The sequence below is a fragment of the Rattus rattus genome, chromosome 5 (genome assembly GCF_011064425.1).
Source record: "Rattus rattus isolate New Zealand chromosome 5, Rrattus_CSIRO_v1, whole genome shotgun sequence".
NCBI lineage: Eukaryota > Metazoa > Chordata > Mammalia > Rodentia > Muridae > Rattus > Rattus rattus.
The window spans coordinates 4007055-4078229 of record NC_046158.1 but is presented as its reverse complement, the minus strand read 5'-3'; the positions used below and the strand labels follow the sequence as shown (position 1 = coordinate 4078229).

Genomic DNA, 71175 nt, shown 5'->3' with positions numbered 1-71175 from the left:
AGTTTAACGGAGTTAACCCTCATATGTAAATCCAAACACCTCTCACAAGATAGTTTATGATTTCATCTATTAAGAGAAATTCTTTATAAGAAAGACAAGAAATTTCACTCATTTATTTTTGACTCAAAAATTTAAAGTTTTTGAAATTATACGTTCAGGGCTGCAGAGATGGCTCAGTGGTTAAGAGCACACTGGCTGCTCTTCCAGAGGTCCTGAGTCCAATTCCCAGCAACCACATGGTGGCTCACAACCATCTGTAATGGGATCTGATGCCCTTTTCTGGTGTGTCTGAAGAGAGTGACAATGTACTCACATACATAAAACAAATAAAAAATTTTTTTTAAAAAGGACATACATGGGGTTGGGGATTTAGCTCAGGGGTAGAGGGCTTGCCTAGCAAGCGCAAGGCCCTGGGTTCAGTCCCCAGCTCCGGAAAAAAAAAAAAAAAAAAAAAAAAAAGGACATAAAGGACATACATGATGATGACGTGTGGTGGTTTAAATAGGAATGGTCCCAATAGATTCACGTGTTTCAATGCTTGACCCATGGGGGTGGCACTATTAGGAGGTATGGCCCTGTTGGAGGAAGTGTGTCACTGTGGGGGTGGGCTTTGAGGTCTCCTATGCTCAAGCTATGCCCACTGTGACACCCAGTCTCCTTCTGATGCCTGTGGATCAAGATGGAGAACTCTCAGCTCCTTCTCCAGCACCATCTATGCCTGGATGCTGCCAAGCTTTCCACCATGTTGACGATGGACTAAATCTCTGGAACTGTAAGCCAGCTCCAGTGTTTTCTTTGTAAGAGTTGCTGTGGTCATGGTGTCTCTTCAGCAGCAATGGGGGCCCTAACTAAGACATGGTGGCACACACCTTTGATCTCAGCACTCAGGAGGCAGAGGCAGGCAAATCTCTGTAAGTTCAAGGCCAGCCTGGTTTACAGAGTGAGTTTCAGGACAGCCACAGCTACTCAGAGAAACCCTGTCTTGAAAAGCCAAACCAAAACAATACAAAGAAATTTTTGCCTCTGCCTCCCAAATGCTGGGGTTAAAGACAAGTGGCATTGCTGGCCTTTCTGCTCGTAGGGCAGCAGGAAGCCCAGGAACCATACATATCTGAGAGGAAGCCTCCTCAGCAGAGGCTTTGTTGGTCCCAGGGGAAGGTGAGCCTAGGAGCTCAGGAGCCTCAGCCCTGCTCCTTCTCTTCCCCCCTTCTCTTCGTTGCTTCTTTTCTTTCCATGAAAGAATTGCACCAGGCAGCAAATCTCATGAAAGAGATTGACTGGAGAGTGCAAGGAGAGGAGGGACAAACCCAGGAGAGGTTGCCTGTGCTCCCAGGAGGGAGCAGGCAGCCGCAGGGGGGGTGGGGATCGGGGAATAGGATAAAGCACAGAGCTTTTATAGGGGTTCTTGGGGAGAGCTCCCTAGGGTGGAAATTTCCAGGGTGAGGATTGGTGGGATTTCTGTGGGCAGTTCGGGGATTGGTGGGTTTTCCTATTTAGGGATTGGTAGCTTTTGTTCAGACTTTTCACCTAAAATTAGCATAATCTAGGGAGGGTCCTTGTTGAGGGCATAGAGATGACCTTTGTGACAGTTAAAACATGGGAGTCTAGAAGAGGGACCTGGTCACATTCCTGCCTTGAGGGTTCCCAAAGTTTACAAAGTACCCAGTGTTTACAAATATACAAAGTCTACAAAGGATGGCCACTGTAGGGAATGGCGTGAGAGCGTTTCACAACCACTGCCCAGATACTAAGTAACAATCTGAAAAGAAATTCTGATGCAACCCACAGGGAAAGATAGTCTTTCTTTACCCTCGATGTGTACAACTCCACCTGAGAACATACCAAAGGTCAGAGGCGACTGTGATACTTAGGGACAGGAGTCACATGTAGTCTTGAAGGCATGTCCTGTTCTGAGTGGAGAAGGATAGTAAACCTATCCCTGGGATGCTGTACGGTCTTTGCGTCCTCACAAATCACATCCTATCATTTCTCTGCTGTGTAAGCAGAAACAGCTAGATGACACCCAGATTCAAGGGAAAGGATTTGTAGGAATTTGTGGAGGTTTATTTAGTGTGCCCAGCTCAGAGGGTCCTATAACTCTTTGCTGTCCTTCTGTGTCCGCTGCTTTCTCTCAGCATGACACCCAGACACTTGGGAATAGAGTCCAGGACCTGAATTCTGACTGAGGGCGCTGCCAATGAGGTTTATCCCCAGCAGATCTTACGTGTCTTTCTGAGGGGGTCTCAGCCACTCTAACCATGTAAGTTCCCTGATGTCTCCCAGCCTTACTCTTCTAACCAATAGTGTTTCTAGAAGCCTCTGTGTGCCATGCCCCATACCACCACCTTGCAAAACATAGTCCTCACCACAAAGAGATAAGAGATGGTTTATTCTGGAGTTAAGTGAGCAACTGCAGCCCAGTAGACTTAGGTCAATGCCAAATATCGTGTCCCAGCGTGGTAATGGTTTCATGAACTTTTTTCATAGTTACAGAACAACATATGTTGATGGGAAGGCCCAGTAGGTGGGTTACGGCAGACAGGGAAGTCTCTGGTGCAGGATTCAGATCTAATCTGATGACAGGTTCAGCTTTGAGGCTGGTGAACATAGTAGTTTCTTAGTTAAACCATTCCAAAAGGATTTATACCGTAATCACCGTGATGCAGGGTTGTACACGGGGATGATCAATGAATCACTTGCTACTTGGGATCTATAGAGAGTCCCCCCCCAAAATGTGGCTTTGGACATGCAACATCCCAACTCCCCATAATCGTGGCATTCTAACCAGCCAATCAGCCTTGTTAAATCTTTAACAAGAGGTGTAGCTTATCTGGAAACGGCTTATACACATTCTCTTCCCCAGTTATTGGGCAATGAACCCTCCTCCTCACATACACTAGTCAGTGCTCTACCATTGAACTATGACCCCACCCCACACTTCTCTCTTTTCTTTTCTTTTCTTTTCTTTTCTTTTCTTTCCCTTTTTTCCTCTTTTCTTTTTACCTTTGTTTGTTTAGACTGCCCTGGAGCTAGTTCTGCAGTCCAGGCGGGCTTTAAACTGTGATTTTGTATCAGCTTCCTAAGTACCTTTGTAAGCATGTTCTGCTTGGCTTCCTGTCCTTTGTCCTCATCCCCCATCCCTTCTCCCTCCCTCCCTCTTGTGCCCAACTGGTCCCAGACTTTCAGCAATCCTCCTGCCTCAGCCTCTCCTATGATGCAGAGATTACATCTGTTTCGAGTTACTCAGTCGAGCAGTCCAGGTCCCAAACCTCTCCTGTACAGATCGCCTACTTCCTGGAGAGCAATGGCAGGTGGTCAGCGCCAGAGGGCTAGGCTGCTGCTCAGTAGCTCCTCTCCGTGTTAGCCGCTGAGCTTCTGTCTGGCTCACCCACAGACCTCCTTTGGAAGCCCTAAGCCACTAGTTGAGTAGTGCAAATGTCCTGGGGCAGCTTCCTGATAATGAAGCCAATCTCATCTGCCTGGGGCTACAGAGGGGGAAGCTTGATGAGGAAATGGAGTGGTCGAGTGTCCACCAGTCATCCCAGACGCAACTACCCTCTGAAGTTCTAGCTGGTATGAAGCTTCGCACTGCAGTCCGGGACACAGACATCCCCAAGCCTGGAATACCTAGCTGAATTGTCCAGACAGACAGCCCTCTTGATCACAGAGTTAGTAAATGTATGGAGGCTTTGAAGTTAGAATCTAAGCAGAGGACCAACTACAGCAGAGGAACTGTTATATCTCCACCCCCTGCTGGAGGGCCTCTCTCACCTGGGTCAGTCATACCTACACAGGTCTCTCAGACAGGGCAGTCCTGGCCCCTCAGTGCTGTGTGTTCCCTAAGAAGCCAGCCTCACAGTCTGAAGGGTGATTGTGAATGGGCTCTTTGACCCATCCCAAGTATTCTTGGCAGAGCAAGCTACACTCTTGGTGCCCTTGGCATCCTGGCATCTCAATGAGATCATGGCTGCTGAACCAAGATACCCGCAGAATCTTTCTTGCCCCACTTCTGTCCCCCTCTCTCTTTGAGACAGGGTTTCTCTGTGTAGCCTTGGCTGTCCTGGGACTCTGTAGACCAGACTGGCCTTGAATTCATGGAGATCTGCCTGCCTCTGCCTCCTGAGTGCTGGGATTAAGGGTGTGTGTGCCACCAATGCCCAGCATCACAATGTTGTAACTTACTATCAATAAAGCACAAAGGACTATAGTTTTCTTCATTTGCCCGGGAGTCCTGACGCCCTTGACAGCTCATCGAAACCTTTTATTCTGATCTTAGTTATATCGACTCAGATGACACATCACACGGAATGTCTGTAAAAAAGTCAAACAGGGGGGTTGGTGATTTAGCTCAGTGGTAGAGCGCTTGCCTAGGAAGCGCAAGGCCCTGTTCGGGTCCCCAGCTCCGAAAAAAAGAACCAAAAAAAAAAAAAAAAAAAAAAAAAAAAGTCAAACAGGGCACAGCAGAGGTCAAAGGATTCAGCAAGGGGACCAAGGAAGAAACTGATAGAGCTGGTGGGGTGGATGTCAGCTAAGGGGAAGCCCTGCTAGAGACACTGCTATGGAATCAAGCCCTAGAGTCACAGGTTTGAGTTAGCCTTAGGGCTGTAGAACTCAGGTGCAGGACTGTGGTGGCCACAGAGGTGAAGGGCCAGAACTTGTCCAGATGGATGAATGACTGACATCTCAACAGTGGGCTTGAGCAGAGTTGAAGCCCCTGGAGCAGTAAGAGATCCTCTGCCTATGGGACCCTTGACATACCAGGTGGTCAGCTGACAGGCTGTCATCTCTACTGGCTGACTTTTATTGTCAACTGTCACAGCCTAGAGTCACCTGGGAAAAGAATAACTCAGTTGAGGAACTTCGCAGATCAGATTGGTCTGTGGTCATGTCCATCATAAGAAACTGTTCTGATTGGCGTAAGAGGGCCCAGCCCACTGTTAATGTCATCATCCCTAGGCAGGTGGGTCTCAGCCCTATAAGAAATCTAGATGGCTAGGAAGTGATGGTGTGTGCCTTTAAGCCTAGCACTTGGGAGGCAGAGACCTGGTATATAGAACAAGGTCCAGGACAACCAGGACTACAGAGAGAAAACCCAACAAAATAAATAAATAAATAAATAAGTAAAGAAAGAAAGAAAGAAAGAAAGGAAGGAAGAAAGAAAGAAATCAACTAAACACAAATCAATGATCAAGACAGTAAGTCTCTAACAATCTCTGCCTCAGTTCCTGCTCTGACAGCCTGCAATGGATTGCGGCCCAGAAGTATAAGCCAATAAACTCTTTTCTACTCATGTTGGTTTGGGTCCAAGCATGCTGGCACGGCAACAGGAAAGCACACTAGAACATCACCTCAGCACTAGGTAGCCGGTGTCCTCTCTATGGGGTCAAGGTGACAGGTTCAGATCCTTTTTGCTATGTCTAATAAATTCTTGGGTCTAGTTTTTCTCATTTTATTTTTATTTCAGCGATATTACTGAGGGCGAGTACCCGCTTGTGTAGGGTCATACAGGCATCACACCTTGTGTAGGGTTCAAAGGACAAGTTGCTGGGTTCTGTCCTCCCATTCCACCATGTTGGTGAGCCCCAGAATCAAGCTCAGGTTGTCAGGCTCAGAGGCAAGTGTCTCTACCCACTGAACCGTCTTGCTAGCCCCTCTGCTCTCATTTTGCTGCCTCTGATTATAGGGCTTCCTACTCATTTTAACGTCCACCCATGAAATGACCCCTGAGGTTGGTGTGTGCCACCCTTATCCTGTTTCATATAAAGGGGGCAAACAGCAAATACCCTAAAGCCTGTTGCTTCACTCAGGAAGACACAACAACACAAGTCAGACCTCAGGAGGCAGAAGCATGATGGTGGCACAAGCTCAGAGTGGTCTGGCCTTTGCAGCAAGTAGACCAGTCAAGGCTGATAATGAATTCCTTTCCCAACAAAAGTAATAGTAGGGGGTTGGGGATTTAGCTCAGTGGTAGAGCGCTTGCCTAGCAAGCGTGGGCCCTGGGTTCAGTCCCCAGCTCCAAAAAAAAAAAAAAAAAAAAAAAGAAAAAGAAAAAGTAATAGTAGGTTTCTGTGCAGCCCTGGCTTTAACTTTAATTTTTTTCAACACCTACTTTTAATGACGATTCTTAGACACTTTAACCTTCCCTTTTAGCCCACCACCCACCAGGGTTAGTAGAAAAGAAAGGATACAGGGGAAGTGGACCTGTTTAGAAATGGTTTTCTGGAGCAACTCCCATCTGTGTTGTCTGGAAATTGGCCGTTCGGTTCACAGGTCAGCAGCCAGCAGCTCCATCCACTCGCAAACACCTCGCGGATACACCACCAGCTGAGTTCGGTAGAGTTGGGACAGAAAACATGAATCAGAAGTGGTGGCACTGCCTAGCAGAGGCAGCAGGCCTCAGCCTTGGCACAAGTCTGCAGGAGGGACCCACTGGGACGCCAGGAAATGTTCTCGGCTGTGCCTCTCTCAGGAAGATCAGCGAAGATGTGAGACCAACAAGCATTGTACACCTAGCTCTATAAGCAAGCCAAGCTCAGCCTCCGTCACTGTCCACTGAGTTCTATTTATACCCTCCCAATATCATGTGATGTTTTTCCTCCATGTATCTTGCTTCAGCATACGTCTGTCTCAACTGACATCACTCTACCAATCAGCTCGAGTCTCAGAAAAAAAAAAGATGAATGTTTTGTTTTTAAGAGACTGGGCAACTGCAGCCCAGCAACTTCTTGTTGGTTGGCTGGGGCTCTTGACATCTGGAGGCTCATCCTCACTCTCCAGTGCCTTACTTACACTGTCTTTGCAAGCAGGCCACACACAGTTCCTAGGGGTACAAAGCCTCAGAGTCTGAAACAAGAAGTTGTGCTCTTCTCCTGCCTATCCATCTTGACTTGGGGAGAGGCCTCTCTAGGAGGCCATGTACTTTTCTCTCAGATTTTGGAAGATGTCTCAGGAAAACTTCTCAGCCCAGGACTTGAGCCTTGAGTCCTCCAGAAAAACTGATGAGCAAGAAAAACCAGAAAGGCTCCGGTTGCAACAACTTAGGCAGGGACAAATCACCTGGGATTGGACCCTGCAGCCAGGCAGTATTGTAAGAGCCACAGGGTCAATATAGACCTAGGCCTCAGGGGGTTTTATTCCTTGGGGCATCTTAGCCACTGATGTGTGCAAAATTTGAACTAAATGGCCTACAAGGGGTGTTACACATCCGCAGTCTCTGCACTCAGAAGGCTGGGCCAGAGGTGTAGTTGTATGGCGAGCTACAGGCCGGCCAGGATATCCAGTGAGACCCCAGCTCAAAAGCCCGGTGTAGTGACACAGGCTATGAATGCAGGCACACTCGTGCCAGTGTGTGTGTAGGTCAGGGAGTCAGTTCTCTGCTTCTACTGTAGGTCCTAGGAACTGAAGCAAGGGTGGCCGCTTTGCTAGTAAGTGCCTTTACTCACCCGGCCGTCTTGCCGGCCCAATGTGTAGGACTGGGGTTGAAGCTGGAGGCGTGAGTCAGGCAGGTCAAATGGATTCTAGGCCTGGTCAGGGGCCTCCTGGGAGTTTACCGTGCTGCAGCCTGACTGTTGTACTTGGCTCAGTTCTGGCTCTGGTGTCAGGAAGGGGAACAAAGAACACTTCACCAGAACAAGGCTGCCATGAAACCGGAAAAATGCAAAGCTTCCAAAGAAAATTCCACCTCTGTGTCAGCAGGAAGGAGGAACACAGGACCGGATCCACTCCTGGTTGACTCAAGGCTTTGCCCACCCCTCCAAGTCCATGTGTCCTCTGCCCCTCCCTCCCTGTCCCATCCTTGGTGTCCCTCCCCCATCTTCCTCCTCTTTTTTTTCCCCCCTTTGGTTGTTTTTCTGACTTTTTTTTTTTTTTAGACAGTGGCGGCTGGTCTGTGACTCCCAGGCATCCTCTAGCCTGCACCTCCCAGTTGCTGGGATTAAAGGTGTTCACCACAGGCCCGGCCCACCTTGTCTTTTGATACAAAGTTTCTTGGCATCTTCTTGGCTCTACCTTCTCAGTTCTGGGATAGTGTTTCCTCTAAAGGGAGACAGAACTCAGGTCTTCATGTTTGCATCCGGCTAAGAGCCAACAGAACCATCTCCCAACCTGTTGTTTTGTTTTGGGAGCTTTTAAAATTGTATTTTAAAAATCGTTTTTAATATTTTTTTTTCAGACAATACATCTTGATCACTGTTACGGTTTATATATGTTTGGCCCAGAGAGTGGCACTATTAGAAGATGTGGGCCTGTTGGGAATAGCTGTGGCCTTGTTGGAGTAGGTGTGTCACTGTGGGTGTGGGCTTTAATACCCTAGTTCTAACTACCTGGAAGCCAGTATTCTGCTAGCAGCCTTCAGATGAAGACGTAGAACACTCAGCTTCTTCTGCACCATGACTGCCTAGATGTTTCCATGTTCCTGCCTTGATGATAATGAATTGAACCTTTGAACCTGTAAGCCAGCCCTAAATAAATGTTGTTCTTACAAGAGTTGCTTTGGTCATGGTGTCTGTTCACAGCAGTAAAACCCTAAGACACAAGTTGGTACCGGGAGTGGGATATTGCTGTGGTAGACCTAACCATGCTTTCGTTTGGAAGAATATGGATTTTGGGACTTTGGATTTGAAAAGCAGTGGAATGTTTTAAAAGGGGCTTAATGGGTTATCCTAGTAGGAATATGGAAGACTTTGTTATTGAGAGTGATTTGAATTGTGCAGGCCTAGTTCAAGAAATTTCAATGGAAAATTTCAACATATGGCCTTGATACTGTTTTTATGGTACTTTGGTGAAAAATGTAGCTACTTTTTGCCCTTGTCTGAAGAGGCTCCCTGAGGCTAAAATGAAGAGACTCAGACTAAGTGCATTGAAAAAGGAAGTCTCAGTAATGCCCATCATAGACTTTGCTCTCTGATTAAGTCTCATGAAGAGCATTTTAAACAAGTGTAGCAAGCTGAGAAAGAAAAAAATATAAAATATATGGTTCAAATATTAAAGGGGCACCAAGAAGTGAATCCTGGGTTTAAGGATATTAAATTGAGGAGGAGGGGGCAGGGTAAAAAAAGGATATTAAATTGAATTAAGGGAGTAGTGACCTTGGGGCAAGATCTCACCCACCTAAATTTAGGTTCAGGCATAATAGTACAAGCCTTTATTCCTAGGAGGCAAAGATAAGCAGATCTCTGAGTTCAAGGTTAGCCTAGAACAGAGAAAGTTCTAGGTAAAGAAAAACTTAAATGCAGGCTTGGTGGACCATATCTTAAATTCCAATGTTTAGGAGACAGGCATATGACTCTGTGTTCAGAGTCAGTTTATAGAGCAAGTTCCAGGACAAACAAGCTTAGGCAGTGAAGGAGTTGGGAAACAGAAAGCTAGTGGTGATAATGTAATAGAACAAGAGGCCATGTTCCAGCCCCAGAAAGCAGCAGAACTCAGCAGTTTTGGCCATGTTGCTCTGGCTTTAGAGTGAAAAATAGAAGGAACTAGTGGGACAATTGATGCTGGTTAGCCTGAGCTAAAACATAAATGGTAATTAAGAAGAGACCAGCGTCACAGAGGTGAAATCTTTGGGAAGTGTTTTCTGAGAGCACAAGAAGCTATGTTCCAGAGATAGCTGAGGTTGTAGCTGGGGCTGCAGCTAGACTCGGTAATGTGTAAGAATCACTCAGGTGGTACTGGTTTTGAAGGCATGAAGGGGTCATGAAGAGCAGCTGAGGCTTGGCACTGTGAGAGGCCATGGAAGGCCATTGGTGAAAGTACAGCCTCCCGTTGTAGTTGATGGCCCAGGACTGAAAGGGTCATGCAAAGGAGTTGAAGCTTGGCACCATGAAGAGAACCTGTGGGAGGCTATTGGTGAAGCCTAGTTGCAGCGGAAGACCCCAGTGTATTGGAGATGCCAGGACCATGGGGTGATCACCAAGAACAGCAGCAGCAGTGGAGTGGATCAACCAGAGCCTTGAGTGCTACAGAGGGCAGAGCTGGAGAAGTGACACCAGCCCTTTGGAGGAGCCCAGAAGATCATGTGTGGATCCCAGACATTGAAACAAGAAGCTGTAACATTGAAGCTGCCTTGGACCACAAGATTCTCGAGATACCAGAGCCATAGGATATCTCCGGAGGAAAGCTGCTAACAGGGAGTAGAACCAGCCCAGGAAAAGAAGTTTGTTGCCATCAACAAAGATGAAAAAGGAGGTGGAGATCTGAAGAGCGCTTTGACATCAGACATGGAGATGCGGAGTTTGGAGCTTGCCCACCTGGTTTCCTGTCTATCTTGGGTTGTGGTTGGTATACCAATGCCACTCCATTGAAGAAAACTGATTTTCTTCTCCCAGCAGGTACCAATTGCAGATTGGTTAGGGGTAGGACTTTGTGTCTGCTTCCCCTTCCCTATGCTTGGCTTTTGTCTGGTTTGAACCTGTGCGGGTCTTGTGCTTGCCACTGTCTCTGAGAGTTCATATGTGTGTCGGTGCTGTTACTGCCAGATGATGCTGTGTCTTTGGAGTCTTTCTAGCCTCTCCCACATAGATCCTGGAGCCTTGGAGGGAAGAGTTTGATAAAGACCTTCCATTTAGTGCTGAGTGCCCCAAAGTCCTCTACATTCTGCACATCGTCAACCTGTGGGTCTCTGTCAATTCCCATCTATGGTAGGAAGAAGCCTCTCTAATGTGGGCTGAGCCAAGCAGTAATCTGGTTCCCAGCTACATGTAGCTACTGTGGGGTCCCATTCTGAGAGTAGGTCAGTGGGGGGTCAGAAAGGAATGGAGGTATTCTAGGAGTGATGGCTGAGGGGACAGAGAGAAAGAACTAGTGCTTAGGGGATTTCTTGAAATGGGGCCTCATACTCTATAGCCCAGGGTGAACTGGTACTCACTATCGTAGTGGTTTGCCCTGGAGTTATCCGTATTTTGATGCTAATTCCACTGCCCCAAGGACAGCTGCCTAGTCCTGTACTCAGGACTCAGGTGACTTCACCAGAACCTTCTCCCCATAGAATTTGTAAAATACAGGTGAGGGGCAGGTACAGGATAGAAGGAGGCCTGTCATTGGATGAGAAGGAAGGATGAGTGGGAGAGAAGTTTGAAGGAAGAGGAGGAGACTGGAACAGAAAGGAGAAAGAGACAGGAGGGAGAGGGAGAGAAGACATGGCAGGTGATGTTAAGATTCCACTCTGTGTATTTACAGGTTGTTATTAATGTTCTTTTTTTTTTTCTTTTTTTTGGAGCTGGGGACCAAACCCAGGGCCTTGCGCTAGCTAGGCAAGCGCTCTACCACTGAGCTAAATCCCCAACCCCGTTATTAATGTTCTTAAGGGATGAATGGTACTGGGCTTTGTATGTTTAAGTGGGCAGTTATATCTTACCAATTGGGTCAAAGGTTATTGTGTTGTGTGCTCTTTTATGTGACAGTTTGAGCGTAGGAAAGTGTGCGACGGCAGGAGACACTGGGCCACCGTAGAGTTGGGATGTGTTTCCGCCAAGGTATCTAGCAGACATCTTGGGCCACCGCGGTGCTGAACCCAGCGAGACAAAAGACAAGCTTACCTTTCCTATTTTTTATATTTTTACAACAACACACTATGAACTAACAGAGATCCTCCTGCCTCAGCTTCCCCAATGACAGGATTATAAGCATAACTTATCTTTCTGGAGTTTAGCCTGCCTGTGAGAGAATATGAATCAAAATCCAGTTTTATAGACAGTGAAGCCCCCAGCATGTGTCTGTAAGCTGTGTCCATGGTAGTAAGATTCACAGCAGCCCAAGGTAAAAACTACCAAGCCCACCAGTCAGTGACAGAAACACAGATGTTAAGTGCCTATAGGAAAATTATTATTCAGTCTTAACAGGAAAATAGAGAGGAATACAGGGTCAAAGAGTGGAGCAGGGACTGAAGAAAAGGTCATCCAGAGACTGCCCCATCTGGGGATCCATCCCATACACAGCCATCAAACCCAGTCACTATTGCTGATGCCAAGAAGTGCTTGCTGACAGGAGCCAAATATGGGTGTCTCCTGAGAGGCTCAGCCAGAGCCCTACTGATACAGATGAGGATGCTTGCAGCCAACCATCAGACTGAAAAAGGGGACTCCAATGGAGGAGTTAGAGAAAAGACTGAAGGAGCTGAAGGGGTTTGCAACCCCATAGGAGGAACAACAATACCAACCAAACAAGGACTAAACCACCAACTAATGAGTACACACGGAGGAACCCATGGCTCCAGCCACATATGTAGCAGAGGATGGCATTGTCCAGCATCAATAGGAGGAAAAGCCCTTGGTCCTCTGAAGGCTCATTTCCCCAATGTAGGAGAATGCCAGGGCACTGAGGTTGGAATGGGTGGGTGGGAGTGGGAGCATCCTCACAGAAGCAGGGAGAGGGAGGAGGGAGTATGGGAGATGGGGGGGGGAAAGGGGATAACATTTGAAATGTAAATTCATAAGCTATCCAAGAAAAATAAAATTTAAAAAAAAAGAAGGAAAATAAAGAGGCTGTGTAGAGAGCTCATTAGGCAAAGTCCTTGCTATGAAAGTCTGAAGACTTGAGGTTGATGTCCAGTATCCACATAAAGGCCCAGTAGGCTTGGCTGCCTGCTTGTTATCCTGCATTTATAAAGCATATGGGGGTTCTGGGGGATCCCCAGGGGAAGATGGTAGCTAAACTAGCAGGAATTGATAAGTTCCGGGTTCCGTGAGAGACTCTCTGCCTCAGTAAAGAAAATGGAGTTCTTTTTGGTTTTGGTCTTAGTTTTTGGTGACAGGGTTTCACTGTGTAGCTCTGGCTGTCCTAGAACTTGATCTGTAGACCAGGCTGGCCCCAAACTCACAGATTATGGGCCTACCTCCCAAGGGCAGGTATTAAAGGTGTGTAGCACCACCACCATCATCCGGCACTGTGAATATTTTTTAACGTCACTGAACTGTGGCAGGAAAAAAAATTAAAACAGCAAATTATATGTTATGTATATTTAGCCATAACAGAAAAACAAAATTGTAAGCGTATGTTCAATAATTTTGAAAAAAATTTAAATTCTGCTAATAGTAAATATTGAGTCTGGGGACATGGTTAGTTAAGTCCATGCCCCGCAAGCACAATACCCAGATGCTCAGAACTGAATAAACCACCTGTAATTTTAACACTGGGCAGGTAGAGGCAGGAGGATCAGAGGTTCAAGGTCATCCTGGGCCATACTGAGAGTTTAAGATCAGCCCAGGCCCTGCCTTTTTTTTTTTTTTTTTTTTTTTTTAGACCGTATATGAGAGAATTAGTGAACCATGGTATGGGACTCAGAACAGCGGAAAGTCTTGGGGCTGTGGGGCTTACTATTTGTGGGGATGGGGACCTCAACTAGAAATAGATTTACACCCCAGCCCTCAGACCCCATGTCTTCAAATCTATCGCTATTAAACTAAGTGAAACCCCTCTGCTTTGATGTACGAATCTTCTGGTGACCAGGGAGTTTGAACCTGAATGCACAGGGCCTCAATCACATGTTCCTTTTTCTGCAGCTTGGTCAGATAAGCTGGCCTATGTGAACCATGGTCACTGTGTCCTGGGGCTACCCAAAAGAACCACATATACTTGCCTAAAGTCTTGGTAGGGGACAGAATTGAGATCAGAGACATGAATATCCACTAGACAACTGCCTCCAAGATGAGAGACTCTGTCAGTTTAAGACAGAGTGGGAGAAAGGCTGAGGAGATGGCTCCGTGATTAAGAGCACTTATTACTTTTGCAGAGGACATGGGTTTAGTTCCCAGCACCCATGTGGTTGCTCATGACCATCTGTAGTCTCAACTCCAGGGAATTTGGCACTCACCTCTGACCTCCTTAGGCATGCACATGGTGCACATATGTACAGCAAGCAAATCACTCAAACATACAGAATAAAATAAATATTAAAAAAATTAAAAAGAAGAAAAAAAAAGAGTACAATACCAAATGTCACAAGAGTGAGAAGTTAGAAGTCTTAGCTTGGAACAGTTTGCCATACATACGCCTGTGAGTGGGAGATGTGCACTTGCCCCTGTGTGGCTCTGGGGGTGTGAGGACAACTTGTGGGAGTCAGCTCACTCCTTCCTCCATGGCTTTCAGAGATTGAACTTGGACATCAAGCTTGCTCAGCACACAAGTACACCGTGCTGCTGTCGCCGCCCCCAATCCCCTGACATCATCTCTTTGGTCCTGCAGTAAGAACTCTTGCCCATAGCTAGTAGGATGCGTGCCACACTTGAGAGAAACTGTCCAATTTGAAGAGCAATTTGACTCTGTCAAGCAAAGCCAAGGTAGCACATTAATTCACCAAGTTGAACTATCCAGCTGTTCCCTGTGTGTTTCCTGTGAGTTGGGATTACAGGTGAGCGGCCATGCCTAACTGGCATTTGTGTGGGCACTAGGGTTTTGAACTCTGGTCTTAATGCTTCTACAATGAGTATTTTACCCCCTGTGCCATCTCCGCAGTTCTCTCTCTCTCTCTCTCTCTCTCTCTCTCTCTCTCTCTCTCTCTCTCTGTGTGTGTGTGTGTGTGTGTGTGTGTGTGTGTGTGTGTGTGTGTGTGTGTGTACCTCACTCTCTCACACTTTCACTTCCAGGAATTAAACCTGGGTTGTAAACCTTTGTGGCAACTTCCCTTACCCATTAAGCCATCTGGCTGGCTCCTACATTGAATTTATTTACATAGGTACTTAGTTGGTGGAGGGCACACAACAGTAGCACACATGTAGGAAACAACTTTTAGGAGTCAGTTCTCTTTCTACTACGTGGTTTCTGAGGATCAAATACAGACCATGGGGAACTCTCAGCTACTGCTGGAGCTCCATGCTTGGCCTCATGCTACCATGCTCCCCATATTAATGGACCAACTCTCCTAAACTATAACCAAGGCCCTCAGTCACGGTTTGAATATGCTTGGCCCAGGGAGTGGCACTATTTGGAGGTGTGACCTTGTTGGAGTAGGTGTGGTCTTGTAGAGTAGGTGTGTCACTGTGGGCATGGGCTGAAGACCCTCATCCTAGCTGTCTGGAAGCCAGTGTTCCACTAGCAGCCTTCAGATGAAGATGTAGAACTCTCAGCTCTACCTTCACCATGCCTGCCTGGATACTGCCCTGCTCCCATCTTGATGATTATGGCCTGAACCTCTGAACCAGTAAGCCAGTTCTAATTAAATGCTGTCCTTATAAGAGTTGCCTTGAGGGGTTGGGGATTTAGCTCAGTGGTAGAGCGCTTGCCTAGGAAGCGCAAGGCCCTGGGTTCGGGTCCCCAGCTCGAAAAAAAGAACCAAAAAAAAAAAAAAGAGTTGCCTTGGTCATGGTGTCTGTTCATAGCAGTAAAACCCTAAGACGCCCCAATTAAATGTTTTCTTTTATAAGAGTTGCTTTGGTCCTAATGTCTCTTCACAGCAACAGGATAGTAACTTCTACATGGAAGACAGTACCCACATGAACACACACACACACACACACACACACACACACACAATGTGCTACTACTGACTGGCAATAAGAGTCTTAACCCATTGAAGATTCTTACCAGCCCCTGAACTGAAGTGAACAGTAATAACCATAAGGTAAGACTACATTCATATTAAATAGTTTCCTCTAAGGTATTACTGAAAACAAAGTGGGATAGTATGAAATTATGAAAGGGTTAATTTGTCAACGAGACACAGCTATTTCCTCTGGTTCTTTGACTCCTAACTACCCAGAGTCCTTCCTTGTGTCGAGCAAAACAATGGTCTAGATAGATGACTCAGTGGCTGTCTTAGTCAGGGTTTCTATTCCTGCACAAACATCATGACCAAGAAGTAAGTTGGGCAGGAAAGGGTTTATTCAGCTTACACGTTCACATTGCTGCTCATCCCCAAAGGAAGACAGGAGTAGAACTCACACAGGGCTGGAAGCAGGAGCTGATGCAGAGGCCATGGAGAGATGTTACTTACTGGCTTGCTTTCTTATAGAACCCAAGACCACCTGCCCAGGAATGGTACCACCCACAAGGGGCTCTTCCTCCTTGTTCACTAATTGAGAAAATGTCTTACAGCTGGGTCTCATGGAAGCATTTCCTCAGGGGAGGCTCCTGTCTCTGTGATAACTCCAGTTTGTGTCAACTTGACACACAAAACCAATCAGTACAGTGGCTAAGAAGGGTGTAACTTTAATTTTTTTAAAACCCATTTTTAATGATGATCCTTAAATGTTTTAATCTCCCCTTTTAGCCCACCACCCACCAGAGTTAGTGGAAAAGAAAGGATATGGGGGACATGGACCTGTTTAGAAATGGTTCTTTGGAGCAACGCCCATCTGTGTTGTCTGGAAATGAGCGGTTCAGTTCACAGGTCAGCAGAGGCAGCTCAATCCTTGCAAACATTTTACGGATATCTCAGCAGTCCTGTTTGGTAGAGTTGGAACGGCAAACATGAATCAGCAGCGTGGCACGACCTAGTAGTAGAAGGGACTGCGACCAACGGGAACACCAGGAAAAGTTCTCTGCTGTGTCTCTCAGCAAAATGGAGATCGGCAAAGACGCACGACCAACAAATACTGTACAGCTAACTCTATAAGCAAGCCAAGTTCAGTCTCCGTTGTTTATACAACCTCCAAACATGTCCTCCACCAGTCTTCCGTCACCACAAGTCTTACCTTAGCACATGCGCCTGTCTCGGCTGACATCGCTCTGCCAATCCTCCCGATTCGAGGAAGCGGCCACCAACCGTAGCACACCGCCTGAAGGGTTTTGGTGCGGTTTCTCTCCACGGAGTCCTGGCAAACTCAGCTCAACTACGCAGTGGAGGACAGACCAATGCATGGGTGTTGTTAGCAAAGAGCCCTTTAGCATGTGTTCTTTCGCGTGCTTGCTTTAGCAGAACATTCTTTTACTTGTGTCTGCTTCAGCTAAACCTTCCTACACCAGTCTGTCTTAGCCTTTCAGGACAGACTTTCCGAAGAGCACTTAAGTTTCCACTTCAGAACGCTTATTGTTCTTGGGAAGGACCTGTACTTCATCAGTGCTCTTAACTGCTCAGCCACCTCTACAGCTCCACCCCTTTTCTTAATATAGGATCTAACTATGTAACTCTGGTCAGCCTAGAACTCACTGTATAGAGAAGGCTAGCCTGGAACTCACAGCGGTCTGCTTGCCTTTGCCTTCAGAGTGCTGGGATTAGAGTTATATGCTGTCATATCTAGAAGGAGGAAACATTTAAATTCATCGGTTAAGATATTCCTAAATTGGGTTGGGGATTTAGCTCAGTGGTAGAGGACTTGCCTAGCAAGCTCAAGGCCCTGGGTTCGGGCCCCAGCTCTGAAAAAAAAAGAAAAGAAAAAAAAAGATATTCCTAAATCTCAGAGAGAAAAATGACTTGTTGACTTATGTATGTGCATATATGTTGTTTGTATGAGTATGTGGATGTATGTTTTCACACAGGTGGAGGTCAAAGGTTCATGTTGGATGTCTTCCTTCCATCGCTGTCTGTTTCTTAGAACTTGCTCTGTAGACCAGGCTGCCTTCACACTCACAGATACTCACCTCCCTCTGCCTCCTGCATGCTGGGATTAAAGGCGTGTGGCACCACAGCCCTGCTTGCTGACCATCTGACTTTTTGAAATGAAACTGGAGCTCTCCAATTTGGCTAGACAAATCCTCCTGTCTCCATGCCTTCCTGCACTGTTCTGTTGAAGTGAAGAGACTTTATGACCAAAGCAACTTATTTTTTTAAAGATTTATTTATTTATTTTTATGTGGGTACACTGTAGCTGTCTTCAGACACAGCAGAAGAGGCATCTGACCCCATTACAGATGGTTGTGAGCCACCATGTGATTGCTGGGAATTGAACTCAGGACCTCTGGAAGAGCAGTCAGTGCTCTTAACCACTGAGCCATCTCTCCAGCCCCAAAGCAACTCTTATAGAAGAAAACATTTCATTGGAGGTTTGCTTATGGTTTCAGAAAGTTAGTCTGTTATCATGGTGGGCAGCATGGTGGCATGTAGGCAGGCATAGCACTGCAGTAGTAGCTGAGAGTTGTATATCTTGGTTTTCAGGCAGAAAGAGAGACACTGGGCCTTGCTTGGGCTTTCGAAACCTCAAAGTCGAGCCCTGTGACACACTTCTTTCAAGAAGAACACACCACTAATCCTTCCTAAATAGTCTATCAACAGTAATATTCAAAGATATGAGCCTATGAGGGTGGGACATTCTTGTTCAAACCAAATTCTACCTCCCCCCATACACCCAGCTCTGCGATTACAGGCATGTACCAGCAGGCCCAGCTTTTGTGGTTTTGTGTTTTGTTTTTTCTAGATAGGGTTTCTCTGTGTAGCCCTGGCTGTCCTGGAACTTACTCTGCAGACTAGGCTGGCCTCGAATTCAGAGATCTGCCTGCCTCTGCTTCCCAAGTGGGTGAATTAAAGACATGTGACACTTCTACTTGGCTAAATTTTTTTTAAAGATAATTTTGTGTGTGTGTGTGTGTGTGTGTGTGTGTGTGTGTGTGTGACACTTACGTAGTACTCAAGTAGGATAGAAGAGAGTATTATATCCTTTGGAGTTGGATTGTAAGAAAGTTCTGAGCCATCTGAGGAAAGTGCTGGGGACCAAAGTTGGGTCCTTTGCAAGAGCAGCAAGTTCTCTTACTGGATGAGCCATCTCCCCCAGCCCCAGAACCATGTGGTTTCTGGAGACTGATCTCACAACTGTGCAGCAAGGGCTTCCTCTCACTTCATTCTCATCAGCCTGAGGAACAGCTCCTCACAACCACAGTGTGTGTGCAGTTTGTTTGGGTTTTAGTTGTTGTTTTGAGACGGGGTCTAGCACAGGCTAACCCTTATTGTACAGCTCAGAATGACCTCAATTCCTTCACTTCCCACTGAGTCTCTGCTGTCAGTCCTTTGTTGCAGCCAGTCCCAGCTAGGCATTTATTTCCTGAGTTTGAATCCCATTTGAGTGAATAGGCATCGCCAAATTTATCTAATGAAAAGGGCAGAAGGAAAAACGAAACCCTGTGCTATCTTGAAAGGTTGGAATAATCCTTAATGCTTTATTAATCAAATTAGCCTGTGGGCCACTTGGGAAGTGTCAGCAATACTTCTGCGCTTAATGTCTAAAATGCTTTCCCTGTTCCCTTTGAACAAAATACATGTATTCATTCAACAAATACCAACTGTCGTTATTAAAATCTCATCATTAAATATTGGCCATGCCCATCCGGAAAACCAACACCAACACCGTTCCACATGGTGAGATTTAATGGAGGAACGAGACAAGGGGAAGAGGGGAGAGAAAGAAGAGAAGAGAGAGTGGGCAGGGGGAATCTGCCTTTTATCTGGAATATGATGTAAAGATTCCCAGGTAGAGGTGTGAATTGAGCCAAAAGGTCTTCTGGGAATGTATGGCCATTGCCATGGCAACAGTGACCAAAGGGTGTCGCTGCTAAAGGCAATTCTTGATACCAACGTACCTCCCTTTTTCTTATCATAAAAAGAAGGAAGAAAAGGGAGGGGGAAGCTGATGGTGAAAGGAGGATAGGGGCGCCGTGTCTCTTGGGCTACTTTCTGCTGTCTTGGGGCTTTGTCAATGTCGGGGTGGTGGGGGGTTAGAGCTGACTTTCACCATCCCACTCCTCTGTGGACAGCGACTGGTAATCCTGTAACAGGAACTCATTAATAGTTTGATTAGAAATTGTCTGCATCTGTCGTTGAAGGAATGTAGAGACAAGATTAATGAGGCAGGGAGCGAATAGTACACCAGGAAGATGACTAGGAAAGGTGTTATGAAAGGGAGTGTGCACTTCCATATAGAGTTTTCGAAAGTTCAGGAACTGGAGGCCTCATATTCCTTGAGATTCTGCATGTTGGATTGAAGCTCCTGGATTTCATTTCTCACTATCCTGGATTGGTTGGCGTAGAAAGGGCATTCTTCTTGGAGAAACAGGCAAAGACCACCTTAAAGAATCAGTCTGTTTCTGGATGGTAAGCATGGTTTCAGACATTTCTCGAAAACCATTGTCAAGCTCATAAGTGAACTTATTACAGTGGGTCATGGACCAAGAGCCAACCAACTCAACGGGGAGTTTGTAATAAATGTTAGACAACGAGGCCCTGGATAGTAAAACATTCCACCAGTGACCTAACCAGGATGGAGTCATCTTTTCCTACTGGTCCCTTAGGTCTGTGGCCTTTGCAAGGCAATACTCCTAGCAGTTGATGTCCTTACTCCATTTCTACTCACGGGGGTGAGGTGGGGGGCGCGGGCGCTATCTGGAACATGAAGAGTGGACAGTATTTCTTCAAAGGTATAAACAGTAAAAGCAGGGACATCCCTGGTATGAAGGACGCCAAGTAGGACCGTGTCTGTCCTTAAGGTTGAAACTCTGTGTCTGATTTTTCAAGCATAGACAGTAAAGTGAAAACTTTGCACCATCCAGAGTGCTGGCTCAGTCTTCCCTACAGGTTTTGGAATGATCTGTCCAAAAGTGATCAACTTCAACTGTGCAGATTGGTCAGATTCTTTGATTCTGTCGTAATCTAGGAATTATTCAGAGTCAGCATTAGTCAACTCAGAAGTAGTTTCCTAGGCACCTACTAGGTGTCAAACTCTAGGAATGCAAGTCAAAAAAAAAAAAAAAAAAAACAAAAACAAAAAAACGAGAGTCCCAGGGTTGATGAGGTGGCTTGGCTGTGTAAGTGCCAGCAGCCAGACCTGATATCCTGGCTTGATTCCTGGGACCCACATGGTGGAAGGAGTTGACACATTCTACACGCACACACAGAAACGAAAGATGGAAGGAAAGAAGGGTAAAGAGAGTCTCAGGTAGCTAGCCCTGGCTGACCTAGAATTAAGTCATGATGACCTTGAACTCCTGGTCTTCCCGTGCAAATCCACCTCCCAAAAGTATTGGCACAGTGGGGCGTGACTTTTTGTTCTAACAGACCAGCATATTCCGAAGTAAGACTCCCTGCTTTGAGAAATCACTACTATTCCTCCCCCCCCCCAACCCTCCAAGCATTCAAACATTTCTAAAGTCTCTTGCCTCAGCAGGCCCGGAAGCAATGATGGTCTTATGGTATTTCCTGTTATCCTAGGGATAGAATGTGAAAGGGGACACCAGGCTTCTTGAGCGGTGTCATTCAACCCATCCTTGGCAAACTGACAGCCCATCCTGTGGCCTGGGACTCCCTGCAAAGGTGGAACACTGCCCTACTGAGGGTCCTAGTACCACGGTAAAGATGCTCATTCCCAGTCAATACAGCACACCGCAACTATTTCGAGAGGAGAGAGGGGGCTGCTAGTGCACCTCGACCGCTTGGGTGAGGGGTTGGAAGAGCCACGTCCACGTTTTTCCGCCAGGTGGCAAAAACAGACAGCAGGGACTACGTGGTCGCACCTGCGCGCCTCAGTGGCTGTGCCACCATCGTGCAAGGTCTAGGGCCCACGCCTTTAGAGGGCGGGGTCGCAACCTGGCCTTTTTGACGGACAGCTGCCTGTGCTCGGGGCAGGCCCCCTCGCGGCACGGCCACGCCCCCACTTCCGGCCGGACAGCAGTCATGTGCTTTGAGACCCCGCCTCACAGACGCGGCTTTCCCCAGACCTATCTCTCTCTGAGCGGGCAGTGCCTTCCCTTCGCTTCCCTTCCGCCGGAAGTGGGGCGACTTTCCCTTTCCGGCTACGGGTCCCGGAGCGGAGTGGGAGGCCGGACCGGGGAAGCCGAGCGACGGCGGTGGCGGTGGGGTTGGCCATGGCGGAGCTGGTGCAGGGGCAGAGCGCTCCGGTGGGCTTGAAGGCTGAAGACTTCGTGGATGCCCTGCACCGGGTCCGGCAGGTACGGGCGCGGGAGGCCGGGGGCGGGAGGCCGCCCCGCCGACGCCTGGGGTGGGCGCCTAGGGCCGCGACTTGCGGGAGGCCCGGGCGGTTCCCTCAGGCGCCCCAGGGCCGGAGGAAGCCTTAGCCGAGCGCTCCGAGCGCCTGCGCTCCCGGCTGCACCCACAGGCCTACTATCCGGGGTTCAAATCTCGGCAGCTCCTGGTGGGCCCTCGGGTGTAGACCCCAGGCATCCATCTCACGCCCTGGACGTGGCTTCTGCAGCCTTGGGAAACCGCGCCTTCCACTGGCTGCATTTCAAGCGTATTGGAAGAAATTCGAGAGTATTTTGTATTTGAGATTTTCTTTTTTGCAGAGAAAAGGGGAGGTCTTGAGTGGGTGGTCCTCGAGAGTTCCTTCTGATAATTAGTCTTACTCTACGGGGAAGAGTGTGGGATGGATTCGTTCCGACCATGAAACTACCATCTGGCAATATTGTGCATTTTGTCAGTGAAACTGGCTTTTTAAAGGACTTAAGCTTCCCTTGGAGAATGAATATGGGACCTCTCTGGCTCCTGGCATGGTGCCTAGAGCAGAATTGTCCTTGTATTTTGCCTGAAACTTAGTGACAAGTTACCCTGAAGCTCAAACTTTCCCTCTATCCAGTGATGTTTATCTTCTCTGACTTTGTCAACTCGCTGACGGTTTGGTTCCTATCAGAATGCCTGCCACAGGACACATTCTTGGGAGATTTTCACCTGGGCACGTGAACAAGGGGCCTTTTCATCATTTTACAGTAGTCCTTCGAGGGAACCCTACCTGTCTCCCATGTACTTTTTGCATGTTAACACTGATGGCTCTATAGACACTGTTTTGGAGCCTAACAGTCCCCAAGTGTTGGACTCACGCAAAAGTTTCTCTGACGGGTTGTGACTGCCTAATTCCAAGCAGTGCAATCGTGAGTATCCATTCGTGTTATACTTCAGTTACTCGATAGCCGTCATGGGTGATCATGCCTCCAGCTCCCCATCCACCACTCTGCTCATGTGCACTTGTTTTCTCTGCTGGATAGGATCCTGGTTTTTCACCTGTTGGTAAGAAATACTGGATTTCCCTCTATGTTAGTGTGTCAAAGCCATCTTGTTGGCTTTCTGTGACCACTAACAGTTGCAGTCGTGGGTTTAGAAAGCTCAGGTCCTCTGTCTGTACAAGTCCTGTGGTTGAGTGCAAAGTAAATCTGTTTTGTTTTTTTCAAGAAGGTCTTTCTGTGTAGTCCCTGGCTGTTCTGGGACTCTCTCTGTAGACCAGGCTGGCCTCAATCTCGGACGTCTGTCTCCACCTCCCGTGTATTGGGATTGAAGACATTCTTTGCGTCACCCACCCAGCTTATGAAAATCATTTATTGGTTTTTTCCAAGCAGAGTTTGTATAACCCTAGCTGTCCTGGAACTAGCTCTGTAGATCAGACTAGCCTTGAACTCACAGGAATCCACCTGCCTTGTCATCCTAGTGGTAAAATGAAATTTTAAGGATTGCCGAGACTCTATGCAACTTTTAACTTGCTTGGGGAGGTGGTGGGGGTGAGGGTAGGAGGTGCCTTCTGTTAAATCTGCCTTAACTTGGAGCGCTGAAGAGGGAATATTTCATTGACTTTCTTATTTATGAAGTGCACCACGGCCTGAACTGGTAATGAGCCCATTAGAGATAGGTGTGTTGCTTCTTAATGGCAACAGCTAGACGTCCGTTCTGCCTTTGAGAAATGACTTTAAGGGGATTAAAAGAAGCAGCTTGGCATAGTGGTGCACACCTTTAAATCCCAGCACTCAGAGGCAGAGCAGGTAAATCTTGGTGAGATGCAGGCCAGCGAGGTCTGCAGAGCAGGTTCTAGGACTGCCAGAGCCATACAATAAGACCTTGTCTCAAAAAAGTCAAACGAAAGTTTGCTGTTAATTTTAGAGTTATTTAGGAAGATTTCGTTGGTTAAGACTAGAAACTTAGAAATCTGAACTGTAGAGCTCTACTCTCCCAGAGGACCCGGGTTGGATTTCCAGCACCCCCACATGGTGGCTAACAATTTGGCTCCAGTTCCAGGGGATCTGACACCCTCTTCTGGCCTCTGCAGGTTCTGCACACAAGTTCTACATAGGCTACATGCATGCCGGTGAAATACCTACACACAGATCTTTTTTTAAAAAGTCTGCATATGGGGGCTGGAGAGATGGCTCAGTGGTTAAGAGCACTGCGTGCTTTTCCAGAGGTCCTGAGTTCAAATCCAAGCAACCACATGGTGGCTCATGACTGTCTATAAAGGGATTTGATGCTCTCTTCTGACATGCACACAGAACACTCATACGTCAGTTTGGTTTTTTTGTTTGTTTGTTTGTTTGTTTGTTTTTTAAGATTAAAAATCTGCCCCCAGTAAATCAGTAAACAGAAATAAGATTTTTATTTGTTCTAGAGATTGAACCCAAGGCCTTGTACATGCTAAGCAAGCCCTTCAACACACAATGAAACAAATTCGAAGTCTCATTTAGTTGCCCAGGCTGGCCTTCAACTCAAACTTCTGCCTCAGCCACTCACATGGCTGTGATCACAGGTCTGACCTCCTAGGCCTGACTTATTGTATTTCATCTTAATAAGCATAAGGCTTTCCTCCTAATCTAATCTCATAATTATCAGCAACAGTAAGGCCTTCAGTTCTTCAGAATAATGAGTTGTCTTCTGTTCAATTTACATAGCAAGTTCTTTTTTTTTCCTTTTTTTCCGGAGCTGGGGACTGAACCTAGGGCCTTGCGCTTGCTAGGCAAGCGCTCTACCATTGAGCCAAATCCCCAACCCAGCAAGTTCTAATAGTATGAGTGGACCCTCCTGGAATTTAGTCTGTTAAGCCTGATTGCATAGCTCTATTGTAACTGGGCTTTTCTTTCTTGAAGCATCTTTATATAGATGTCTTCAGGCTTATAACAACAGTTATCTGTGTTAGCTATTAGTGTACTTGAGTGAGGAGTTTTTAAATACAAAGGGAATCTCTGAAGAGCCATATAAAACTTAAAAATGTTTCCAGAGTGGGGGCCCAGTGGATTACTGTGTGTTAGAAGTAAGAAATTCACATCTGTTCTGAAGGACAGTGGAAGTAGGGTCTGATTTGGGACGACTGATAAAGTCTAAGATGGCTCATTCTTCAGGCTGCTTAGCAAATTCAAGCACTCCTTTAACTAGAGAAGACTGGATGCTGTCAGTTCATCTTATTCCAGAAGCACTCTGCATCTGTGTCCTGAGTGGGTTATAAGAGGGACCAGTGGACACAAGGCTGTTATACTTTGAAAAGTTTCTGAGGATGATTAGAAATGTCCCCTGGCCTGGAAGTGCTTGCCTGGTGTGCATAATTTATAGTATTGAGCTCGGCCCCAGTGCCACATAAACTAAGCACATCTCTGTATGTAATCCCAGCACTTAAGAGATGGAGGCGGGATGGTCGGGAAGTTCAAGGTTGTATAGTGAGCCTGAGGCCAGTCTGGGTTGCATGAAACCTGTCCAAAAAGGAAAGTGTTCCCAGAAAGTGTTACCATTGTCATCTGGTAAAGACAGGGACTTGTTAATGGGTTGTGTTCTTTCACAGTGTTACAACTGCCAGCAGCTTCCTACTAGCTTTCCTGAGAATAGGTAATTTTGCTAAAGTCAATGCTTATTACGACTGTAAGCTCCTATTTGTCGCGGAGGTGGTTTTGTTGAGGCAGGGTTTGCTGTGTAGTTCGGCTGACCTCAAACTCATGCTCCTCATGCCTTAGTTTCCTAAGAACTGGGATTCTAGGCATGCAGTAGCACACTTAGCTAAGGTGTTTTGTCTTAGGCCCTGTCAAGGCCCTGTACGTCAGCCAGCTCCTTCCTATGTCCTCATACAGAATGCAGCATAAATGCACTCTGCATGGAGTTGGGCATCTTACCTTGGACCCAGATAAAAGGGACCAAGCTATTACAGAGTTGAGAGAGAGGGGGCTAGCAAGAAAGCTTACTGAATTAAGGGATTTGCCTGCGGACTTGAGTTCAATTTTCAGGACTCACATGGCAGAAAGAAAGGTCCAACTTCTATAAATCCTATGCTCTTCACATGGGCACCAAGACGGATGTCCAATCACATGAAATAAGTGTAATTTTAAGTCGATAGAAGGATAACCATTTAGAAAGTTTGTAGACCTGGAAATCTGATCATCACTGACACCTTTATGGGAGAAATATTGATTAGCGTGTGACCTCAGTTCAGCCTCCTTGTGGCACTGCCTCTTTCTACTTTTGAGTAGTAGATGTGGGGTAAATGACTTATTCCCTGGGCTAATGTGGGGCTTGAGTGAAATGACATGGGCATAGGCCGCAAATACCCTTTGGAAGAACAGAGTGTGCCAGCCGGTAGTAAAAGTTCCGTTCACTGGTCGCTGGACGCACCTTGACAGCTCATGCCTTTGCTCATTTGATGTGTGGGTTTGACTCATGGCGCACTTGAGCTGCCGAATGTGGAGCAGAGTGAAACTGTCTGAAATCACCATTCATGTCTGTATACTGCTTCAGTTTCCTGACACTGGGGGAAGCCGTTGGCTATGGAGGAATCCACGAACCACTGCTGAGGCTTTGCTCATATGGGGCAGTGCTGAGTCCTTATAGGCAGTGCACCTGCAAGGGTTTTGGATGGTGGCTGCCATGTGCTACTAGTACAGTGGGTTTACCCTGTGGTCACTACCCCATGGAGACTGCATAACATATCCTGTGTATCAGATATTATAATTCATAAAATAACAATTATAGTTATAAAGTAGCAACAAAATAGTTTTATTGTTAGGGGTCACCACGACATGAGGGTCACAATACCTGGAAGGTTGAGAACTGATGTACTAGTAGAAGTTCTGAACTTACTTGATATTGAAAAGTAGATAGTAAATGAACTGCATTCCATAGTAGTCAGACTTTTTTTTTCTCATTTACAGTGGAATTTAAACAAAAAACAAGGTTTGGCTACCATAGTGTTTTGAAATTTATCATTATCTTATGGTTTGATAGACCACTTGTGTTATCAAAGTTTGCTGTCTTTTGAATTCCCACCTATGTAGTATAAATACCTTGACCACAGTTCTCCCACTAGAGCCCATGACTCTAGCAGACTCCAGTCTTTTTTGTCCACCCTGTGTAGTACTTAGAAGCTAGGGTGGTTTTGCATGTGATAGATTCGGGTCTCTAGCTTTCTCAGGAAAGCTCTGACTGCCTGTGCTGTGTCTGGCACAGCAGTCATTGTCTTCCACTGCAGTTCTCAACCGTAGCTGTTGCCTGCCCATTGTGGCTGCCTTCATCCCTTCCGTCTCGCTGCTGTTGTATACTGCCCATTGAGGTTCCTTTGCCAAATTGGGAGCCCATCAGGAGGCCCAAGTCTCCTGCAGGAAGCTGGTGGCCCTTGACTAGACTAGCGTTGTGTTGGAACTGCACACGGTGAGTCGGTCTTTGAAGGAAAATAACTTGTGGACAGGTGTGTTAGGACTGCATCTAATAGCCGTGTGCAGCAACGCTCTGAGGTACAGTGTGTTTATGTTCTTTATAGAAACAAGTCAGTTCTATGGATAAACCTAGAAAGTGTTGCTCTAGGTGATCTCAGCTGTGCTTTGACATCCATGAACACACAGAGCACCATCCAACTGCCACTAGAAAAAAATGGCCGTGTTAGTTGTATGCTTTCTTTTTTTTTTTTTAAGATTTATTCATTTATTATATATAAGTACACTGTAGCTGTCTTCAGACACACCAGAAGAGAGCATCGGATCTCTTTACAGATAGTTGTGAGCCACCATGTGGTTGCTGGGAATTGAACTCAGGACCTCTGGAAGAGTAGTTGGGTGCTCTTAACCGCTGAGCCATCTCTCCAGCCCAGTTGTATGCTTTCTAACATGGTCTCTAACATTACTTTTTTGAGATAAGATCTCTGTAGTTCTGTCTTGAACTCTGTGTACACCAGGCTGGCCATGAACTCAAAGCTGGGGTTAAAGGCATGACCACCATGTCCCACTGCCTGCTTTTCCATGCACCTATTTTATCTCTTGTTTCACCTGTGAATTATTCCAGCTGAAAAAAGAATTTTGGTTTTTTAGGGGAGGATCTCATAGAGCCCAGGCCAATTAAAAGTCACTAAAGGCGCCCCTCAAACTACCAGTATTGCATCCACCTCACAAATCTTTGAACTAAGGTATACACTACCACAGCCGTCTTTATTTGGAATTTTATAAGAGATTAGGAAGAGCAGCCAGTCTGCTTCTGTGGGCACAAGCTACAGACAGATAGTGGCAAGTCACTTGCCACTATTTGTTGAGTTGCTGTGTCCAAGGCCTCTTGCCAGGGCCCCGGGTCAGTGGGAAGATAAGTCAGACACATTTGTGGCTACTTTCATTTTCTTGTGGAGTTAGATGCAGGGCAAGGGCTAGAATTCTCTCATAATTGAGAATAAGCCAAAAGAGATAGAGTAACATTTCTCAAAGCGGGTGGAGGTGGGGAGGTGGGGAGGTGGGGAGGTGGGGGTGGTGGTTGGGAGATAACCCAATTGGTCACAATGTTGCCACACAAGCTTGAGGACTTGAGTTCACATCTCCAAGTGCACTGCCTAATCCCAGTGCTGGGGAGGAAGCTGGGAGGAGCTCACTGCCCAACCAACCTACTTGAATTGATGAAGTCCAGGTTCAGTAAGAGACCCTGCTTTAAAAAAAAAAACAATGGGTGGAGAGTTACTGAGGAAGACATCCAGTGCCAGCTTTTGGATGTCTCTGGATTAGGGAAGGTGTGCTTTAAATGTGGCAGAACACAGACTCTTGAGACCCTTAAGAGTTGAACTTCTCCCTAGAAATGTTTCAATTTTAGGAAGTTTAGGGTTCCTCTGAAGGCAAACTATAGAGCATCCAGTTAACAGGTACTCCAGGGACCGAAGTGACTGGGGCAGGCCTGCTCCTCCAGAGTGCCCATACTTAAAAGATGGTAGTTGAACCACCCTGCTGATTTTGTTCCTCTGTGAGTTTGTGACGTACTTGGCCAACACAGATAGGAATGTTTCATTCTATCTGTGTGGATTCAATGAGTGATTAGGAAAAGCTGTGGAACTGCATCTCTACTGGCAGAATCCCTTCTGCTTAATACCAGTCCATAGAGCAGAGATTCAGCCAGGGGCAGCTTCTCTTGACTGAGCCCATATTGTCTTGGGTGCCAGGCAAGGGTCTTAGCCATGTCGGTCCATTTGATGGCCATAAAGTCCCCGTGGGTGGTAGTGACGTGATAGGACTGATCCATCTTACAGAAGTGGCTCTTCCCACTAAGCACTGGGGAGGCTTGGACAAAGCCTTTTTGTTGTTTTCCTCGTGGATGGTGCCTCACCTGGCAAGCCTGGCTCCGCTTTCCCACTGTTGGATTACAGACACGTGCCACCATGTCTGGCTTACTTAACTATTATAACCCTCAGTTTTTCATCTATGAAATGGAAATTCTTGAGGTTAATGGTTTTCTTTAAAAAAAGAAAAAGAAAAAGAAAAAGCTGATAGTTGGGAGGGAACCCTCCAGTTCCTGTTGGGGCTCCTCAGCATAGAAGCATTATATTCTTTGGGTGGTCTGTGGATTGAACTCCATCTAGACTTGGTGAATGCTGTGTGCAGGTTCCACTTCAAACCCACACTCCCAGTCCAGTGTTGTTTTAGGGTCCAGGTGTTACTTTTTTTGTTTTGTTTTGTTTTGTTTTGTTTTTGTTACTGTTGCACTATCATCACAGGGATCTCTGGGTGCAGGACTCCAAATTTGATCTGCTACTTTCTCTGAGGTATACTTGGCCATAGAATGCAGCTCTAGAACATGGCCCTGTGGTTTGTGCAACCCTGGCATTGGGTCTGTGGCCCTGGCCGCAGTTTCCCACGGGTATAGGGAGAAGAGACTGTGCCAGACCAGCCTCATACTCCCCCCAAGCATGGGTACCAGGGCTGCTGAAGACCGCAGGGCATAAGGAAGTTACAGTGATTGGGCAGCTGCCTAGCCTTTATCTATTTTGACTGTAAGGATGAGCTAGTGGACTCCAGCTTCCCATTTGAGGTTGCAAGGTGAGCTCGTTGAATGTTGAGCCTGTTATTTCCACCTTGAGTGTGTACTGGAAATAGCTAGTGTCATATCCCAGTGACAGTAACTCCTTTATGACTTATACAGAATCTATAGAGACTCAGGACACTGTTTGGTTTTATTTTGGGGATTAGGGTTTCACTCTGCTCTGCTGAAATTCCTTTCCAGGGAAGCAATGTCTACCCCTTTTCCTAGGTCCCAGAGACAAATTGTATCATTCCACCGCAGAACCATAGTTTATTGAACTTTAGCACAGAATACATAGGTGAGGGGTCCCTTCCCCTAAACAGGTCACACCTAGAAAACAACTACCCAGCAGCAGTGAGGGTTGTCCTCCTTCCCCGATAGGTGAAATTCCTGTCTCCCTGTATACTCTAGTTTGTCCTCAAGGCCTATACAGTTATTTCGAGTTACATAGAATAGGGAGGTGGTAGAAAAGTGGTTGGATAGAAAGGTGATAGTTTCATGACCTTCTCTGGCTCTCCATGATGGGGGAAAATGGCCAAGGAAAACCCAGTTGAGATAATCTTTTTAGAGGAAGGCACATTTGAACTACCCAATATGGCAGTTGTTTGGCTCAAGGACAGAACATGGTAACCTAGGCTGGCCTCCCAATTTGAAGTCCTCCTGTGTCAGTATTCCAGGTATTGAAATTATAAGTCCATGTCAACCATATCCAATCTAAAATATGTGTTGTTTGTTTGAGGCAGTGTCTTGCTGCATTCCAGGATGGCATGAAACCCAGGCTGGCCTGGAACTTGTGAAAATCATCCTCCCTCAGCTTCTGGAGTGCTAGCAGCGTTGTAGGCATTAGCTGCTATATATGGTTCCAATTTAAAAGGTGTTGTTATTTGTTTTTTCCCATGGGTGTGGTATGCACCCATGCCCTGGAGCTGGCTCTGTAGACCTGGCTGGGCTTGAACTCGAGATCTGTCTGCCTCTGCCTCTGCCTCCTGAGTGCTGGGATTAATCACCTGGCAACAACCTACTCCTGTTTGCATGTATAGGTGCGCTGTGCAAGTATGCTTTGAGGTCAGAGGTTGACGTCTGTGTCTTTCCTCAATTGCTTCCCATTTAATTTACTAAGACAAAGTCTCACTGAACCCAAGCTTGCTGGTTAGTATAGCCAGCTTGCCCCTGGAGATTCTTAAGTGATGGGATTGCAGGTGGTCTGGTGTGCTCAGACTTCTGTGGCAAGTGCTTTCCCTACTGGGCCTGCCTTTGAAATAATAAAAGGGAAGAGCATCACTCTTCCAAGTGGGAGACTTGCTGAGCACATGAAGGAACTAAGAACGGTGCATGTGTGATCTTGAAAGTGTGGATCCTGCATCTCCAAGAACCACCTCGTGTACCTTTTGAAGGAAACCTCAAGGAAAAGAACCTTGCTGCCTTACAGTCATGCACACTGGTCTCTGAGAGTGTGGTGTCATTCACTTTACATTCTGTGCATGTACAGCCGTGAATGTGTGTGCATTCAGAAGCTGAATGGGGGAGCTATTGGGTGTTCTGCTCTGTTGCTGTGTACTTCATCCCTCCCTGAACCCTCAGCTAGTAAACCCCAGTGATCCTCCTTTCCCAGGGCATCAGAGTTGCAGGCATTTGTGGCTACTCCCAGCTTTCATGTCTGTGCTGGGTATTCGAAGCCAGGTTCTCCAGGCTTGCCAAGCTGAGCACTTGTACCCACTGAACCATCTTCAAGCATACAGCCAGGATTCTTGGGTGATTCCTAGGACTGTGCTCCTTTTCCCCATGTTTCTGCTAATTTGGCAGTGGAGGCTAAATGTCCTAAGATGCTGCTTTATTACTTGTCCATCGCTGCTTAAAATATAGCCAATGACCCTCCAAAAGAGAATGATGTCTTCTATAGTAGAAAATCACCCAAAGCTCCCCTTTAAGTCAGGGCCACAGGTAATGACTAGAGGGCTGGGTTTTGTTGAGTATCTGCTTACATAATCTGAATTGAGGGCTGCCTGTACTTCACTTTCCTAGAGCAGTTCTGTTCTTATAGACAGTCCTAGGGTAAGAGGCATACCCCAATGCTGCCCAGAGGTTACCTAGTGGTTAGGATCCTTGCTGTAGAGTCGTGGGGCAGGGGCTAAGTACTGTTTCTGCTACTTCTGAGATGGGTGGCTTTGGACAGATCACTCTGCTTTTCTGAGCCTGTATGGAAATAACGCCAGTCATACAGAGCAGAGGCTCTCAACTTGTGACTCAAAAGATCCTTTCACAGGGGCCACCTGTGACCATTGAAGAACACAGATACTTATACCATGATTTATAACAATAGCAAAATTGCAGTTAGGAAGTAGCAATGAAATAATTTTATAGTTGGGGTCACCATAACATCATGAGGAACTGTATTAAAGGGTTGCGGCATTAAGCTTGAGGATTACTGCCCTAGAGAATGGTTAGAAGAAATAAATAAGAAAATATTCAGTGTTTCTTGTTTTATTATATATCAAAGCCATTTCCTAGAACAAAGGTTGCATGGGGAGGGGTGTTGATTTTGTTGTTGATTTTTGAGACGGTTTCTCTGGCCCTGGGCATCCTGGAACTTACTCTGTAGACAGGGTAAATGTCAAACTCAACAGAGATCTGCCTGCTTCTGCCTCCCGTTGCTTATCTAATCTCAGGCCTTGGTTAACTAAATAGTGCCTGCTGGCTACAGATCCTAACTCATGGGGTGGGCCAGATAGCTGTTTACTCCTACGCTTTTGTACATCTTGGCAGGCAGGTCACCATTGCAGGCCGGACGTTTTGTACCTTTCTCCTTAGGCAGTATATAGAGGACCTTCCAGTGTTTGGAATGCAGGTCTGTAGGGGTGAAGGCTCTGGGTAGGTACCAGTTTGACTGCTCTACATTCAGTGAATTGTATAGGTGTTGTATTCCTTCAATAGTAGGGTCGTATCATCAGTTTGTGGAGAGCAGTCAGTAGTCTCCACAATAGCATGAGTTGTTTGGGGGTTGCCATGGGGCCCCTTGTGTCAAAATGTGATTAGATGTAGCCTATTCCTAGTATTTGAGTGCTGGAATTAAAGGCATAGGCTGCCACTGTAGGCCCACAGTCGCATTTGAATGATATTTGTTTGATGCTGTAATATTGTCCCCATAGTCAGTAACAGTCTCAACAATGTTTAAAAGTCCTAAGTTCATAATCTCATCTAAAATTCATATAATCTCTTAATTGTAATCCCCTATTTAAAAAAAAAAAAAACAGATCATATACTTCCAACATATAACAGCACAGGGTATACATTATCATGACTAAATACCAACTGGGCAAACTCTAAACTCTGTCTTCATGACTGGCATCAAAATGTTCTTCAGCTCTCCAGCTCCTTTCAGCTTTGTTGACTGCAACACATTTCTTTCTCTCGGTTTGGTTCCTCTAATTAACAGGTGTCCCATGACTCTGGCATCTTAAACCTCTTGGGGTCTCCAAGGCAATCCAAGCTTCACCTTCACAGCTTCACATAATGGCCTCTTTGGACCTCCATGCAAGAGAACCCTGCCACAGGCCTGGCCTTGGTGACTTGCTCATTATGGAGGAGATTCTGTAACCCTTTCCATCATTTTTGACTCCAAAGCCAGAGCCATAGTGGCTGAAGCTGACAAGCTTGCTGGCGCTGGAACATGGCCCCCTTGTTCAGTTACATCTTCAGCAGCTTTCTGGTTTTGGTGGTTGCCTTCACTGTCTAAGCTTGGCTCTTAAAGAAATTGCTCTGTAGACCAGGCCCTTGAACTCAGACATCTGTATGCCATCTTCTAAGTGGTAGGATTAAAATCGAGTAAGGCCATACCTGCATCTAAGCTTTTCTTTCATTCCTCTTCATAAGATGGAAGTTAGCTGGGTGGGATCTTGCCTTGATGTCACCACTCCCCTTTTGAACACTGGATTTAGCTCTATTCCACTTCCTGGTGCCCCCCCCTTTTTTTTCCTTTTTTCTTTTTTTCGGAGCTGGGGACCAAACCCAGGGCTTTGCGCTTGCTAGGCAAGCGCTCTACCACTGAGCTAAATCCCCAACCCCCCTGGTGCCCCTTTAAACCATACATTTTGTACTTTTTTCCTTGCTCAACTTGCTTTATTTCATCAAAATGTTCTTCATAAGTGTGAATTACATGACAAGAGTCTATACTAGAGTGTTTTGAGATATTCTTTGCCAATTCTATTAAATTAAATCTCTTTACCTTAGTCTTAGGCAGACTCCTGAAACCTCTTGAGCCAGGCCCCTACAGTTCAAATCACTTGTCTTCCATGTTCCTGCTAGGATGTCCTATTAAACCCCACCTAAAGCATTCCATTGCTTTCTGAACCAAAGTCCCTAAATCTACATTCCTCTAAACAAAAGCATGGCCAGGCCATTACAGCAATACCCCACTCTTAGACCAAATTGTGTCTTAGGGTTTTATTGCTGTGAAGAGACAGCACAACCACCGCAACTCTTATAAAGGAGAACATTTAATTGGGTCTGGCCTATAGTTTCAGAGGTGTAGTCCATTATCGTCATAATGGGAAGTGTGGCAGTGTACAAGTAGACATGGTGCTAGAGAAAGAGTTGAGAGTTCTACATCTTGATCAGCAGGCAGCAGAAGGGGACTGTGTCATTCTGGACATAGCTATGAGTCAAAATGTGACTTTGAGCATATATGATCGAAAGCCCATCTCTACAGTGACACACTTCAAAAATAGTGCCATTCCTGCTGGCCAAGCATTCAAACATGTGAGTCTTTGGGGGTCGGGTCATACCTATTCAAACCACCACAAACATAATAAAACGCACCCTATAATAAAAATGTACGCTGTAAGTGGCAGTTTTTTACAGTTTACTTATTTTATGTATTTGAATACATTGTAGCTGTTTTCAGACACAGCAGAAGAGGGCATCAGATCTCATTACAGATGGTTGTGAGCCACCGTGTGGTTGCTGGAAATTGAACTCAGGACCTCTGGAAGAGCAGTCAGTGCTCTTAACCGCTGAGCCATTTCTCTCCAGCCCATAAGGGCATGTTATAACGTTGAATTCTTATCATTTTTGTGTAACCAGGATTTAAGTGCATGTATGCGTGTATGGTCCAGGTTGTCCTTGAATTTGGAATCCTGCTTTGATCCATGATTTTGTTGTAAAGCTCTATTTCCCTACCTACTTGTTTATTTATTTTTGAGACAGGGTTTCTCTTTGTAATACTGGCTGTCCTAGATCCTCCTGCTTCTGCCTCCTGAATACTGGGATTAAAGGCATGTACCACTACATAAAGATTTAATTTTAATTATGGGTATGCATGTGTGTCTGCATTTGTATACATACATACAAGTACCCTCAGAGGCTGGAGGTGTTAGAGCCCCGGGTGTTTGTAAGCCTCCCAGCATACATGCTGGAAGCCAAACTCCAGTCCTCTCTCTAAAATCAATAGGCTCTTAACTGCTGTCCACCTTTCCAACCTGTTCTTGTTTGCTTGCTTGTTTTGAGACAAATCCTGGCGATCCCCCTACTCCAGTCTCCTGTGCTGGGATTATAAACGTGAACCTCCATGCATGGCTGCAGTCTGTCTAACTGTTATCCTATACTACATAAACTATATATGTGTATTGTCTCAGTCACTGTTCTGTTGCTGTGAAGAGACAATGTGACCAAGGCAATTCATAACAGAAAGCATTTAATTGCTTACAGTTTCAGTTTAGCCCATTACGGTGAGAGCATGGCAGCATGGTGCTAGAGAAGTAGTTGAGAGCAACATTTTGATGCATAGACAAATAGATAGATTTTGGACCTAGCATGGGCTTTCGAAAACTCAAAGCCAGCTGGGCAGTGGTGGGCAAATCCTTTAATTCCAGAGGCCTATAGATCTCTTGAGTTCAAAGCCAGACTTGTCTATAGAGACAAGTTCCAGGACAGCCAGGGCTACATAGAAACCCTGTCCCAAAATCCAAAGGAAACAAAAACAAAAAAGGAAACTCAAAGCCCACTCCCAGTGACACTTCCTCCAACAATGCCATACCTTCTCAAGGCCACACCCCCTAATCCTTTCAAAGTGCTGTTCCCTGGGGACCAAGGATTTAACTGTATGAGCTTCTGGGCACCATTCTCGTTCAGACCACCACATAGATCCTATGCTATTCCATCTCGGGCAATTTCCCAAATTAAAGACAACCTAAACAATCGTAAATTTAGAACAAATAGAAAAGCCCATTATAGTTTAAATGGATATTTGCTGATTCAATGAATCAACAGGAAACTAGCCTAACACTCGTAACTTACCAGATGTTGGAAAATGACGCCCCAGCCACTTTTAAGACCAGCAGATAAGGAAAGAGGCTTGGCAGAGTGGTGCACACCTTCAGTCCCAGCACTGGGAGGCTGGTGCAGACATTGCCTCATGCAAACAAGTCTGGAAAGCAGAAGGCATCTTCAGAGGTAATGGCAGTGACCTGCCAAAAGTGCAGACTTGTACATAGTCTGTCATCTTCAGGGCACTCACCTTTGGACCTCTTCATCTCTGCTTGGGGGTTATTTTAAAACTAATGTTTTAAGATACTTGGTTTCATTATTTTTATTTATGTATCTGTATGAATGTTGTGTATCCATCAAAACTAGAAGAGGGGCTCAAGTTTCCTAGAGTTGGAGTTACGGGCCATTCATTGTAAGCCACACGACTGAACTCTGCAAGAGTCTGAGCATACACAGTAGGATCTTGTCTAAAATAAAGATGTGGCGTGTGTGTGTATAAAATGACTAAAACTGACTTTCTTGGGGGTTGATGATGTATGTGGTCTAGCAGGTGAAGGCAGTATGAGTTTGAACAGTGGGCCTCACATAGTAGTTAACCAACCACAGAAGGTTGACTTCCATGTATCCCCCCTCTCCCTTGAATTAAAATGTTAAAAGATGACCTTTGGGCAGAATTTGAAAAGAGGCAAGACCAAAGAAGATTCAACAGGTAAAGTGTTTGCCCTACCAGAGAGAGTGGCTTATGCTGATGTAAGTGTTAGAAGTGGGGTACCGGCCCCTTAAAGAAGATGCTTTCTTTTCTCCCGGGACACAAGCTACCAAGTATTTAAATTTGATTCTCTCTGTAGATTGCTGCTAAAATCGATTCAATTCCTCACTTGAATAATTCCACACCCCTGGTGGACCCCTCCGTGTACGGATACGGAGTACAGAAGCGGCCCTTGGACGATGGAGGTAAGTTGCTGTAAACGACTCTCCTTTTTGATGGCAGTGAACCTGCCGGTTATTTTGAATCTGTGTCAGCCATTTCTGAGCAGTTCTCCAACATCTCATTCTTAAAGGAATGGTGAAGGGGGATGCAGTTAGGGTGATTTCTCTTGGCAATTGGCTGGCATTTGAGTTCCTATTTGCCTTGATAATAGAAGAATTTTTTCAGCTGAGCTCCACGATAAAGACTTGGCCTCAGTGTCCACTTGGCAGTAATTTGACCCATTTGAGAATTGTGTTTGATTTAGTTCTCAGTCCCTCTGGCACTTGCATAGGAATTGAAGTTACTACTTCTGTGAAATACCGAGGAAGCTGTGGTTGACTTGACCTATAAGAAAGGGAGGAGTGTTGGCTTCTCCAGTCTGCTAGTCTTCACTATCCCCATTTGTGTCTGGCTTGGGTTTTTTTAATTTTCTAAAAATCAGCATATGCTATTTGTATGCACTGCTGGACTCCATGATGGCATTTTTAGGTTTGCATGTTACATACCTTGGCCATATTCCCTTCAATTTCCTTTCCCATCTCTGATCCATCATCTTCCCTAATGGTCCCCATCTACTTTTATGTCTGACAGGCACTTTCTAGAAGCATCTGTTTTAATTTAGTCATTAGTTTGTTGGTTTATTTTTCCAGCTCCATCTCTAAAGGAATTTGGGGATGCTGAGAGTACCTGTCCCCAGAGCTCCAGCCCTGTGTCAGCCAGACACAGGTGCTTATGCAGAGTTGATACTTGCTTTGTCCTTTCTGCTAAGGAAAACACCCTGAGCGTTGGAGAAGTTCAGTAACATCCTGATTTGCATACAGCGGGTTAGACAATGTCTTCTCTGCTTGCTTTTTTATTGATCTTTGTACATAGCCAGTTGTGTGTAGACGCTTCTGTGGTAGTGATGTATTGTTAAGTGGAATCACACTTAAGCCCACCAAGGTTTAGAACATTCTGTTGTGTAATCTCCTTTTCAAAAGAGTGCATGATTTTGGTTTGGTTTTGTTTTTAAGATACACACACACACACACACACACACACACACACACACACACGGGTGTTTTCTCTTCATGTACATATGCACACCAGAAGAGGGCACTGGATATTATAGATGACTATAGTTTTAGATCGTTATAAGCCACCATGTACATGCTAGGAGTTGCACCCCAGAGCTCTACAAAAGCAGCCAGTGCTCTTAACCACTGAGCCATTTCCCCAGCCCAAGTGCATGTTTTTTGTTTTGAGACAAGGTTTTTCTATATAGCCCTGGCTAGCCTGGAACTCACTACGTAGAGTAGTCTGGCCTCAAACTTAGAGATCCACCTGCCTCAGGCTCCCCAGTGCTGGGATTAAAGGCCTGAGCCATCACACCTGGCTTGAGATTTTGATACTGATTTTATGTATTTATTTTAAAGAATAATTGGATTTCTGAATATAAGCGATGACAGTCTTTGGAGAGTAAAATTTCTCATCTGTTTACAAAACAGTTCATGAGCCGTGGAGATGGTTCAGCACCTGTTTGACCTGAGGTCAATCCATAGAGAACTCCACAATGCATCTGTGTATGCATGTACAGATACATACAAAATAAATTTTAAAAAAACAACAAAAAACTTTGTGATCTCACACAAAAGTCCACCTCAAGGTCATGCAAACTTGAGTAGCCATTAAATTGCTGCTGCTAAGTGCACCTTATGGTCTCCTGTTTTGGTGAGTGATTTTTTTAGACCTGGGATGGGTAAGTGTGTAAAGGGCAGTTCTGCCCAAGTGAAGAGGACTCAGAAACCTCTTTCCCTTCCCAGGGCTTTGCACTTTGTTCCTGTGGGATGTCAATATAAAATAAGATGGAATTGTCTGGCTCTAAGCACAGATCTGCTTAATGGATGGCATCTCTCTAGTTCAGTGTTCCCAGAAACCGTAATCATTACAGCTTACCAGTTCTGTCTAGCAGTTCAGCCTCTGAAATTAAGGTGTGGAAAGAGGGCAATGGTGACTTTTGCATAGGGGATACCTAAATATTCGCTAGTGAAACCTTCTGGCACTTTTAAGATGTTTTTCTCTTGTATGAAAGAAATGAGTAAACATTTTAAATTTATCAGTAAAAAGCACTAGGTAGCAGGCAGATATGGGTGACTTAGAATCACAAAGGAAGACCAGAATCTCAATTAAAATCCTAAGTCCTTGTTAAGAGGCATGCATTTCACTTCTTTTGTTTTGTTTGTTTGGCTTGGTTTTTGAGATGGGGTCTCACTGTGTACACCTGGCTGTCTTGGAACTCATTTTATATAACAGATACACCTAGAATCCCACAGAAATCCTCCTGCCTTTGTTTCCTGAGTGCTGGGACTAAAGGCAAGTGTTACCACCATGCCTGGTTTACTTTTCTTCTGAGAGAGGATAGCATATGCTGGCCTCCAAATTGCTGTATAACCAAGGATAAACTCATTCCTGATCTTTTGTCTCTACTTCCCAAGTACCGGGGTTACAGCCATATATACTACCATGTCTGCCTTGGTACATCTTTTTGTGATAACACACTTTCTGTGTCTGCCTGGTGAACAGGACAGACCACATGTGTACTTAGTTCCCTTTCCCTTCCTCTTCACAGCGTGCTTTCTTAGAATGTACCAGGGAGCACCCTACTACATCCTTCTGTCTACCTCTGCACACTTGTCTCATAACAACCAGCTATGCCCTCGGTGGTCTGCACTGTGCATCCCAGCTTGTTCAAATAAACCTTTGTTCTATAAATTACTTTTCTCCTCCATTGATCTCTAGGTATGGAACTTGGGTTTTCCGTTGAGCTAAGCAAGTACACTGGAAATTGGACCCATCCTTGGCCTCAGCCCCATCTCATCTCCTGACCACTGGGAGTAAAGTCTCCATGCTAGATCTGGGGAGCTGTGTCCCAAGTAAAAGAGGTGGAGGAGGGAGGGAAAGAGAGAACACTAAGCATATTGTAGGGCAGGACAGTCAGGAGAAATGTCCTATACTGAAAACAAGTTAGTACACTTGTGTGCACTCTCTAAAGCGGCTTTTTTTTTCCAGTGTACATTGGTGTTTTGTATTTATGTCTGTGTAAGGATATCAGATCCCCTGGAAGTAGAGTTACAGATAGCTATGAGCTGTCATGTGGGTGCTGGGAATTAAACTTGGGTCCTCTGGAAGAGCCATCTGTGCAGCTTCTGAGATGGCTTCTTCAGCCTGCTTGGTCCTACAGGAGGCTCAGCTCATCAGACCTGCCTCAGTCCCTCCACACTCAGTCTTTTTGAGGCAGAGGTGGGAATCAGGCACATGTAGCTTCATTAGTCACACACATCACACTTCATTGTAGTTGTGTAGATGTCTGGTTGTGCATGAAGGTCAGAAGATTCTTCTTAACATTTATTTGTGGGTTTCAAAGATCAAATTCAAGTCATTGGGCTTTATAGCAAGTACTTCTTTTACCTACTGAGCCATCTCGCTGAACCACGGTCCTAAACTCTCAAACCTTTCACTTCTGAATACTGTTACCCATGTGCTCTCCATCTCACTTCTGAATGCTGTTACCCACGTGCTCTCCATCGTTGGGAATACATCTTTGACATTCTGTCAATTCTGAAATCCCTGCTCTTAACTCCAGTGCCTTTCCTGTCAGGCTTTTGTACATCCTGGAGCTGCCTAAGCCCCCAGAAAGGTCCAGATCCTCCTGACCTGGCTGTCAACCTCTGTCTCTGCTCTGCCTAACTAGTCCTCCAGCTCAGCTGGTGCTCTCCTGTCTGTGTTAGGTCGAGAAGCTTCCTTCTAGAAACAGACCTCTTCCCTTCTTAGCATTGGGAGATGGATGGGTTGTGGTTAACGATGCCTCTGTGAGATTGTCTCTGAGGGTCATGTCAGGACGTTTCTAAGGGCTAAGACTGTAGCTCAGCAGTAGAGCTAGCCTGAGGCCCTGGCTCAATCCCTAGCACTGCCACAAAAACAGAAAGGAAGCTCTTTTACTTTTAAAAATATCACTCATGAGTAAGTTACATCCTGAGTCCGTTAGAACTAGTTAGTATGCACATTGAAACACACAGTGTGAGCCTTCACTGTGCAGCACGTTGCTGCTTAAGAAAGCTGGGCCCCTATGTTTATCATGGGACCAGAGACTTCAGTGGGAAGAAGGTGCTGTGGTGGTGGTCCCAGGCCCCTGCTGCTCACTCGGTTTCTCTGTTGTTTCTTGGATCAGGCCTTGGCTTTAAGGGTGCACTGGGAAAGGGGTGCAGGTTTTTATTCACCCTCGACCCTGCAGTTGAGTTAGTTTCCCCTGGACTCTTAGGCATCCAAATGGTCCAATGTGATGGATGAGGAGTAACAATTGCTAGCACAGGATGGGGGTGCAGCTCAGTGGTCATACACTGGCCTAGTGTGCAGGAGAGTCTAGGTTCCATCCTCAGCACCTTCTAAATAATGATCTGAAGGTGCCAGGATCAATTGTAGAGCCCATGTGGATGAGTATGCAGTGTCCTGTGCTGTGCCCTGGAAGACTGCTAATGACGGCATCTCCCTGGTAATGGGAACGCAGGGGTGGCAGGAGCAGTGTCTCATGTTGCTGCTCCTGCTGCTACTGGTGGTGGTCTTTTCTGCTCATGAGCAAGCAGGAGTGACACTGAAACAGACTTGAATTTGCACCTTTTGATGATAGCTTCAAACTCCTGATTCTCTCTTTACCTCCAAAGTGATGGGCTAGCTTACATAATCCTAACTCATTTTCACTTGTGTTTTTGTTTGAAGATTGCAGACCAGTATATTCCAATCCAGTCTGAGCAAACCTCCAGGGCATGTAGATTGTAACTCTCACAGCTGCTAGGAGGAAGATTTGGAAGTGGAAGAAAGCACTATGCCTTTTTAGTTAGGATTCAGAAAACACTCACATGTTCATGGCAGTTGGCAAGCAGTGTATGGGTGTGTGAGGGCGTCTTTGGAAGAAGAATGAGAGAGAAACTGAGGGTCAGGACAAGCATGTGCAGGATTCGGTCAGGATCCAAAGAAGGGATTGGGGGCTGGGCACAACCTACACTTCTTGAGTTAGGATTCAGGAAAGAAGGCAGGCTTAGTAGTGAGGAGCTATGAAGCAAGTGCCTATTCTGTTTTTGTTGAGAGTGTCACCAAATACACCAGGCAGGCCTGGAACCCTCAATTCTCCTGTCTTCACTTTCCTTCTCTTAGTTCTCAAAAATAAGTAATTGGAGGCCAGGCATGGCGGCACACACCTTTAATCCCAACACTAGGGAGACAGGCAGACAGATCTCTGTGAGTTCAAGATCTGCCTGGTTTGCACAGTGAATTCCAGGGCAGCCAGCTATAGAGAGACCTTCTCTCAAAAATATAAGACAAACAAGCAAACAAAGTAATTGGCAAAATTAGGAACAGATTACTTGCCTAAGACCTTTCAGCTGGGTTCAGCAAAGGAGTGCTCTGTGACCTGGAACTGGAGTTGGCTGTAAGGGTCTCAGGAAGCCTTTGTGTTCCTTTAACCGACTGGGTATCGCTGACCTTAGCTGAGACTGGTTATAAAGTAGTCTCTATAAAGAGCTGCTTACAACCAGAAGAAGCCAAGGGAGGTCACAGGGAGGAATGCTGAGAACCTGAAGAGGAGGACCAGCTCCATGGGTAAAGCCCCTGCTGTGAGAGCAGGAGAACCTGAAGTCTGGTCCCCAGAACCATCCAGCATAAAGCCAGACTCTGTGTGCAGAGTCTAGTCCCAGCATCCCCAGGAGCACGAGGGCCTGTTAGCCTGGAGTATACATCTATATACTCTAGTCGTGACCTCAGGTCATCTTCTGAACCTCCATGGAGAGCCCACTGCTCGTAAAGGTGCTCTTGCACACAGTCAGAGCAAAAACTGAGGAGGAAATTGGTTTTAGTTTGCTGAGCATAAGTCCTGCCATTTTTCTTCCTGGTGGGGCTGCACTCTTGAATCTTTCCCAAGCTTGGTGTTGGGGAAGGGCAGATGATTATAAAGATATTGCTTGTTATAAAGTTAGGTTTATTGTCTAGTGATACTTTGATAGCATTTCTTTGCAGAAAGAAAAAACAAGAGTATGCTCGGCACCGTACTTTATTATTTTTAAGATTATTGCTGAAACTAGCAGGGTGTTGCTTTCCTCAGAAAGAACTTGTTATATTGTCAGCTACCTCATGTCTGAGAAGCTGATTTCCCCTCAGCATCCCAGACAGTTTCCATTGTGTTGTGTTCAGGGTCAGTGAGAATTGCCTGGGTGTGCCAGTATGTTGGAATTGAGCTAAGAGAACTCAGAAAGTGAGCTGGCAATGTACTACTTGCCTCCTTAGTGTGATCCTCTCCACCAGGAGGGCAGAGGAGACCTGAACAGAACATGTCAGTTGCATGTACAGTACTGCTGGTTTCGTTTTTAGGCACCCAATAAGATAGATGCATGGAACCACACAGGTGTATTTCTGTGTCATACTTGTGTGTGGGGGGGGGGGGTATTGGGTATCTCAGCTTCCCTGAGACTGAGCACTTACTTGGTGGAATCTGGTCTTCTCCTTTGGTGCCATGGCCCTTGAAGGCTGTATATCTGGGGAATGGTGTATGCAGGTTTGGTTCTGGTGTTTGTGAATGTCTCCACATGTCAGGCGGGCAGTTAGAATGCAACCAGGTGCAAGGCCCATGACATGTACCTTGGCAACAAAAAGGAATTTCAGTTGTGAGCACAGACTGTCATTGAATGCTGTTTAAACAGAAGCCCTGGAATGTTCCGGTGAGTCTCACAGGCTCTTTGTTGCCAAGTTGCCCTTTGCTATGTTCCTTTGGCTTCTCTGTCATACTGAAGATCACCAACCTATGGTGTCTCTGAGCCAGGGACAGAGTCCCTGCAGTCTGCCACGTAGCCCTCACTGAGAACCGTACTCACTCGCAGGTTAAACACCTTGTGTATTCAGTAGACTCTTCACCCTCTAGTAGAGGGATTCCGACATAAACTTTTAAGGCAGGGCTCATTATAGCCCAGGCTGCCCTTGGAATCCGTGTATATGTAACTGAGGCTGGCTCAGCCTTTGCGGGCTGGAATCACAGGAGTAGAGCAACTGCGTAGCCCCACAAGCCCCTGCCCCTGCCCTTTTCTTTGGCGTGTTGTTTTGTCCCCTGCCTTGATAGTGAACAGTTCCTTGGGCAAAGCCCATGATAGGGATCTCTTTCCCAATCTGGAGAGTGTCCAGGTTTCATGTGAATGGGAATCCAGCACTTGTTCTAAGTCGATTAAAAACACCTCTCTATCCCTGAGGTGAGCGACTAACAGTGTGCAGTGTCTGTGCTTTGGCTGCAGACCATCATCTTGCTATTGATCCAGATGGAATATGGTTTTCTTCTTTCCTGGATCAGTGAACTCAGTAGTTTACTTTTTGCTGCTTTGTTTCTCTGCATTCTCTCCTTTCAGAGTGTCAGGGTCTGGTTTGCTTTCCTTTGTCTCTTTATAGTCCTCCACTGTCCAGAAGATGGCGGGGTAACTGGACAGGAAGCAGCAGCTCTTAAACCTTCACTTTTTCAGACATTGGTGTGATTGGCACTTTCCTGTTTTCCCCAGAGACATACTTTTGAATGCTCTTTTAGCATCTTAAAAGGTCCATTCAGTTCCTTACTATCTGTTTGGGTTTATGGTCTCCCTTTGTCTGCTGACTATATTTCTTGGACTGCATTTTCCAGAAGAGAAAGAGCACAGAACCATGTCTGCTGGCTGGTGAAGGAGGGGCACATCAATATCTGAGAGAGAGAAATAGACCAGGGAACCTGACAGAGCCACTCTGGAAATGTGATTACGCGTCTGTCCTAATAGTGAGAGGCTATGCCACTCAACTCCCTGAAATGGGCTAGAGAAGCTGCCGCAGGAGGGCGGAGCCTGGCCTTCCCTGGGTGGGATGAGGGATGGCAGAACAGGGACATGTGTGCATCTTCTTAGCAACTACAGCTGCTTTGGAGCAGCCCTCAACAGTGCTTCCACGGAGCTAAATCTGCTCATTTGGTTTTAAAAGAGCAGGAAGGACCCAAGTTTCTGCATTGGGTTTGGATGCCAAGCAGGAGAGAGGGGGCAAGATTTAGACAGACAGGCTTCCCTTGTAGGGCTCTCAGCATGTGGACATACAGATCAATTTCTTATCCTTCGTTCAGCTGGACACTGGGTTAGAGACTGTCGGGCAAGATGTCCCCTCCTGTTTCATATCACATAACGCATTCATTTCAGCCACTGAGCCTAAATTACTGTTTGCTTTCTTTCTGCCTCCCTCCCACCCCCTGAACAGTAAGAGTGCGGGGAAGGATGGAGTTAGCTTATCCGTGCTAATGCTTTGATTTTTCTTTCTCTTTCTCTTTGCCACAGTAGGTAACCAGTTAGGGGCCTTGGTACATCAAAGGTAAGCAGTGGGTTATGTTTTATTATTTATTGATCATTTCTAATTGTTTATTGATCCACCATCTGCACTGGAGTGTTAGCAAGTCAGAGGTTGGAAGTGTGGGAAGCCAAGGGCTAGATTTTCTTAAGACCCATGGTTTCTGCCAGCTCTCTCCAGAACCGTATAGCCAGAGGAACAGACTGATCCCAGGCACTAAACCAGCCCCTGTTGAGCCTCCAGAGACTTTCACAATGGAGGAGTTGCTCTCTTCTACTGTAGATTAAATTTGAAAGGAGGGACTGCACTGTCCTGCTGGTTCTGTGAGTCTCACAGTGCCTCAGCTCTTCAGCTCTTCACAGGAGAAGAATGCAGTTCTTGGGTGGACAGTGTCTAGGGCTTGGGAAGCAGGGTGTGCCTGGGGTTGAGGATTTGTTGGGAGAATCTTGGCTACGAGCCTAGTTTCTTCTCAGCCTCTCTTTTCCCCCATAACCTTCCATTAAGTTGAGGATTTAGATACAAAGACCCTAGACTTTAAAAAGGCCCATCTGTAAGATAAGAGTATCTGGTCATAGCATCACCCACGCGAAGAGAGAAAGGGACAGTGGTGCTTCTCTTCTGCAGAGACTCTTAACTGTCAGTTAGTGTCCTTAATCTGCACTGCAAGTGACACAGCTCTGCCCTCCCTGTTATACACAAAATGCTGTGGGTCTGTTAACATCATCAACAGTTAAGAGGAAGGTTTAGCCTGATTTTCTTGTTTCATTGTTTCATTTGTTTAATGAGTTGAAGTCACTTAGGTGAGGTTGTCGGTATGAAATGCTGATAAGCATTTCCTGTTAGGCTGTAATTAGCATGTAAGGGTGCTTCTTAGTGCCTTAGACCAGTCTGTGCCTTGCCTTCAGAATAGAGCTTTTGGGCTGGGTGTGGTGTCATTTGACTTTGTCTTTGCACTTGTGTGAGTCCAAGGCTAGCCTGGTCTGCGTAGGAAGGAAGCCCCTGGCCAGCCAGAGGTACATAGTGGAGGGTTGGAGGTGAGCTAGAGATTATGGTTGATAGCCAGTGTCACTTATGCGTGCCCAGCCCTGCGGTTGTGTTTATTGTTGTTTAGGGGTCTCGGGGCTGGTTTTGTTGTCAGTGCTGAGGATGAGCTTAGGACTGTCAGCAAGCATGCTACATGGTATGTAGTCGGTCACCCTACCTGGGGCTGACAAGTCCTGACATCACCCAGCTCTCCGCCTCCTGCACAGAATGCTGAGCCCCTGACAGCTGTGCTTCAGCACATCCTGGCAGGGCTGGCCTCTGCCAGAGGTCACTGGCCTCCAGGGCTAGCAGGTGCCAGGTATTGGCTCTGTTAGAATTGGGTGAATGCTTGTATTGCTCCAGATGGGGAGAGGAGTGGGGAAAGGTCCCTGTGCGCAGGCTGAGGACAGCTCCTGTCCTGGTGACGTGATGGCAGAGCTATTTATGCCGCTGCATTTCTTGTGAGTGCTGCAGTCCCTGACATGGACTATATTCCATCCTTCCCGTGGTGGGGAAGGATCCAGCCGTGTGACAGAGACTTAAAAATGTGTGCCTTTTAAAAAGTTCATTCTTTCTTTTTCTTTTTTTTTTTTAAACTACTTGTATTTAGCACCCCCTAAGGTAAATGTTTAGATTTAATTGCTTTCCGTGGTGCTGGGCAATTGGATATTGTCCACAATACACTGCATGCTACATTTCAAAGTTTGTTTGAGAGAGCTGATGGAGTCTTTTTTGTCTTTTGAAGGCACCTGATGGACAGGGTAGTATTTAGCAAAGTCTCTCAAAGCACGAGGGGGGCAATTGTGCTGTCCTGGCCAACACTGATTAGTCTCTGTGGGATGCTGGTCTTCTTGGACACATAGTACCTTAAAAGACATAGATATATTGGAGGGAGGCCAGGAAACAGAGATCAGGAAATCAAAAATGTTGACTCTATTTTTATCTAGAGCTCATACCTTAACAAATGGCTTGAAGCCCTTTCTGTACCCCAGCAGATCTTTAACTGTCCCGGGCTTGTTGCCCTATCCCTTAGCCTCTGCCATTAGCACAGCCATCTGTAGAACAGGCAGCTAGGGAAGAGTTGTCTTCTTTGGCCAGGGATGGGAGGCTTTGGGATTCCCAAAGAATGCTTGACCAGAGACATTCTCAAGATGACATTCTCTGGGTGCTTGGGAAGGCCAGATGAGCATGATTGGTTTAAGCTTTCATCTTGGTGATCTAAGGTGACTGCAGCAGTTTGAACTCTTTGTCTTTTTCTAAAAACTTTCTTTGTTTTTAGGGCAGTAATAACAGAAGAATTCAAGGTGCCTGATAAAATGGTTGGATTTAGTAAGTATCTGAATTGCTTTGTGCTTAACTCTTGTCTGTTCTGTTTCCCTTTTAATTCTTGTCTGTTCTATTCTCTTATGAGCGTGTCACCTGTGGTAGCATGCTGGGGCAGTGCTGCAGGCATTGCAGTAGCTGCGTCTGAGTGGCAGGGCATCTGGCCACCCTAGCTATTCTTGACGCAGCTGAAGTAGTTACCTGCTGTGTGTCCCATGCAGCTTCTGTTGCTGTGGTGTCTGTGGGCTGAGACGGGCTCCCCAGAGGACGGCTTAGAGTGAGCTGTGAGCGAGAGTGAATGTTTGCTGAGTTAGTTAAGCTAGAGTGTGGAAAGGAGGAGGCACGTTCTGACCCTGCTCATTTCATTGCAGTTATTGGCAGGGGAGGTGAGCAGATTTCACGAATTCAAGCAGAATCTGGGTGCAAAATCCAGATTGCCTCAGGTAAGGCTACTTTTCTCATACTTGGTTTAGTAGAAATCAGTGTTATGTAGCATTTTCCACAATCTGTATCTTTGCTTTTGGTTAGAAGCTAGGGTAAGTATGTGTGGTTGCTGTCTGTTTGCACTTCTGGAGTTGGACCCCACCTGAGCACCAAAGCAAAAGCCAGCCTGGAGTCGAGGTTCACACACCTGCCTTCTAGGGCAGCACTCAACTCTGTGGCCAGTGTGGCCTCTTCCTAACACCTGCCGGCTGGGCTGAGACCTATGTTTTCTGCACCAGAATGTGATGCCAGGCGTAGTGGGGCCTGCACACAGCTTCCCTGTACAAGACCTTCCTTCCACTTTGTGGGTAGGACAGCAGGGCTCCTGGCTGAGCAGAGTCAGATACCTTTCTGGACTCAGACATTCTTTGAGTTTTGACCATTTGACGTTGAAAGATACTGAGTGAAGAAGAGTTTATTTTGGTCGTAGTTTTATCATGCCATCTGCGAGTGTCCTCTTTCCATTTGGGAAGAAGGGTCTGGGGACATTCCTGTCACTACACGGTACTCACTTCAGTGTCTTGGAAGCAGTAATGGCTACTAGATACTTGTCTTGAGGATTTGTTTGTTTGTTTTTACAGTGCCAGGGACTGAAAACAGCCTTACACACATAGGCTAGGCAAACACTAGTTCCTCTTTCAGTGGTTCAAGAAAGGAGTTTTTAGGGTGTTGGAGACACCTCTCGTGTCAAATGGCCCAGGGACCAGCAGCATGTCTCTGCTGCCAATTTCTTGGGCTATGGATACAATACATGCTGTAATCCCGACGTGTTTATGAAGTCCTTAACAGTACACCTCAGCAGTCTGCAGGCTGGTGACTATGGAGCTGTCCTGCACAGAGTGAGGAAACATGATGGAGTGACTGGGGTGCTAAGGAGCCTCTGGGCAGTCAGAGTGAGTGGGTCTTGGTAATTAGGACCAATTCACAGAGCTCTGCTGTGTCCTCCTGGCTCCCCTGTGGGACTCAGTCTTTATGTTGAGAACTAAGGTTCTGTCCCCCAGCAAAGCAAATTGGTCTTTTTGGGAGACTGTGCTTCTGTGGGGGTGGTGTAGGAACCAGCCCCAGAGAGACAGTCTACACACAGAGGCGAAGGCACACGGCTGCCTGATGCCCACCAACACACCTCATCTTCTTGATTCTTCTTATAGAGAGTTCTGGGATTCCAGAGAGGCCCTGTGTACTTACCGGAACCCCAGAAAGTATTGAGTAAGTTTGTTTTATTTACTTTTTCCTTTCACTTCTTCTTCCTCCTTCCCCAAGTGAGGAGAAATGGAAGGGCAAAACTGTTGCTGCAGACTGTCGATCTGTGCTGAATCCACCCACAGCACACCTCCAGTAGGAGAAAGGCCTGGGAGGTCACCACACCAGGAGAGCTCTTCTGTTACCTCAAACACACAAGCCTAGAATGCCTCCTAGCTGTCATGACCTCTCCATAAACCAGGGGCTGAGCAGTGGACACTCATCCCGGCTAAGCACGCTAATCAGCAACCTCCTTGTTAACACCTCCCATACCTAAACAGGCCTGGGTCAGAGGACTTGATCACTTTGTGAGCTTCAGAAAACTGGGCCGATTGATCTGCTTGCCCTTCTGATATTTGTGAACCAAGTGAATCCACTCACCGTGGCCTTTGCTCCACTCATAGAGCCTGTGAACCAGCCAGCAGGTGCCTTGGCTTCGGAGCCCATTGGCAAGAGCCCAGATAATTTGTCTTGGTTTCCTATCCTGATACATGCTTGCTCAGAGCCCTATACCAAACACAACGCTCATAAACCCAAGCACCTCCTGGGGAGGAGGACTGTACAGGCTCTCCCGTTTTAGTCTGTACAGTAGTGTTTTGCTAGAGGACCGGGGAGCTGAGATTATGTCTAGCTCAATAGGTAGGGTGGTTTTATTGTTTCCATTTCTCAGGGAGCCTAGATGAGTTTAAATTCTCTTGTTCTGTTGTAACATTGCAAGCGATGAACCAGAATAAATACTACTGGCAGGTGTGCATTATAGGGCAAGCTGGACGGTGGTGCTGGAGTCGAGGCATTTTCCAGCGCAGGTTAATCTAGTACACGGGCAAAATACTAAACAGCTGCTGCGGCGCCAGCTGTAAGATGATTCTGCACACAGAGGCTCAACCCTGCAAAAGACAGCTCGTCCTGCTGCTCCTCTAAATGTCCTCACTTTGTGTCTACCCAAGGAGCTCCAGCTTGAGAATTAAGCTTTAGGAGGATTCTCTCAGTCCAGCACAGTCAGTCTGTCTGGTTGATGGTCTGTCTGGTTGATGAAACTGTCTCTATCAGAAGAAGACCAACAGCAAAAAAGCTGTGATGATTTAAAGAATAAATTCTGCAAATAACAGCCAGGGAAGATTCTGGTGCAGAAAAGGAAACTGGCCCAACATGTGCCATTATAGGCTGGGTGGTTCTGTTGCCACATTGCAGAAATGAAGACAGATAGCAGGGCTATGCAGCGCAAAGTCCCGACTGGGCTGTACCATTCAGGTGCTCCCCGGAATGCAGCAGCAGCAGCAGCAGCAGCAGCAGCAGCAGCAGCAGCAGCAGCAGGACACTGCCCCTCCTGTCCTGAACCACACTGGAGATATGGGCTTAGCTGCAAGTTCTAAAGCAGTGTTGCTGGCAACAGGGAGACATTGGAGTTGAAGCTGAAGTGTGGCTACTAACCCTTGCTTTCTCCATCTCTCATCGCTCCTTCTCTCCCCCGCCCTCGCTAACAAGTGTGCTGAGTGTCTCCCCGTGAGGGTTGTGCTGGATCGGGGAGCAGAGGTGGCAAAGGACAAAACAACTGCTGACATTGCAAGTAGGAGGCAGGGCGCAGTGAAGATGCAGGTGCACGGGGCAGACGTGAGGGGTGGAGTCTGACAGTGGCCTGCTTCTGGGACTCCACATGGAACTAGTGCTGTGCTCTGCTGTGTGTTGCTTTTGAATTGCAGTTCCGTAGCATGGAGAATGGTTCAGACCTCCCAGGTTATGAGGCAGGAGCTGGAGCTGGATGGAGGGCTGCCTGACTCCTTTGTGTTTTCCCTGGCACCATCTCCTCTCCCAAAACATCCTAAACATCCGTTTAATGCTGGGTCTCTTGTGATTTTTCTCCCTCCCAAAGACAAGCCAAACGGCTCCTGGGGCAGATTGTGGACCGATGTCGGAATGGGCCTGGCTTTCACAACGATATAGATGGCAACAGCACAATCCAGGAGCTTCTTATCCCTGCATCTAAAGTGGGGCTGGTCATCGGCAAAGGAGGGGAAACGATCAAGCAGTTGCAGGTGTGTGGTGCTGAGCTGGGCTGCCCTTGCACACTCTAGAGCCATGGCTCCCTTACAGACCTCACGTGGGACAGGATTCCTTCCTTTGATTCTAAGTGTCTAGGACAGGAGAGACACCATGGGACAGCCTAGAGTCTAGCGCTCCTGAAGTCTGCTTCTTGTTAATACTGATCCTGTGCTCTTAAATATGCTCGTTTAAGCAGACTAGGGACACATACCTGGAATTTCACCCTGGGCTAAGGGCAGGAGAATCAGGAGTTCAGGATCAGCCTAGCTACGTAATGAGTTTGAGGGCATCCTTGGCTACATGAGACCTGGCTTAGGCAAGAAGGGGGTTCATTAATAGCTACGTATAATGGCACAGCACTTAGAAGGCTAAGGTGGGAAGATTGTATGTTAGAGGCTAGCCTAGACTATACATACGTATGTACGTCCGTACATACATACATACGTATATATGTATATATCAAGATGCTATCTTAAAAAATCTATGCTAACAACTTCAGAAACTTAGCTGTGGCACATGCCTTTGTCCTCAACATCCAGCAGCACTTAGGAGGCAGAAACAGGTGGCTCTATGTGAGTTCTAAGCTAACCTGGGCTACATTGAAAGACCTCAAGGTAAAAAAGCCTCAAGCACTGATTACTTTTCAGGGACTCCGCCCGGTCCTTGTCTATAGAAAAGGAAAGGGATGGCCTCACTGTAGCCTGAGTTCAGGGCCACCCTGGTCCACAAAGCTAGTAGTTCCAGGATAGCCAGGGTCACATAGATAACCCTGCCTGGAAAAAAAACAAAACAAAAAAAAACAGAATATTTGAGATTGACCATCACCAGCTAAGGCAGTATATATGTTCCCAGACACACAGACAGCAGCCACACTGACCCAAGAATGGCTAGTAATGCTCCTCGAGCTCCATTCTGCTGAGTCTAAGCAGACGTCAGAACTGTGGGGCTTCACAGGTGATGGCCAGCCTGTGCCTCATACCCCAGGCCTCAGATTGTAGAAGGCCCTCCTGCAACCTAGAGTTAATTGTGAAAGCTTAGGATTTGATGTTGCAGAAGCCACATTTCAGTCAATTAGCCCTGAGCCCCTGGGTAGTTTGAGAACCCAGCTCACCTATATGGGGTGTGATGCAACACTTGATTACATGGTAGACACAGGTTGTCATTGCCAAACAACAGTCAGAACCCATGTCAGTGTGTAGCCCTCCGTAGGAACAGTGCCCTGGTGTTTAGATGCTCCATACAGAATAAAGAGGATGAGCACATTGGGCTTTTGTCCTGTGTGTGTCTGTCCCAGAAGCCAGCCCAGGTCCAGATGAGGATGTATCTTGTGGGAGGTGACACATACACTTAGGATAAGCTGGCCCAGTCTGCTTGTTGAGACATCGCACATTTCTTTCCCCCCATGACATTGAGAGCTGTGTGGTCGCATGTTCTCCAACAGGAGCGGACAGGTGTGAAAATGGTCATGATCCAGGATGGCCCGCTACCCACAGGAGCAGACAAGCCTCTCCGCATCACTGGAGATCCATTTAAAGTACAGGTAGGAGGGGACTCATGGGTCAGCTCTGTCTAACCTGCTGAAATGCTGCGACCCTTTAGTACAGTTCCTCTTGCTGTGGTAACCCCAACCATAGAATTATCCTTGTTACTACTTTATAAACGTAATTTTGCTACTGTTCTGAATCATACTGTAAATATCTGTGTTTTCCAATGGTCTTAGGCATCCCCTGTGAGAGGGTCATTCCTCCTTGGAAAGGGGTATTGTGACCCACATGTTGAGAAATGCTGGTCTGACCCAAGTGGTTGTCAACACTGGGTGGTACATCTTTGGGGAAATACAATGGAGATGTAGTGTCTAGCTGTGCCCAGTGCCAAAGCCACTGGCTAATGTGGCCACAGTAGAATAGACCACTGCTTGGGGCAGTACATGCACTGGCTTTCACATTGCACAGGATCCTGGGTAACCTAAATGAGGTATACTGTTAGCCTTGCTGGCTATGGCCAGCTTAAACCCAGGCTAGGAGGAGTTGCAGATAAAAACAAAGGCCAGAGCCTAGGCATGGGTTTCTTATCAGTGCAGTTTTCTGAATTGAGAGAGCAGAGATCAGCCTGTGGCTACTAGTTCCTTGTGCTGGTCCAAAAATGCAAGTGTCTGTGGGTATATGTTATCAGTGACATTCCAGTGTTCCGTCATCTGCAGCTTCATGCATCTTTTCTTTTTTTGGAGCTGGGGACCGAACCCAGGGCCTTGCGCTTGCTGGGCAAGTGCTCTACCACTGAGCTAAATCCCCAACCCAGCTTCATGCATCTTTAAGAGCATTGGAATTTGGGTGATGGTGGTGCATACCTTTAATCCCAGCACTCAGGAGACAACGACAGGCAAATCTCTCAGTTCCAGGGCCACCAGTGCTACACAGAGAAAGAAACCTTGTCTTAAAAAAACAAAAGCAGGGTTGGGGATTTGGCTCAGTGGTAGAGCGCTTGCCCTAGCAAGCGCAAGGCCCTGGGTTGGTCCCCAGCTCCAAAAAAAAAAAAAAAAAAAAAAAAAAAAAACAAAACAAAAGCAACAACTAAAAAAGCCCTGGGCTTTGACCCAGTGAAGTTGGCCTCTGGCTCTCACTGATGATGCCTAAGAGCAGTGCTGCTAAGGGCTGAGCGAGCAGGGCCGCTTTAGTCCCTTTCCCTTCAGGCCAGCTGCTCCCAGTGGCCTTCCTCCCAGAGCTACCAGCCATTCTTAAAATAAATAAAATGACTGGGTTGGAAAGGTAACTTAGTGGATAAACTGACTGCCTAGCAAGCAAGCATGGGGAGTTGAGTTCAGTCCTGAAAACACAAGTTTAAAGAAAAACAGAAGCTGGGTATGGACAACTCACTTACTAACCTCAGCTCTGGGGGAGGAGACATAGGGAGATCTCCAGAGCAGGAGATCTCTGGTCAGGCAGCCTAGCCTAGCCTTCTCATAAACCTCTAGGCTAGTGAGAGGCCTTCTGAAAAACAAGGTGTACAGGGGCTGAGAGATGGCTCAGCAGTTAAGAGCACTGACTGCTCTTCCAGAGGTCCTGAGTTCAATTCCCAGCAACCACATGGTGGCTCACAACCATCTGTAATGAGATCTGATGCCCTCTTCTGGTGTGTCTTAAAAACAAAACAAAAAAAAAGCTATACAGCTTCTCAGGCCTCCACGTCCACAGTCAGATTGCATCTTGGTTTTTGCTCATCAGTCAAAATTTCAGATGTGAGCCAGTATATAAGTTTTTTTCTGTGGCTTTGTGTGTGGTGTGAGCATTCTACAAACACCTATGTCCCAGCCTCTTCGAAAGTGTCTCTCAGGAAAACGCCCATATTCTACTGACCTCTCTTCATAAATTTGAAGGAAATAGTTGATTTTTTAAGGTCTTCAATTCCTTCCTTTTGTTTGATTGAAGTGCTAGGCATTAAATCTAAGGTCCTAGATGGGGTGAACAAGCACGAAGCCCATTATTTTATTCAAAACAGTATAAACAGCCAAGATCTAAGATTCCTGAGGCAGGAGCTGTGTCTGTGGTGTCCTCCCTGTCTTCCCACTTGAAGGGAGGCTCCACCAGGAGCTCTCGAGGCTGCTGGGAAGGTTTTCTACTGCACTTCAGCTGGGACTTAGCTTCAAGTACAGTGAGTAGGCTCTTAGCAGTTTAAACCTTCGCATCAGAGTCAGATGAAGACCATCCTCGAAGAGCTCTCATCCTTGCCAGCAACTGAACGCCTCCAAGGTCTTGGGTCCCATTGATCATGATCCTGGTATTTCATGCTGCTGTTTTTTCAGGATTTCCCCCACTGGTGCTTTTTTTTTTTTTTTTTTTTTTTTTTTTTTTTTTCTTTTTTTCTTTGTTTTTTCTTTTTTTTCCGGAGCTAGGGACCAAATTGTTTTTTTTTTACAGCAAGCAAGAGAAATGGTCCTAGAAATCATCCGAGAAAAGACCAGGCTGACTTCAGGGCGTGCTTTGAGGACTTCACCTCCCGAGCGGGAGGAGGTAGTATAGAGGTAAGCTGCACTCACAGGTCGGTGGGCAAACAAGGCTGAGTTCGAGCCAGCCTGCCTGACATAACAAGCCCCAAGCCACTTAGGGCTACACAGTGGTGTGACCCTGTCTCAGAAACAAAGAGAGTGGCACTAAAGTCACTGGTCACACTTCTCTCCCCTCCTTAGCCTTTAAGACACACACTGTTGAGGGATACGAAGAGGGACCAAGCATGGAGAGCCAGGGCAGGTCACACCTCTGCTTTTGGGTTTGCTTTAAAGGTTTACTTGATGTCCAGGTTGGGGTCCAAACCCAAGTTTTCTTAGTGATCAGTTATTGTGATTGTATCAAATCTAGAATCTTGTCTTATTGATGAGATGAAATGGTATCAAAATCTATCTGCAAGTCTCATTTATGCCACAGCGCACAAACATCGCACCTGGTGCAGTGAGCCCGAGTCACATTGGTCACTCTGATGAGGCAGCGCTGTGCGGGGAGCACAGTGTAACTGCTGAGTGGTACGGTTTCCGTGGTGACGTAGGTCCTGAGGCTAGTTAGTGCTGCCGGCTGCTCCTCAGACATGACAGTGGCAGATGCCAAGGCGTGTGCCTTTTACCACAGTTTACAGGTAGAGAATAAAAGACTGGAGAAGACCACAGGATAGCCAGTGTAAGATATTTGTACGCATTTCACAGAACTTGGGAGATAAAAATCATTTTGAATCTATTCTCTGTGGGAGAAAACCTTTTTTAGTATAACCTTTTTTAGTTTAATTTTATACTTTCTTCCTATAGTTATGAGTAATTATCAGTCACAGAATTACTCTAAAGGGAGACCGGCCTTACTATTTTAATTATGTAATTACACTATAATAAAAATGAAGCTACTTATTTTTAAATCTTTCCTTTTAAAAGAAAAGGCCAAGGACTCAGCAGTAGGAGCACTGGCTGCTCTTGCCAGAAGAACTGGGTTCAGATCCCAGCACCCACACGGCAGCTCACAGCCACCTGTGAGTCCGGCTATGGGATCCGCTGTCTCTGTAGGCACCTGTGCTCGTGTGCCACCGACACACAGTTAAGATGTTTTAGGTCTGTACAAAGCCACTGTGCGGGAGCTCTGATGGCTCATGTCTCTGTCCAGGTGTCTGTGCCTAGGTTTGTTGTTGGGATTGTCATAGGAAGAAACGGAGAAATGATTAAGAAGATCCAGAATGACGCTGGTGTGAGGATCCAGTTCAAACCAGGTTGGTGTAGACCTAGACAATGGGCTGTGTTAACCATGTGTGCATTTTCACCTTCTCTTTAGCAATCTCTGTTTGCTCCCCTGGTCATTCAGTTTGGAATTTTGCTAAGATTTCTTTACAAAATACCCCATTTAGACTTTTCTTTTATCAGGCAATTTTCTATCACAAAGAAAGGTAAACATCTTTCATGGAAGGCAAAGATGGCTGTTGCTTCACTGGCCTTGAGCTCAGTGTTGTCCTCGTCAGCCTTCATGCTGGGTCATCTGTACATGACAGTGGTTGGGCATTATCCTGAAGCATGTGAAAAACACTCAGTCACAGTCCTCATCACACTGAGAGCTTAGACTGAAACTCTCTTTGCTCTTTGATCTTGGACTTGTCTTTACCCTGTCTCATCTGATTCCACAGACGACGGGATTAGTCCAGAAAGAGCAGCGCAGGTCATGGGCCCTCCAGATCGGTGTCAGCATGCAGCACGCATCATCAATGAGCTCATTCTCACAGCACAGGTGGGTCTGGCACTCTGCGTCTAAGAGCCCACCTAGAAGCAGACAGTGCACCATAGGCAAGCCACCCGGCAGAACAGCGGTGCCCTAACTGCTCAGGCCCCTCGTTAGAGCCCAGGGGCTTCTCTATCTGCCTTTTCCTGCCTACTGCTTTTCCTTGCTGGTTTGTTACCCCTGCACTTATCACACAGAATCTGGGTTTTCACTACACACTTATCTCCTGTGTGTGCAGTCTGTGGGTATGTGTGGTGCACACATAGTACGGCCTGCATGTGCCAATCAGTTCTCTAGAGACTCTCATGTGCCTCTTGAGGATCAGGCTCAGTTGTTAGGTTTGGTGGCACGCACCCTTGCCCACTGAGCCATGTCACACAGCCTGGGTTTTCTTTACAGAGACAGCGTGTCCAGTCCGTGGGCCCTGGGCTACATGCATGCCAACTATAGTCGTAGCCCAATACAAAATTACAAGCTTAATGCACATTTTTAAATTAGTTTCTATTTAACTTTTTGTTTTGTTTGGATAATTATATTTGCTTTATTGTGTATGGTTGTCTGCATGTATGTGCACAATGTGTGTCATACTCATAGAGGCCATAAGAGTATTGAATCCCCTGCAACTGGAGTTACAGGTTGTTGTGAGACGCCTAACATGCGTGCTGAGAGCTGAACTGGGTCCTCTGCAAGTGCTCTTAACTACTGGACATCTCTCTATTCCCAGCTCTGTGGGTCTGAAGCATGAGCTTTGTAGATAATGGTATCACAGTGTAAAAGTTGCACGTGCCTGACAGGACAGATGCCAAGCAGAGCGCCCACTACCAACAGTCGGGTGTATTTGATATAAAACCAGTGGAATGGAGTCCGGGAAGCACAGCAAAACCTAAACTGTTCCAGTGACACCATGTCTTCATACACTTGGGTTTTGTTGTTGATGTTTTGGGAGCATTTTGGTACAGAGCCTGGCTCTGTAGTATAGGCTGGCCTTAAACTTAGGTGATCTTCCTGCCTCAGCCTCCTAAGTGCTGGGATTGAGAGGGGTGCCTCTAGTCCAAGCTTGCCTTCAGAAGGCGAGTCTGTGGCATCCTTAGCATCTGTTAACATGTAAACAGTGGCAGATTAGCACGTCCTCCAGGTGTGTGGGAGTGAGCACATGCCAGAGACTTGAGCCAAAGGACTGGGTATAGTGTTGGAGATTGTATCACCTGTTTATCCATTAGCCCATGACCTCTCACAAATTCTGAGGTGCTAACAGGGTTTCTGCCTATCTTGGCAGCAGCAGACCAGGCAGAGTGTCGGCTCCCACTAACAGTCTCAGTTGTAAATATGCACCGCCTTTCCAGTCCCTGACCACCTAGGTGGGAGCGCACAGGTTGGGGCTCGGTTTTTAACAGGAGTCCAGATGGATTTTTAGGGTTGGACATCGTTAATACCTTTTCTGTGTAAGTTTGGAAGCTGAAGAACCATCTGTCCCTCATATTCAGAGTCTCTGCTGCTCATGCCGGTGTCTGACCAGAAACCCTCCGAGAACCTTGTTCACCCGTCAGACTTCCCAACCAGTTAGCTTAGCAGTGTGCTGGCTTAGCTTTTAGGTGAATGTGCAGTTGTCTGTGGTCGGCAGGGCCTTCTTCACTGTGCCAGAGCTGCTCCAGACTCCAGGCTGGCCAAGCACCAAAGGGGGTGAGGCCCACTGCCTGTGAGTGGAATAGAAGGACCCTCCATTGGGATGACTCTCCTGTGTCCTAGACACGCCCTGTCTAACCTTTCTAGGTCCTTCTGCCCCTTGGTCTTAGAGACAGGCTGGCTTCTGAACAGTTCTTCTGCCGCAGCCCACCCCTCCTAAGAATTCACTCTTGAGGCTCTTTCTATGCCTTCTCGGTGATAAAACCGATTTTTTAATACATATTTTTTATTGTGTTTGTACTTACCATTGTATGTGCATGTTCGCATGCAATGGCCTGTGTGGAAGTCCAAGGACAGCTTGCAGGATTTGGATCTCTCCTTCCACTGGGTGAGTGAATCTCAGGGATCAAAATCAGGACAGCAGTCTTAACCCACCAAGCCATCTCACCAACCCCAAAACTTTTTTTCTAATCCTGTTATCCCTTCTGCTGACCTCAGAGCAAGATGTCAAAGCTTACAGTGCTATGACTGGACTGTCCTCTGTAGTGAGTAGCCTTGTGGGGGAGTTAAGGTCACACTGCCATCCTGACACTTTCAGATGCTGGTAACTCTTGAACATCCATTTTCTGCTCCAAGAGACCAGCAAGAGTTAGCCTCAGCTCCAAGTAAAGCCTAATCGTGAGGGCCCTTTAATGAGAGTGCAGGTCCCAGACTTTAGCCCAGAGCTTTTGGCTTGCTATTACAGGCAGGTATGTAGATGTCGTGTGGATGCTCATTGTGTCTCTTTATAACAAAGTGTTGTTGATTGTATTCTGAACTCGAGCTCCCATGGCTGAAGCGTTGGGGTCAGATGTGTAGAGTTGGGTATATCCTGTCATTTCACCTTCTCACCAGGATCTGATGGCAAAAGTCCTCACTCTCACCTTTTCCTTTACCAGGAAAGAGAGATCCTTGGAGGCCTCACGGGAACAAGAGGAAGAGGCCGAGGCCGTGGCGATTGGAGTGTGGGCACTCCTGGTGGCATCCAGGAAATTACATACACAGTGCCAGCTGATAAATGCGGCCTCGTGATAGGCAAAGGTAAGAGGCAGCTTTTCTGTCCCCTGCAGCTGCTCATCCCTCTGGCCTATATTCAAGGCATCTCTGGGGTCCCTGTCTTGGCTTGTCAGAATGGAGGCAAAGCAAGTGTTTGAGTTGTGGACAGGAAATTAGACCCACCACCCAGACCGTTGGAGAGAAGGTGTGAGCCCCTGGTGCTTGCTGTGCACTGGGATGAACTTGGTCCTGGATAAGTCATCAGCATGCCTCATGCTCACGCCCGCTGCAGAGTGCTTTCTACATGAGACATCCTTTCCCTCACTGGACTTGGACTCCGAGTCTTCGTGAGCAGCATGAGAGCCTTGAAGCAATGCTTACAGCCTGTGGAGGGGAAGAGATTGGCTTGTTAGTTGCTCTTAGACATTTGGGGGCAGTTTGGAACATTGGTAAAAAGCCTCATTCCTGCCTGCACTGTGCCTTCCTTCCTGACAGCCAGCAGGCCGTGGGACCACCTTGTCTTGGCTGCCCTCCCTGGGAGCACTGAGCTGAACTTTGCTGCCAGCAGGACTTCCGTTTGACATTGGCTTTTGTGTTTTCCTTCAGTGTTCATTCGACAGCATAGGAAGATGTCTTTTCCCCAGAGTCATGAGCAGGGAATGTGTCTTGGGTTGTTTTTGCCAGCAGATCTCAGGCCCTGCCTATGTGTCCTTGGGAGCTGGAGTGGGTGTTGCCAGCACTGACCCCCAGAACTTGTAGTTACCCCTACCTGGGGGAGCATCTGTCCTCTTTTAAGATACTACTCTCTTATATCCATGTCTTTCAGATTACTGAATGGTAGGAGTAGTGAAGGGTTTTGGGTTCAGTTTGAGACCAGTTACCCAGACTGCCTCTACCTTGTGACCCTCTTGCTTCAGTCTCTAGGTCAGTGATTGTAAACCTTCCTAACACTGCAGTCCTTTAATACATACAATCCATCATGTTCTGATGATCCCCAACCATAAAATTATTTCTTTGCTACTTCATGATTGTAATTTTACCACTGTTAAGACTTACGTTAATAGTTGGTATACAGGATATTTGCTATGTGACCCTGTGGAGGTCTAACCCACAGGTTGAGAACCACTGCTCTGGGTTCTAGGATTGCACCATGGTAACTCATGTAGCAGTTTGCTTTTCTTTTCACAGGTGTCATAGATTCTAGTAGCTGCTTAAAATGGTAGGCACTTCCATACCCCACCGAGCTCATGGACAGTGCCAAGAGATTAAATTCACCTGATATTGATACCTACAGTATCATCTTGTTAGTAATTTCATTTGCCTGTATCTCAGAAAACCCTAGCGGAGGCACCCCATGTGTGCGTGCATGAGTGTGTTTGTGTGCGTGCGCATGCACGTCATTATTTGTCCTCCACAGAGCCACCCAAGTAGGTCCTAGAGGACAGGGATAGATAACAGAGTGAAATGTTCAGTAACAGTCTGGGACCTACCACAAGCTGAGGTGATCATGGAGAGACTCTTTCAAGTGAGCTGTTTCCTTTTCTTGGGAAAAGCATGTGGCTGAAAGAGAGAGTGCGCCCAGGCAACCAGGCAGCGCTCTCCCAACCCCTGCCCTTGGACAGCCTCCCGGGCCTGCTGGATTTCCATGATAAACACAGCAACATTGACAGATAGTCTGGCCAGCCCTGCTCTTGTCAGCCAGGCCTTTTAGCAGCTTTGATTAATTGCTTTTACGATTTCACATCCAGCCGGCTGGTGGGTCACTTCTGCCCCCATCAGGTGGAAGAATGGAACAGGCTGCTGAATGAGTCAAGACAGCCACCATGTGCCAAACTAGTGACCTCATTTTGAAGGAAGATGAACTTATATTAACTCCTTCTGGCCGTATGCAGTTTTGCAGTGCCTTTGTATCTGAAGAGCGAGCTCCTGAGGTCTCCCAGCAGAGCATCTTGGGCTTCTGGCCTGGCTAAAGTGGGGCTGCAGTCAGTCCTCTGTCTTGGGGTGCTTACTCTTGGCTGCTAGCGGGGACTCCTGAGAGTAGACACGTGCAAGTGCCTGTGAACATGGTCTCTGCTTCTTTGTTGCTCACTGCATCTCCAAGTCTTGACTGGGAACGAAACAGCTCCCTCTTCCTGGGGCAGAGATGACGGAGGCTGTGGCCTCTGAGGAGAGGATCCAGGAGCTACACTGAGCATCCAGAACACACTTAGGACTCACCTCCATTTTTGTTTCTTGAGCCTTTTGAGATGAAATAAAGTCAAAGCTTGTCCCCGCTGCCCTCCTCGTCAGCAGCCTCACTTGCTCAGTAGTGTTTTTAGATTGGTGTTCATCCGCTGAGGCAGTAGAGAAGGGTGAGCTCTAAAGGAGAGCTATGGGATAGGCGGCACTGCGTCACCCATGTCATTTCAAGCTGGATTGGATTGGAAATGGGCAAGGGGCAGCCCAACACTAACACACGGTCTTTGCTTTGGGACTCATGGGAGTCCCTGCTTCCCTTATAACCAGACCTTCCAACACATTATCTGCAGTTTTGTAAAACATGCTCCAGGTTTTCCTTGTCTTCTGGGAGTACTCTGCTCCCAGAGAGTTGATGCAAGAGATCTGTAAGTTCTGTGAAATTTCAGAAGAATGGGTCATTGTTTACTAGCTGGTGGAGTTTTTGTTACACACGTTTGATTAAGAGACTGAGACTTGCAGGGTTTTCAGAGAGAACAACTAAATTTCCAACACCCGCTCCATCTAGGCCATATGCCCCTCCTCCTCCCCCTCTGTACTGCTTCTGTCTGGACCCATCCCCCCACCAAGACAGAGGGACCTGAGAGGGAGCAGGGTGTGACACTAAAGGCCAGAGTGGGCTCCAAGCATTGTTGGGGCTGTAGCCGCCCCGTTTGAGCTGTGGAGGAGGAGGGAGGGAGGGAAAGCAGCCCTACCCAGGCTAAAGGCCCCATTGTGTATGCTGGGCATCAGCTCTCCATTCTTACACTGAGGAGGACCAGCCTTGGGGGACCGACAGACTTCAAGGCAGGCAGGAATGAGTCCAGTGGCCTGCAGCAGTTGGCCCAGACCCTTCTATGGGTCCCGTGGCCACAGAGGCTGCAGTCTAGCTGCAGTCATCTTGGCTCCAGATGGCTAGTGTGGCCCACAAGAAGCACTGGATTTTGTCTGGGTCCCTGTGCAGTAAACAGAAGAGAGTGGATGTTTGTGGGCAAGAGTTAGCATGTGCCTTTAGCCACCCCTAAGCATAGGCCACCTGCTCAGGGTCACCTCTGGTCTAATCACCCATCTTTCCTGCCTGCAGGGGGCGAGAACATCAAAAGCATCAACCAGCAATCAGGTGCCCATGTGGAGCTGCAGCGGAACCCCCCTCCTAACACCGACCCTAACCTGCGGATATTTACCATCAGGGGTGCTCCTCAGCAGATCGAGGTGGCCAGGCATCTCATAGATGAGAAAGTTGGCGTACGTACACGGGCCTTTCCCCACCTGGCTTATACTAGCTGGATTTGCTTTTGGATGTCCAAGGTACCTGCTTTCCCCCAGAACCTTGTGCTTCCATGCCTTTCCATCCTTGCATCATGTGGGGCAGCCTCTCCTCTCCTCTCCAAAGGAAAGTCCAAGGCTCAGGGAGTGCCAGGCCCAAATGCAATGAGAGAAGCCTCTGGCATGGCTGCCAAGGCTTCAGCAGTCAGAGCTCCGGCCATGTCCCTGCAGATGAGCCTAGATGAGCTGCAGGAAAGCAGCCTCCCCCAGCGCTGCCCCAGGCTCCCTCAGTGTCACCCTGGCCACCAGCCCTGCAGGCAGCTTTCATTGACTCTGGCTTTAGTTTCAGGCACCTCAAAGCAGATAAAGAAAGGGAGTGTTGATGGAGGACAGATGGGCCACTGCTCACCTCAATGGGGACGTAGAATGGCAGAAAGAGCCCTGGGCCAGCCTAAATTGACGGGAGAGTCAAGCAGGTTGGTCCTCCCCCAGGGTGACATGCAAGGGCAATCGTGGTGGTGCCAGGACTGGCTGTGTGGTGGTCTTGGTCATTTGAGGGGCAGAGCACCACTGCAGACATTGTCTGCTGGGGAAGGAAGCTAGTGTGAGCGCAGAGCTGTCTCCTTCACTTGACTTGCCTCCCATAGTGGCTTCCCTGGGTGGGCCTGGGCAGAGGGCAAAGTGACTTGGTGACACGGGTGAGAGCTCCTCTGTGCCCACACAGGGTGCCAGCCTCGGAGCCCCTACAGCCTTCGGACAGAGCCCCTTCAGCCAGCCACCAGCTGCACCACATCAAAAGTGAGTCTTCTGCCTCCGTCCTGGCGGAAGGGTCATCACCCGTTTAACCTCCTTGGTCCAACTGCTTTGCCATGCTAATCCAAGTCCTGGGAGGGGCCACACTGTTTTCCTCTCTGTCCTGCCCTGTACCTCGCCTATTAGTCAGAGTAAAGCCCAGAGCTGGGGGTTTCCCATCGCATGTCTACCCAGGGAGCACAGTGCCTGGGTAGAGGGGAGTGGGTTGAGCTGGCAGCTCTTCCTGCAGACCAACAGTGTTCCTTCCTTCCCTGCAGCACCTTTCCCCCCAGGGCCTTCCCCAACATCGCTGCTAAAGTTAACGGGAACCCCCACAGCACCCCTGTGAGGTAGGTGATTAACTGTCCCTCTGCCAGTAGGAGGGTGAGGGAGTCAACAATAAAGAGGAGGAGGCTTGGAAGGCAGGGGAGGGCTCAGTGCCCTGAGCTGTCACAAAGCATTCTCTGTCATCCACAGCGGCCCTCCAGCTTTTCTGACCCAAGGCTGGGGCAGCACTTACCAGGCTTGGCAGCAGCCTACACAGCAAGTCCCAAGTAAGTGACCCACAGGAGGGTGAGGGTGCACTCCAGGGTGGTCAGACTGATGCTTACAGAGCCAGGAGCTGGGGTGGGGGTGGGGGAGTTGCTCAGTTCCACTCCTGGTGTGGCAATGCTCCTCCCTAGAAATGGGGCCTAGTAGACCCAGGCTGTGGGAACACATAGTAGGTCAGGCTGCTTTCCCTGGCTCATAGGACCTATTCAGAGCGGGGGTTTGGGCTGGAAAGGACAGTGGGTGTGGTTTGACAAGGCTCTCTAGTCTCCATTTCTAAGGCTAAGCTCCAACCAAGAGCTTCTCTGTACTCTGCTCTCCTAAGCAGCTTCCTGCCTGGCAGGGACACACACACACACACACACACACACACACACACACACACACACACACCCCCCTACTTAGTCTTCTTGTGTCAGGACGACTTCTCTTCAGTGACCTAGCAAAGGCCATTTTCTGTCACCTAGACTTCTCAGAAACAGAACTGTCTGCCCAGCCGCTAAAGGAGGAGGAGCTTGTACAGTCTTCAGCCCTCTCCATCCACTCTGGCCCAGCCACCTCTGCTGTTTGCCTTTCTCAAACAGCAGCCGAAGTGTTTGATGAGCTCTGTAACCTCAGCCATTTTGTTCCCTTCCCTCCTCAAACCCAATGACTCAAGTGTCAGACTCTGATAGGCGCTTCCCAGTGAGAGCTGCTGGTGCACACCCTCCTCACTGGCCAGGCTTGCTCTGCTGAGCACTGGGTTCCCGAGCATTCTGCTGTCTCCTTGACCTGGAAGTAGTGGTCTTGAAGTGCTAGGCTCTTGGATGCTATTCTGACATGTCTATCCCCAAGGCAAGAGGGTGACAGGATTGTTCCCAGATGCAGCCCTGAGAGGAAAAATTCCTCCCCACGTCCCCAAAAGGAGCACTTAGAGTCGCGGTCCAGCAGAGTCTGAAGCCCACTTGGTTGGCTTTGGTGTGGGTGGTAAACAGGAAGAAGACAGACAGACAGCTGCTTCTAGCTGTGTGGCTGAGTGCTGCCTGTGCCCAGGTCAGGGCCTGTGCAAACACAGTCCTGTGCACACCGGTGTCCCAGGGAAGAAAACAGAAGCTGTTCCTCCCTGCAGTCCAGCGCCCGTCTGCTTTCCCTCCAGCTAATTAGCATAGCAAAAACAGCAGGCACTCTGCCGAGCCCGTGGACTTGGTCTTCATCGTCCTCTAGCTGCCTTACGTTGGCTCTGTTGAGTGGTGAAGAGCTCTGGTGAGCTCGTGCTTGTCCCTGACCTCTCTGCCTTGTTAATCTGTTCGAGCCCAATGCGCCTTTCCTTGATGCTGGCTGTCTCCTCATTTCTGTCTCCCCTGCCAACAGTGGAGGAGGAGGCACCTAGGCCTCTGTGCTGTTCCCACACAGAAAGGCCAGGCCAGGCAAGATCCCAGGTGGGCCTGTGGGCCTGTTACTTCTGTCATTGGCATGTGCACCATGGCCACATGTGCACAAGGTCTCCCTGGCTTAAACCCCAGGCCTATGCCTTCATGTCAGGTTTTACACAGGGAATCCCCACTCCTAACCTTTCTTGTGCAAAGGGACAGTGGTTGAGCTTGTGGGGCCTCATGAGGTGTCAGCACCATTTGGACTCTATCCATGACGAACTAGGTCTAGAGTTTGAGAAGGCTTTGGCTTCCAGCCCTGCCTCCTAAAGACCCTGGTTGAAGCCAGCTTCACTGGGCTGAAGTCGCCGGGGTGGGAGTTCCTGAGCAAGGCCTGACTGCTGTCTGTTTTCTGCACAGGCCAGCAGAGCCAGCCACAGAACAGCCAGCCCGACTACAGCAAGGCCTGGGAAGACTATTACAAAAAACAGGGTGAGTGCAGCCATCGCACTGTCCAGCCAGAGTCACCTGGTTTACTTTACACCCTCTCTGGGTCTATGCCTAGGTGCCCGCCTTGTCTCTCCCCTGTGTCCTGTCAGAGGAAGCCAAATGTAGCCAGTGCCCGCTAGGTGTGTGTCTCAGTCTCTGGGGGCCATGTCAGGGCACGCAGAGGTCACAGTGCAGACTGGGGCTACCACTTCACTGGTTGTGTTGCCTGTCTTTCCTTAGAGTTCATTTCTCTTTATAACACCAGGAACCAAGTCAGACTTGAGACTGATTTTCATGCCAACACAAAAATGCCCCCAGGCTAATTGTCATTAGCACAGGGCCTGAGCATGTTCAGGTCTAGTGTAGGGTTCTCTGGCAACATCTCACCTAGAACCACCATTTGCTGATCAGAAGGCCCAGGTTGAAGCTCCTTGGCTTTGGGGCAGGATCACCTGTGGGTCGAGCTGCTCTGGTGACTTGATGGATAGGTGTTGCGTGGTCTCAGCACTGGGCTTGGGGCCTATTTAACACCAACCCTGCCTGACCCAACCCCACTGAGTACTGCACTGCACCGTCTCTACCCTCACTGCCTGTGCTTATTCTTTGGCACCCAGAGTTGCTGGCAGGCAGGCGGGGCAATGTAGTCCTATAGAAGTGGACCCTCTAGGTGGGCTTTGGCAGAGGCTGGTAAGGCCTGAGAGAGTCTTCCACACCCTCCCTTCCTTAACTCTTGTCTGTTGTTTGTCCTCTAGGTCACACCACCAGTGCTGCCCCACAGGCCAGCTCCCCCCCAGACTACACGATGGCCTGGGCCGAGTACTACAGGCAGCAGGCCGCCTTCTATGGGCAGACTTTAGGGCAGGCTCAGGCCCACAGCCAGGTCTGTAGCCAGTCCCCAGCACCGTGATGCCACCCAGCCTTGTGCTTTCCTAGTCCCAGGGTGAGCACGGTGGCCTATAGGGTCTCCTCTGTCCCTCCACCTTGTCCCAAACCTTGAGCTTGATCAGATGCTGCTCTCTTTCTAGCTCTAGGCCTGGCAACCCTAACTCTAATTGCCATGGGTCTGGTGAACAAGGACCACTCCAGTGGTAGTCCTTGCAGAGAGTGGCCAGGCTGGGGCCTTTACCTGCACAGCACCTTCGGGGCCGAGCAAGTGGAGGGCCAGCTTGGCCTCTCGGTGTGTAGAAACGTGGAGGGCTCTATGTAGTCCTCAGCCAGAAGGAGCTCTCCTTGGACCTTGGGGGCAGGGCTCCCATAGGTACCTTTTGCCTTGTAGGAAGCTGGTGGTAGGCCTGGTGACCCAGAAGAAGCCCTCCCCTTGCACCCCCCTTTGCCCCTACATCTTGCCCCTAGAACCTGAGGTGCTTAGAGTCCAGTATCTGGTGGTGTGAGGTGCTGGTCTTGGGCTGACCCTCTCCCTCCCCCCCACAGGAGCAGTAGATGGGCATCTGCCGCGGCTCTTCCCCGAAATCAGTGTGAGAGAAACCTGTTTGTTACAGAGATTTTTAGATTTGCAAACCTTTCGATGAAGACCTTTGTTTTGTTCTGTGAAACACTATATTTAGATTAACAGAAATTTTCTAAAAATTAGGAAAATTAGTTACTAAACATTGGTAATTTTTGTGTCATGATTTCTTTGTAAATGTGTAAGCTCTGGAGCTCTTTTGGAGCAAAACCTGCAAGCTCAGGTGCCGGAACTCTCCTCAGAGCCTGACATTTCATCAAATGATGGGTTTGTCTTGTGTCTTTTTATTTACAGTTTTGGGTGGTTTTTTTGTTGTTGGTTTTTTGTTGGGTTTGGGGGGGTTTGGTTTTTTGTTTTGTTTTGTTTTTTGTTTTTTTGTTTTTTTCTGTTACAACAGAAAAATGGCTTGGAAGTCTTAGGTGGTAATGTAACAAATTCTTTAAAAATTTTTAAGCAGTATTTAAATATTCATAAATGTAAATTCATTAAGTGTTTCACCTCTAATTTCTTGTATCTTGGCTGTCTGGTTTTATTGCATTTTTTAAAAAACTGAACTATTATGTATTGTAATTAATGATGTGAATTTTGAACTGAGACGGGTCCTTGTGTTGTGGAGGGTCATTCGTGGGCTGTATCATTTCTAGCGTTTGGATGGTGATACGGAGACGCTGTCCACCTTCCTGTAAGCTGCCCGTCTCCATTGCCCAGGGCGGTTGTGTGTCTAAGACCTCCAAGCTGGTTTTAAAAACAAAAAGCCTTTCTCTATTCTCAGAAATATAAATACTGTTATTTTTTAATATTAAAAAGAAATTGAATATAACTTTAACACACACTGTGGACATTAAACCATATAAAAATGTAGTGACTATTTTTTAATTCCAGGTGTTTTTTGCTTTTTTCCTTAAATATTTTCTTAATATTTGTCAAATTAACTAGATAAATAAATCTAGTATTAACCACAGTATGAGTTAAATAATTTTGATTTAATAAAAGGGATAATATGATTTCCAATGTTTACTGTAGTGTAACTTGTACAGATAACATGTATTTTTAAAGAAAAGACGAAATTGACGCTATTTTCTCTTGCGTTTTGAATTGACCTGAGGAACGCTCGTTTGAAACGCGCTCGTCCCAGTTTGCAGTTCCTGTTCTCCTCGCAGTGCTTGCAATGTCTAACCATTAAACAGCATTGGACATGTTATGCATGTGGTTGTTTTTTAAAGGTGTTCTTTTTATTTGACTGACAATTCATTTTACACTCTATATAATAAAATTTCCACAAGACATCTTGTGGGCAAAGTGTTCTTAGTCTGTTTTTTTTTTGCTGGCCTTCCTGGCTGATGACGGCCTCCATCAGCCCAACTCTGATGCACAGCCTCTGGGAAGCTGTGAAGTGAAGCCGGCTTTATGTGGCAGCTTTACCCTCTGACTTCAGGGCCAGCCACACTGGACAGACTTCCCTGCAACAGCATCTGAATGAGAGCAGTTCTACTTGGGTCTGGGAGAGGTGTGATGTCCAGGGAAGCCAGTAGGTCAGCAGCCCACTGAGCTGAGACTCCCCCTCCCACCCACCCTCCATCCCTCCACACTCTTAGGTGGCGGCCCTCACCCAAAAACACGCCAGCCCTGCCCTGTGTGTGCTCCCTGACTGCTGCATCCTCCAGGCCCACTCACCTGTGGCTCTGGTAGGTGGTGGATCGTCCCTGCAGGCTCTGATGGGACTCTGAGATTCATCCCTTTTGTTCAGGAAAACAAAGAATACCCCCACCTACCCCAGGCCTACTGCAGGCCTGCTATAGGACCTGGAGGGGTAAAGGCAGAGGGGCTGGCCTTTCCTCTCTCCTGTTGAAAGCAACTGGTTTAAAATTTAGTTTCTTTGAAAGCAACTGGTTTAAAATTTAGTTTCTTTGAAAGCAACTGGTTTAAAATTTAGTTTCTTACCTAGGGCATCTGCAGGGCTCAGCCTTCGCCTTGTACTTAACATTTTATGGACTTGTCCCAGTATAAACACCAGTCCTTGCTCAGAACCCTCTTTGTGGTGTGTGTATGTATATATAGACACTAGACCCATTAGAGTGTGTGTGTGTGTGTGTGTGTGTGTGTGTGTGTGTGTGTGTGTGTGTGTGTGTGTGTGTGTGTGTAACAGGCCCATTAGTCTTTGCTCAACCCTCTTTATGGTGGGGGTGTGTGCTTGCGCATGCCTTGTCTCTACCACACGCTCTTGAGAGTGAGAGACACATCTGTGGATCCTTTAGCCCAAAACGGGGTGGAGTGTGTCCCATCTGGGCCGCACTGGGGCCTGTTGAGAGCCGGAAGACAAAAAGGAGATGTGGCATCTTTAACTACACCTCTAGAGAATCGAGTTTGACATTGAGAAATTGAATAGTGAAAGCCACTGGGGAGGGGGAGGGCCAGCCACAAGGGCAGCAGCCCTGATGGCGGTAATGCAAGTTGGAGAGGGCATTACAGGGAAGACTTCCTTCTAATTCATCTTCCAAGCTCAGTGCCAAAACAGCATTTGGCATGGTTCACAGGGAGCAATTGTGTGATAATGAACCCTAAGGTGTCCCTTAATTGAAGACTGAGCATTGCGGTTTGTGCCAAGAGTCATAAATGGCGCAGGCTTGCGGGAGGATGCATTTTCTTAAATGTATCGGTAAGTACAGATTAGCGTTTGTCCCCAGTGAAATGCCGTACTATAAATTATGGAAATCTCTCTTTCCCTCTGATGCAATCTTCTGTTGGGGGGTGGGGTGTGCGGAGCAGCAGGCCGCAGGGGGGAAAGTTTGCAAGCATATGAAATTTGGCCTCATTAACATGGCGCCCGCCCTCCGAAGATGGTCTCCATCAGCAGTCTGCTGTCCTGAAAGGCTAAAGTGCTCGAAATGTACCAAGTTCAGCGGTTGTGTTCCATTAAGAAAGCTGCGTGGTCATCATGGAGGGCGGTCTGTGTTTGGCAAGGTAGGGGTGGGCGGTGCCCCAGCACCCACCTTACCACACCCACACTGGCTCTGCCCACAGTCAGGATTCAGCAGTACCTCTGCTGAACTGACCCAGCCCTAACCAAATTGGAACTGGAGTGAGGAGTTCTC

At 47.2% G+C, this 71175-nt stretch overlaps 1 protein-coding gene across 1 annotated transcript; it reads left to right on the top strand.

The window, feature by feature from the left end:
• Positions 1-21616: 21616 nt before the first annotated feature.
• On the top strand, positions 21617-68146 carry Fubp3 (far upstream element binding protein 3). The gene is given in 20 exon segments (XM_032902811.1): positions 21617-21798; positions 36970-37075; positions 45446-45479; positions 47758-47807; positions 48173-48244; positions 49433-49490; positions 51394-51556; positions 53005-53103; positions 55478-55508; positions 55511-55581; positions 56699-56801; positions 57210-57310; positions 59863-60004; positions 63258-63418; positions 64164-64237; positions 64510-64581; positions 64709-64785; positions 66550-66621; positions 67371-67558; positions 68050-68146. Coding segments are annotated over 19 exon segments (1725 nt in total). The 5' UTR covers positions 21617-21714; the 3' UTR covers positions 67526-67558; positions 68050-68146.
• The last annotated feature ends 3029 nt before the right edge of the window (positions 68147-71175 follow it).